Source organism: Zonotrichia leucophrys, chromosome 3 (assembly GCF_028769735.1).
Source record: "Zonotrichia leucophrys gambelii isolate GWCS_2022_RI chromosome 3, RI_Zleu_2.0, whole genome shotgun sequence".
NCBI classification, from domain to species: Eukaryota; Metazoa; Chordata; class Aves; order Passeriformes; family Passerellidae; genus Zonotrichia; species Zonotrichia leucophrys.
In genome coordinates this window covers 93880055-93952143 of record NC_088172.1, presented here as the reverse complement: position 1 = coordinate 93952143, position 72089 = coordinate 93880055, and the positions used below count along the sequence as shown (strand labels likewise).

The window sequence follows — 72089 nt, the reverse complement described above, 5'->3', positions numbered from 1 at the left end:
TCTCAGAGTATTTGCTGAAAAGTGGGGTAGAGAAACGCAGGCTTGGGTTCTGATCTGGAGTACAGGGAAATGCACTCATCCTTGGGAGCACACAGCAGGACAGGTCAGTCCTTTCAGAATTCCTCTGCAGAATGGGATGCACAGTCTCATCTCAGATTTGGCACTTTTTCCAATGGCAAAGTCCTCCTGTGGACTGCTTTGGGCATCCTCTGGGCTTGATTTCAAGCTTTATTGGTGGGTAAGAGAAGGCATTCCATTCTTTTTCCATCACAAATCACATTTATTGTCACCTGGAAACTGCCTTGTGTTTCTCTGGCAGGAATCTGTTCAGCAGCACCTGGCATTGCAGAGTTCACCTGAACTGAGCTGACAGAAAAAGCCCTGGAAGCCCCTGCCAGGCTGCAAAACCACTGCTTTTTCCCTGGAAAATGTAATTTTCCCTTCATACAAATGTATTGAGTTAAGTAGCACAGCACAGCCCCATTTGCAGTTTCAGCTGACACATTTCAGCAGCTCGTGGTCCATTCCCCATTCCTCCCACCCAGCAGCTTTCCTGGAGATAACCCTTCCCACACCCACCCAGCCTGGTTACCTCGCTGCACACATCTAGGACAAGCACAGCAGGACTGGACGTTCCTGTCCCTGCTGTGGCACCCAGGAGCTCTGATCTGCCTTGGGAAGGTGCCAGGAGAGCGGTGCCTCTGGCCACTTTGTTCCCAGAAGGATTTTGGACTTGGCTTGGAAGCAGTGGTGGTGGGACTCCACGTGACAAATGCTTCCCAGCAGGAGCGTGGCAGGAATGCAGAAAATCCTGCTGCAGTCCCAAGGACTGAAAGAGCTCCAGGACTTGTCCCTGTAGGAGGAAATGGTGATTATTGAGTTAGCTGCTGCTTATAAAATCCTGTTCCTGTTAGTGGCATCAAACCTCTAGTGATAAAATGCACCATGAGATAAAATGTCGAGCCAAGAGTGATAAAGTTCTGTGACTTGTCCAACTGACTGACAAACTTTTTTTTCTCCCATCTGCTCTTCACTAAGTGGGAATAATCAGTACAATTCCTAAGAGGGGTTTGGGTCCTCCCAACTTTCTCCATCTCAGGTGGCTGATGATATCTCTGCAATATTGGGATTGCTTTCTTCTGAATGAGGATGTTTGTTTACCTGGTGAGTTTAGAGATCTTCTCTCATCCCTGTTCTTCTAGGCTGAGCAAAGCACATTTTTTATCTTTTCCTGTGTGACTCATTTTCATTCACTTCCCTACATCATCTTGGAAGCTCTCTGAGCCTGCTCCAGTGTCCATCATCAGTTTTGCAAACTGATGAAGAGGATGCCCAAAGCAGTCCACAGGAGGACTTTGCCATAGGAAAAGTGCTAAATCAGAGATGAGACTGTGCATCCCATTCTGCAGAGGAATTCTGAAAGGACTGACCTGTCCTGCTGTGTGCTCCCAAGGATGAGTGCATTTCCCTGCACTCCAGATCAAAACCCAATCCTGCACTGCTGTACTCAACTTTTTAGCAATGACTCTGGGGAGATATGGAATTTTAGCTGCATCTCCTGGGGATGTGGGCACTTCTGTCCCCCTGCAGAAGACTCACAGTCTCAATGGAGAAACCCTCCACAAATATAGAATCATATCAGCTCTTCACAGCTCTTTGGCACATAAATATCTCAGACAGATCTGAACATCAGAGAAGTGACACTTTTGCAAACAGGTCTTGGCTAATCCTTCCACTGTAACTAGCACACCCAGAGTACAGTATCCTCTCAGATTGCCATTATCCATTAAAATTTCACTGCAATGGGCAATAATAAATTGCATCCACTAGTTTTTTGAAAATACTTTTCCATTACACATCCAGAATCTTCCTTGTTTTCCATAGCACAAGAAGAGCTCGATGGAAGTTGGATCTGCTTCCCAACAGTGCTGATTTGCACCTTCTTTGAGCAATTAAAGCATCTACTTTGGTGGAGCCCCCTTTTTATTTCCAGGTTCTTACCAATGCACAGTCCAGCAGTAGCAATATAACTGAAAAATGTCCCTTAGCTCTTGGACATGAAATTTTTCACATGAGAATGACATTTAACATTTTTAGAGGCAAGGAAACAAATAACAAAAAAGAACAGATATTGTTTGGGTATTCTTCCATTATTTTTGTTAGTGACATGTCAGCATTCAGACATCAGCACTCCTGAGCTGCTCTGGTGGATGCATTGGCTTTTTCTGTGTCAGCTGGTAAGGGGAGACAACACCAGCTGACACCTGCACAAAGAAAAACACCACTAAATGCTAAATTTTGTCAGGGCAGCAGGATGATCGATCTTGATTCAAATTTTTACTTGTAAAGGAATCCTGAGCCATCCCAATTCTGGCTTCTGGCACTACTTTCAACACCTGACTGAAAGACCGAGTTACAATTTATTGTCTGAGTGAAGATGAGGTGTTTTTTGTCTTGTGGGTACAAAATGATTGTGCTGCCTGTGAGCTGCCCTGGCTCCCAGAGAAAGTGAGCCAGCAGCAGAGCCTGCTCCTCAGGCAGTGCCCAAGCTGGACACAGTCACTGCATCCAGCAGAGCAGCTGGATGTGGCACAACCACAGCTTTAGATAGACAGAGGGTGACAAATTTTGGTGTTACTGCAGCACTGACCTGAAAGCAGGAACTCAGTGTCCCTCCAAGTGCCCATGCTGTGCCACTGCTGGTTTTACTGGGACAGAGACATTGCTGCTCTCTGAATTGCTGCTGAGGTTCTTGTCAGCACTTTTGCACACATGGCACAGGACATTAAAAATGTTCTTCTCTCCTTATATCAGGTATATAGCTATATATTATATTTATTTATGATCATGCAAGATCTTTGCATTAAGCAACATCTAGAATGCCCTTGTCTCCCATGGCTGTAACTTTCCAACTGGGGACCATCTGTTTCCCCTCTGTAAAAACCTCTTGGGCTCTTTTCTTTAATTGCACATCATTGGTTTAACTGTAAACAAAGTTTAACCCAGCAGGCTGAGGTTTAAGTTTTTCCAAAGAGTAAAGCTGGCTCTCTAATCACCAGTGTCACCTCCAGCCCAGAACAGCTGCAGCTCCCTGATGGGTGTGGGTGACAGCAAAGTGACCACCACCCTGCAGAGCATCACATCTCAGGGTATGGCCACAGGCAAGGGTTGGGGACAGCAGAGGGGGTGGCTCAAAGTGCTCACAGGATTTGTGCCCCCATCACCAGCAAGCTGCAGCCCCTGCTCCTTCCATCTCCCACCCCAGGGTGAGCAAATGCCTCCCCCTGGGACAGCCCCACTGACAGGCTGGGCTTTGCACTCACATGGAAATGGACTTGCTGCCATTTCAGAAGCTGGGAAATTGCAGCAGCAGTTTTTGTTTCCTAGCAGATTCCCAGGGAGGGATGGAATCTGAAACAAACAGGGGAGAGGGCATTCAAGCACCAATTTAAACCCGATTTTTGGTGCTAAAAAGTTATCTTAGTGGCAAACATCAATAGAAGTAAGGCAGAGAAAGAAATAAGAAGAAGGAAATCATGACATGCTGTCTGAAGCCTGAAAAACAATGTAGGTAACTATGCTTCCTCAAAAATACATGCAATTCCTTCATGAGCACTTTGGAAAGCTGTGCCATGATGTGTGCTCACAGGTGTCAACATGCATATTATTTTGACAAGTAATTCACAGAATTGACTGCATCATACTGAGCTGGGAAATAAAATTCTGGTGTTTTTTTACTGCTGGCTCAAATCTGGCTGGAATGATTTGGACCCTGCTGTCAGAAACATTAAACAAGCTCTGCTGGAGAGCAGCCAGGCTTGGTCTGAGTTTCTGTTAGGTACAGAAACTGGCAGCCCAATGTAAGCTAGCTGCAATTGGAAGGAATAATAATAAAAAAGTACTAAAAAGTCATGGTTTTGCTGGAAGGCGTCACACAGTGACAGAACATGATTCCAGAGAACAACCCAAGGCCATGGGAAACGTTTTAGAGCTCTTCCTCCCTTCTCTCAATGGATGCATGCAAAAATATGTAAGTGGTGTTAGTAAGAAGAGCAGGCTAACACAATAAAATTAAAAAAAAAAAAAGAAAGAAAGACAAAAGGGGAAAAAAATAAAAGGAAGAGAACTCATTTATCAGCATTAATATATAGTAACAAAAAAAAATCAACCCACCAAAAAGTCAAAGAACACAATATATAATCTGAAGATCAATCACTTCCCAGCTGCTCTTTACCTCATTACCCAGAACTCAGAGTTCACACAACACCCTGAACTTACCACTTTAAAAGGGTAAAATAAAGAGATATATCACATGGTCTCTTTATAGAACAGCTCTGATCCATGGCTGATGGGACACAGGATGTAATTTCTCAGGGGAGGTTTGCTGTTGGCAGAGTGGTGCCACCAGCTCACGCTCACCCCTTGTGAAACGCGTGCAGTGATGTGAATTCCTGCTGATGCTGAGCCCCTTGCACAGCTGGCACTGTCTGGGTCAGCAGAGCATGTGGAACAGCACAGCTGGGAGAAATGCATCTTTTGCCACCACTCATGCCAGGCAAGAGCCATGGCAGTGTGGCAAAGCTCCAGCAGTTTCCCTCCCTGCTACTCCGGTTCAGGTATCAGGGTAAGACCAGACCCTCACAGCCCATCCGCCTGCTGTGGCACCTGAGTGCTGAAAACTGAACATATGAAAAGTCAAAAGCAAAAAGAAATCCTACATGTGTGCCTTGGGTGTACTCAGGAGTATCAATGCTTTATCTGCTTGTGTCTGCTGAGCTGGGAAATGCTGACAAGCAAAGCCAGATTAAACATTTCCCCACTTCAACAGCCTTCAGCCAGCCGAGGACGCAGGAAATAAAGGGAGCTGAGACAAGCTCTCCTTGTAGCAGCTCAGGCTCACCCTGGATTTCACAGCAGGTTTCCCCTCTCTAGCTGTTGAACAGGCATGCTTGATAAAATCCAGCCATTCCAGGTACACTGCACACACCAGTGCCTGCTCTGTAACCCTGCCACCCCTCTGAACCCTCTGCTGCAGCAGCAAACCCAGGAATTTAAAAATAGCTGTACAAAAAGAAGAGCACGTACCCGATATTAAAGCCTTGAAGCTGTGAGTCCATCCTGTTGCTTTTAGGACAGCACATTTCTCTGAGCTCCCTTTTATGTTCCTGTGGTTCACCACAATGCTGATAAATGTGTCCTTGCTACCTGTCTGTGTTACACACCGCAAAAATTTATGGTCTCTTGCCATCTGTTTCAATTAAGAAACTTATATATAGAGCTGGGTGCCTTGCCCAGTAAAATACTTCTGGAAAGAGAATTTTATAGCCTGATAATGGGCCAGATCTCCAGCTGGCATTCATCCACATGCTTCCAGTAGTGCCACTTGATTTACAGCAGCCAAGCAGTCAGGTAGGTAACAACACAACAATAAATTCAAAATGTTATTCATCTCAGCAAGGCCTTTTAATTGTGACACTACTGACTGGTGCTTGCAGCAGATTACAAAATAATCTTCAACTCCTGTTCATGTTGAAACTAATTATTTTAGGGAGACATTTTTGCAGCTCAAGCAAATATGTTTGGCTCTATTCACTCCACACAGACTGCAGGTGATGGCTCCAATATATCAAATATATCTTTGCATTTTGCATGGATATAAGAGATATGTCAATCACAGCTTTCTGAGAAGGGCTTTTTAAGGTCATTCCAGTGGCAGCAGAGTATTCACGAAGTTAAAACAAATAAAACTAGCGCTATTTAACATGTGACAGCCCTACAGATAATTGCAAACTCCTCTCCCTCAATCAAAAAGCCACCACTTCAGCCAAAAGGGGATAAACACTGCATAATTTAACATCAGCTACGCCACTAGTGCCACCTACAGCATCCAGTTCAGAGAAACCACCCGGGCTGTCAGCTGGCTCAGGTGTGCTTGCATTCCTAGACCACTCTTATTTGGTGTCCAGCCAGTCAAGAAGACATTTTCATAGAGGAAATATCTATTTGTGCAACACAAGCACTAAACTACTTATTTGCAGCATGCAATTCAGACAGGTGGCTCAAAAACCAGATGCTCCTGGCAAATGCCAACGGCACATTAGGAAATCATGTACATGCAGTCCTGACAGATGAGCAGGTACATCCAAACATGTACATCCAGTCCTGACAGATGAGCAGGTACATCCCAGCATGTACATCCACTCCTGACAGATGAACAGCTTTTATTTGTTGCATCTGTTTTGTTTTGCTTGTGCTGGAGGTGCTTGTCACCACTGGACAATTGTTTTTAAATGGAATAGTTTTTCCTTCTCCTGCTTCTTGAGCTATGGAGCAGCTCTCCTATCAGTTATCTGCAGCTGCATGAGCTCAGGACACTGTGTCCCTGCAATTCAGAAGTGCCACAGTAAAATGCTTCTGATGGCTGGGCTTTGGCACACAAGCTCATGGAAAACACCTTTATTCCAGGCTGGTTCATAATGTGCCACTGGGAGCAGTTCCCACAGCTCTGAGAGCACCAGCCTTCAATGAGCCTTGGCATCTCCAAGATTATTTCCTGCTTTGGCTGATGCATTTTCTGCAGGGCTCACAATGCAATCTGCACACACTCCTGTCTTTTCTGCGTCATTTTTACAAGGATCCCGGGGGAAATATCCTGTCCCCTCCTCTCTGGAGTTTGTGCTGCATTGTTTCCTGGTCACTGCACACCTGCTGAAGGCTTTGATGTTTGTTCCCCCAAAAGGCTGACTGCAGCTATAAATCCTGGTGAGGTGAAGAGAAACAGACTCATCTGCAAAGCTCTGTCTTGGCAAACAATGATTATCAAAAATAGAAACTCTTCTCACCTTAAAACACACATTGAATGAGAGCTTGTAGACAAAATCATACTAGGTGATCAAGGAATTAATTAATTTCTTTTAATAAAGAATTTTTCTGTGCCTTACATTTAACTACTTTCTGTTATAAATAACCACTTGTTGTTTACCTTTCCCTGACTGTTTCTCTTATTTTTTAACACATCACAGGAAGAGCCTCAAAATATGTGAAAAAATAACTCACTTCCACCCTTACTCTTTAAATAGACAACACTGCTGAGGCTCGGGCTCAGGAAACCAATATGTTTATCCTTGTGTGATTGGAAGCAGAGAGGCAAAGAGAACCTTTGGTTCTGTGTCCCCAGGAGCTGTGTCCCTGCTCAAGGGGAGCCCTGAAGGGTTCTGGCTGCAGCTGGGGCCATTCCCCAAGCCCAGTTCTCCCTGAGAGAGGATTATGGATGCAGACAAAGCCTGCAGGTCTGCATGTCCTGCACCAAAGCAGCACAGGAGACTGGCATTTCACCTGAAGTACCAGGTGTGACCACAGCCCTCCGGGGACAGTGAATTACCAGCAGAAGCTTCTCTGCCTCTCTCTGCACAGCAAGAGCAGCTCTGTGCCACAGCACCACCCCTGTGAGCCCTCTCTGCCACCATGAACCAGCCCCACCTCTGGCACAAATCCTGCTCTCTCTCTCTTTTTAACCAAGGGACCACCTGCCTTGTGCCCTTCTCTCCCTTTGTGGCCCCTGCACTTCAGGCTGACATGCTTCAAACAAGGAACTGCTTCAGCTGAATGGAGCTTAGACAAAGAATTTTTTTTCTTCTGCTTTCACAGCCAGAGTGATGCACAAGCACGTGGTGTGGTGTTTGTGAGGTCCCCAGGATGAGGTGAGAGGTGAGAATCTGACTCCATGTTCTCAGAAGGCTGATTATTATATTATATTATATTATATTATATTATATTATATTATATTATATTATATTATATTATATTATATTATATTATATTATATTATATTATATTATTATATCATTATGTTATTATATTACATTACATGTATTACATTACATTATATTAGATTGTAATATATTATGTTATATATAATATATATGTTATATATATTATATATTATATATTATATATTATATATTATATATTATATATTATATATTATATATTATATATTATATATTATATGTCATATCCTATATTAATGCTATACTAAAACTATACTAAAGAAAAGAAGGATACAGACAGAAGGCTTAACAAGAATGAGAATGAAAAACTCGTGGACTCCTGAGTTCGACACAGCTGATGGTGATTGGTCATTAAGTAAAAACAATTCACATGTTTGGATAAACATCTCCAGACAACATTCCAGAGCAGCAAACACAGGAGAAGCTGAGGCTTCTCATCTCCCCAGGAGAAGAAATCCTAGTGAAGGGATTTTTCAGAAAACGTGACAGTGACACCGTGGCCCAGCCCATCTCCTGGGAAAACCCATTGCTAGTGGCACCATGACACCTCTGCAGCAAATCCCAAGTGGCACTGCAGCTTGTTCCCAGTCTGAGATCAGACTGGCTTAACCCACAACTCAGTCCTGCACTTTTCTGAAAATGGAATTTTTAAAATGCACAAGTCAGACTTGGCTGCAATTAGAAACTGGTTTGCGATTCAAAACCAAATGAATGGAAAATTGAGAGATGGGTATTGGTGAGTTCTTGACACCTGGGGTTAGGCTTTGGCAGGAGATCTAGCTGTATTGCACCTCTGCTCTCCTCTGGGCTGGCTGAGCAGCTCTGCTGTAGCCTCCTGTCTCAGGCTGGCTGTTCCAGCTTACACGTGCGTGAACACAATAATGTGAGGCACAGGGACAGCTAAAACAGGGCTCCTGGCTCCTACTAAAGCATCAAATTAAAATTGAACACTACCCAGCTGATCTGCGTATAATGATGCCACAGCAGCCAGAAGACACAAAGCTGATGGGTACTGTGTGTAAGGGAGTGGTAAATTTGTGTGTGAAGCCACAGAGGAGCTTAATTATAATCCCTTCATGCAAATATGGATCCTAAATCATCACTGGGCATGTGGGGGTTCAAAAGCATCACTCAGTGTGAGGCAGCACTTGGAGAGGGAATGGTAAATCTGACATGCTCTGACTTTGCACCAGAGATCAATTTTCCCTGTTCTTTTGCCCCCTTAGTAATTAAAACAATTCCTAGTGATAGACTGATGACTGACTCTCTTCCCTGATGCCTTCCTCTGCCTCTCTTGCCTGTTGAGAAGGTTGAAAACACCTCAGGCTGCTCCTTTGTTTATCACAGGCTCAAATGTTGGTTTTCATTAATCTGGGTGGGAGCCAGACTGATTGCTCCTCTTCCAAGCTGCATTTGTTAGGAAAACTCCTGTCCCCTGAGAATGGCTTCACCACTCAGCTGCTCCTAAAAGTTTTGGTGCTCCAAACAATTTTGTAAATTGTACTGATTAGTTCAAATCCCACCATGGCCTGTTAATGGTGACTCTAATGGATGCTGGCAGATTCAGTGAGAAATCCAAACATATTCAGATTAAGAGCAGAGGGTGCTTAGGCTCCATGAGAAATGTTTGTTCTCTTGCAGTTTCAGAAGGTTTGGGTGGTGAAAAAGGGCAAGTTCATGGCAGAGCAGAGCTAATGCAGCCCAAGTGACAGCTCATTAAATTGATTTTAATATCTTAATTGCTATGACTATTAAAAAAGAAAAACCATCCTGCTGCCTTGAGCCTTATTTCAGCCTTCAGAGGCTTCCCACTCTTATTTGGATCTGCTGGCATTTCCCAGGAGTTAGCTACACCCAGGGGTACAGGGCTCAGGAGAATCAGACAGAGTGTGAATCTCCATTTGGTTTGGAATATTAAGGCATTTTGTAGTCCACGTAGCTCAGAGCAGAAATCCACAACAGAGCAGAAAACAAACCATTCAGGAGTGCAGAAAATATTTTGAGAGAAGATCCACAGAGGACTGGGCCTGTCTCTGCAGACTGTGCACAGCCCAAGGGATAAATGGCAACACTTGAGACCAAGGAGCCACATGTGGCAGAATTCTCCCTTCCACTCTCAGCCACAGCTCTGGCTGTTCTTGGTTACACTGCTCTTCATTTCAGTGATCTGAATGTGAAACAGGTTGGAGGAAATAAATAGCACTAATAAAAAGACAAGAGTGACCTTTTAAAATGAGTAACCATATTCAATTTTAAATGTTTGCATCTCAGTTGGCTGGGATTAAGAACATTCATTTCCACTGGAACTGCAGGCAACAGAAACAGGAGAATCGGTGCACTATGTGAGTAAATGTATTGAGAAATTCTGAAGCAGGGAAGAGCAATTCCACATCCCCCTTGGAGACATCAAAAATACAACTTCAATAAACTGCATATGAAACACCTACCCAGCTATGTTACAATTAAAAAACACTGTAAAAAGCTATTGTGATATTTACGTTTAACACTGTAAAATTATACATGATCATGAGGGATTGTATTTTATCAAATACATAGTGAAATAATCCTTTAACACACATGCAGAACAATTACAGCCCTTTTCCCTCTCTCCCCATCACAGATGACTAGTTAAAAGGTGAAGTATCACAGATTATTACCATGTCCCCAAAGGCATAATAAGAATTTTCACATCAATGATTTTTAGGTCTCCTCCTAGAATATTCAGGAGCATAAAGCCAAGGGCTTGAGCTGTTTTCATAGAGCATTTTTTGCCCACCATTCTGTTAATGAAGCATTTTTGCCCACCATTCTGTTAATGAAACTTAACATAGGGCTCTGCTGTCTTTAAATGGACACAAGACTGTACCAGTCTCAGAAACTTCAAAGAGATAAATCTTAGCTGAAACAGCAAAATCAATGCAGCCCAAATCCTATGCCATTCCTATGTATTGAGGCTCTTTTATTATATTGGAACTATTTTCCTGCTGAAGCAGGGAATATTTATGGTTCTTCCTCCAACTGCAAATCAAAATATATAAATAGCTGCTTGTCCCAACATATGTGCAAGGAGGGTTCATAGTTGCTGTTCCAAATAATCTCTAAACCCCCAAGCAGTAAATGTAAATTAGAAATATTAACATTGAGAAATAAAAGGGTTTTCTTGACACAAGCAGAAATCCTTCTTCATCTTCTGTGTTTCAGATTCATTGATTTTTTTCGAAGCCAGGAGGGAGGATGAGGCCAACTGGTTGAAAAATGCTGCTATTTTTCCTGAAAAAAACCATATAAAAATCAGGTGCTGAGTCAGCAGGGCTTGGGCATCATTAGAAAACTTTTTCTGCAGAGGTAAAGAAAGAGCAGCTGCAGGTCATCCTGACTCTGTCTAGTGCTGCTCTGGTTGCCAGCTACATCCAGAACATGGAAAAGAAACACAGCAGTTCAGCACCCCAGGATTTTCAAATCACATATAAATCACATAGCCAGAGGTCTGCCACCTCAGAAAATGCAGCAGGGCCACCAAAATATTTTTTTTTAAACCCAAGGACTGCATTATTCTCAAAGCAACCCAAACACACACCTCAAAACCACGAGGCTACACAGATTCTCCAGCTGGTATTTCCCCTACAGCATAACAAATGGGGATTGCCTTTCCAGCCCACAAGAGAAGCTTCACCAACAGGAATGAAGGGCACCTTCACACCAGCTGAGGAGCCAGCTGAATCCCAATTTCCCAGCTCCCAGGCAGGAGCTCCCAGCACTACTCTAGGGGCAGACACTGATCGTAGCTAACACACACCTGGGTAAGACTGCAGAACTGTCCCCTTCTGGCATGATTTCCACCACTTAAAACACTGGGGGAAACCTAAGTAGTCTGGAAGCAAATGGGCTGTGCAAAACTGAAAAGACTGAATTCACCATCCTGAATTATGGATGGATAATCAGCCACACAAGAGCATTGTCTGCAGCTGCGCTGGAATTATGTCTGAGCACTCCCTCTCTTCCAAAATATAAAACTCAGATCCTGTTCAGATTAGAGGGATCATTATAAGCACTGAATGTATTTCTATTACCCTGCATAAGAAGATAGTTGGGCTTTTTTCCTCTCTGGTAATTGGTAATTATTATAAAATTCATTTTCCTGTCCTAGCATCATACAGCTCCTTTGCACCAACACTGAAGGACAGCACCACCACAAGCCTGAGACCAGGGAAGCCCTCGATCCCCTTTTATGCTGATACACAGTTTCGGGCAGGCTCAAATATATTTCTGTATTTATCTCACTGTGTCCCCACCTTCTTGCAACACCCAGCTCTGCTCTGCACATGTGATGTAGAGTGGTTATTTGCACAGGGACTTGAACTGCTCAATATCCCCTTCCTGATCTGGGCTGAGGAACCCTTGCACTGTAATAGCAGCACTATCAGACCCTGGTTCCCCTGCTGGTAACTGCTGGGATGGTTTAGGGGATGGGAGAAGAGGAGCTTGTGCAGCAATACTTCCATGGAAGCACTGGCTCTGTGGCTCCTGACCACAGCTGGGAGTGACAATCTCTGCTGTTAGCAGGTCCTGGCAGACCTCCCTTCCCTGAACAGGCTAATTTCCCCTGGAAGCCATTCGAATGATAGGCCCCCAGTGGCTGGTGGCAATGAGTTCTGCAGCTGAATTATGAACCACATGAAGTCATGCTTCATTATTTTAATTTTAAACCTGCCACCCAGCAGCTTTGTGGGGTGTCTCATGACACTGATCTATGAGGACAAGCAAATGAACCTTCCCCATCTTACTGACTCTACTGATGCTGAGAAGCCATGGCCTGTTTAATTACTCCTGGCTGGGATGCCATTCATTAGGCAACCCTTCTCCAAACCTTTTCAGTTTTACTTTACTTGCAGTGGAACTTGGAAAACCACAGAGCCCTTGGGAAGCAGCCCTTCCCCTTGAAATGACATTTAAAACCAGGTAACACCATCTGGAGTTAAGCACCTTCTCCTTCTAATAAGCTGTGCTAAATAAAAAAATGCTTGAAAATGAATGGGTTGTGACAATGGAGGCACAGTGTCAGTGTCAGCTGGGTCTGAGGTTTTGTGCTTGGCTTCCCACATTGCCTTCACACTGGCAGAGGCAGAGCTATGAGCTACAGCTCCTGCAGGCTCTCTCTCCACTCAAAATCCTGTTGTGAACACACATGTGCTCACCAAATGTCTCTCCATTTAGTCCAGCAGTGATTGCATACAGATGGGTTTGATTAGAGCCTGGAAAACAAACACAAACACACCACCTGGGACTGCAGCTAGCACTTGGGCAGGCTTCTACCCAAAATGGGATTGCTTTCTTCCCCCTTCCTTCCCTCAGTGACACTGCCCCTGCAGCACAGTCTGAGCTACAACCAAGCTGATTGGAGGTCCCACACCTTACTCTTGCTTTTTTTCTCTTTTTGCAGCAAGGAGGCAGGAGCTGTGATGCAATAAACAGGAGTCAGTTGCAGTACCTATGGAGAAGACTGGCACCAGATAAAACTCTTGGTCTCTCTCTTCTTCTCAAAGTCTTCATCAAAATCCCAAGACTTTAGAGGTTTTTGAGGTGTTGAGTGCAACACCTCAAAAACACTTGAAGAACAACGAGGTTTTTATCCCTGCTATGGCTCCAGGGCAGCGCCACAGCTGAGGCTGCTCCTGCACAACAACAGGGCAAACCATGCTGTGGTGTGACTGCAGAGCAGGTTTTTTCTACCTAAAATGAGAGATCAGTTTTACTTATCAGTGCAAAGAATTGATGCTGTCACTTCAAAATATATCCTTCTTTACATTTCAGATCTCTGGGAATAGGAAAGCTGGAGATGGAAGATAGACATTGGTGGTCAAAGTGAAAATAAAGAGTTGTACCTAATGCATGAGATTATGATAAGGACAGTCTGTGTGCTACCAAGTGTTTTGAAACCTGTGAGGCTTGGTGATTTACCCATCATAAAGAAGAACTGGCCACTGGGTTTTTTTGGGTTAAGCAGTTGCTGTTGTGCTGCCCAGTGAGAATGAGAGATGGAGACAGAAACTAAAACTGAGACTTCCTCTGCTTTTAGTTCCATGTCCCAAATGCCAGCTCATTACCTGGTGCTCAACATCAATTCACACACACTCAGGTGAGGTATTTCTAACAGTTTTCTAGCTTGTGCAAAGTCAGGAGCTGGGTGATAACCCATAAAAGGCTGGCTACCTGACCATCCAAACTTTAATTAAACATTTTAACAAAGGCATCAGCATCCCCTGTTACATATTACATAATTTTATATTAATCAGTACTCAACCCCCTATTTGCTAGTTCCTATCTCTCATTTCTCATGCTAATTAGCCTGCATGCACAGTTCTTCCCTCCATTTGAGCCTGGGGTCCCTTTTGAGCAGGTGGGCAGTGGGTTGGTGGCTATGGTTTCCCACTGCCAGAATTACCTTTCCCCCAGTTCCTGCTCAGTTCTGCTGACTTCACTCCTGGTGGCTCTGGTCCAGACAGCCCATTTCTCTTGGGATTGTCTTCCCTTTCCCTTAAAACAAAAGATTAGCCAAGACTACAAGGTTCACAATGCAATTGCTTAATCATAACTGCCCAGCTATTGCTACTGATTAATAACTTAATAAAATTGTCAAGTTTGGTTCAGATCTTGAGGGGCTCAAATCTTGAGGGGCTCCATATCTGTGACAGACTTGACAGGAGGAAAAGGAAATAGTTATTTAATTATTTTTATTCACCTTTGGTAACTGGAACTGTGTTTAACTTTTCTACAGGCCAATCTCATGAGCACCACCATAGGGACTCTCTTGATGGAAGAGTGAAGACTGCACAGACAGCAGCACTCCTGTGCTTTTCAGCAGTGGTTGGACCTTAGATGGGTCCTCCAGACTCCTCTGTGGATGTGCAGAAATGGACAGAGCCCCAAGGAGCTTTAATTTAAAATAAAAACCCAAAACAACCAAACCCAAGCAGAGCCAGCAGCATGAACTGCCATTGCCCACTGCCAGCACCTCACCAGCACCTTCCCAACCCTTCCACCCAAGGACAGGGAGTGAACATGATGTTTTATCCCTATTTAATGCCTAATTAGATAAGATCAAATGTGTGGCATTCGCATTCTCCGAAAAAATCCCTTTGCCCAGGATTTTTCTGCTGGGAAGCTGAGAAGCCTCAGAGAAAAGGAAAACTATTTTTCGTTTCATTTGTTTTTCCTGTGTTTTGCTTGCATGGAATATGTTTGGACATCGTTTACCCACAGGTGATTGTTCCATTGCATTCTGCTGTGAGTTGTTTTCACTCTTTAGCCAATCAGTGCCAAGCTGTGTCAAGACTCTGGAAAGAGTCACAAGTTTTCATTAGTATCTTTTTAGCATTCAGTAAGTATCCTTTCTGTATTCTTTAGTACAGTATAGTATTCTTTAATATAATATAGTAAAATATGTAATAAATAAGTAATAAATTAGCCTTCTGAAAATATGAAGTCAGCTTCATCATTCCTGCCTTTGTTGGGGCAATCCCTGCAAATGCAATAAAAATGCACCTCCATCCAGAAGTGCTGACTGTTGCTTGATAAAGCAGAGTACATGAACACACACAAAATTGCTCACTAGATTAAAATGGGTCCATTTCTCCACTAGAAAAAGCTTTCCTCTACTTTGCTTAATCTTTGGCCAGATATCACAGGAGAACCAAAGCTTAAAAACCCTGCTAGAAGAGATCCACAGTTGTGTAATACCATGGTTAATTAGTGTTTGTAAAGCACTTTCTGGAGGAAAAAATTGCCAACTACAATCAATATTATCAACTGGGTTTTCTTTCATCAAGTTCTTGCCAATAATCCTCTCAGTTTTGTTTTCAGGTTTAAATTAAGCACTTTTATAGTTCTGTTGAGGACAGCCAAGCAATTATTGCTTTTCAGCTCAGTCCTTCCAGGTTTGATTTGATTTTATCTGGGCTTTGTTTTATAGCTGGCTCCACTCTGTATGAAAAGAGCAGTTGAAGCTGCTGACCTTTCCCAGGCTTATCCATATTTAAGATAGTGGGAAGAAGTGACTGAGAAAGGCATTTAATTAATAGGACTTTCTGGAGAATTGAGAACAAAGCTGGAATGCAAAAGTGCCAACCCAGACACAAAAGAAAGAGGGATGAAGTATAGAATAAAATGACTAAAGATAAATATGATCTCTTTTCCAGAGAAGAGATTGATGAGGTTTTTTTCCCAAACCATGCTGCACAACAGCTCATTTTTTTGTGTTTGATGAAGAGGTTCATGAAGAAATATTAGTTAAGGCAGAGAAGAAGAGGCTTAAAGAGGAGAGAGGGGTCCAATTAAAGAGTAAATGATAAAACATTCAGGTAAAGAGAACTTTTTGGAATGAAGAAAGGATCTGCTGAAGTTTTTTTGTGGCTCAAGCTTAGTGATATTTATTTCCTATTTGGTTTTTATGCAACACTGTCTCTGCAAAAAGAAGAAGAAAAAGAAAAAATAAAAGAGAACTGGTGAGAAAGATCTTGCTTCAGCTGCTGAAAGGACTTGCTGACAAGAATGGGAATATGCTACAGGAAGAAACAGATCATTTAAGAAATACAGCCTAAGAAATTAGTTTAATTGTACAATGCAACCCAAAGAGGAAGAATACACTTAGGAACTGCTAACAAAATTTTCTGATTTAATTAAGGTTATCATCAGTGGGAACTCATGAGAAAGGGAAAGACATGAATGTTACAAAAGCCCCAATGAGCAAATATAAGAAATCTTTGTGAAGTTTCTTTCAAGTACATTTCTAACCTTCAAATTGCTTAGAGGGTGTGAAAATACAACTCTCCAGTGCTTATAAATCAGAATAACTTCTTTTTAATATCTCATTATCTTTCTGGTGCTTCATTGATGTGTCACAGCCCTTACATGTTGACTGTGTAGTTAATACATCCTTCTCTTTGTTAACTGCAGTTCAGAAATTCAGATAAATTTACTGTGAAGTAAATGAAGGCAGAAAATTAAGAAACATGGGAAAAGCTTGAAGGAAAAAGTAAAGATAGCAGCTAGCAGGGCAGGTCTGCATTTTCACTCAGCCTGTGTGAATCACATAAGAGTGATTCAAAGGAGTGAATGACTCAAAAATTGCAGGTGACCACACTGTTATATTGTCCTCTTGTGAGCTGCGGAGGTTAAATTGCTCCTCTGAGTTTCTAATTTTGCTTACAGAAGGGATTTAAGTGTATTTTTTACATTCCTCACCAACTATCTTGTTCTGAGTGCTGTAAAAGAGCGGAACACGCTGCTCTAGTCAACAAAATGCTCTAGAATTTAATTTTAAGTTTTCCCCCACAGCCAATCAAGGGACTATCCAAGTCATAATAAATATGAAGCAATAGAATTGAAGTGCCTGGCTGTCATGGTTTAACCCCAGATGGCAACTAAGTACCAGGCAGTGCCTGCTCACTCCATCCCCAGCCTGGTGTGGTGGAGAGGGGAATCAGAAAAAGGTAAAACCTCTGTGTTGGGATTAAAACAGTTTAATAATTGAAATAAAGTAAATTTTTATAACAACATTAAGAATGATGATGGAAAGGGAGATATCAAAAAGAAAGAGAGGAATAAGCCCCAAGTAAAGCAAGTGATGCACAATAAAACTGCTCACCACCTGCTGAACAGTGCCCAGCTGGTCCCTGAGCAGCAGTCGAGCAACAATTAAAACATCAGTGTGTGATCAACATTATTCTCATCCAAAATCCAAAACAGCAGTGTACCAGCTGCTAGGAACAATTAACTCTGTCCCAGCTGAAGCCAGGCCACTGCAATTCCTTTGTTAGGTCAATTCTCCAGCTTGGCACGGGTCCCTCAGCTGTTTTTACTGGGTTTGGTGTTAGTGTGAAAGGCAGCCTGGATGCTCCTGCCTGCCTGGGCTCAGTGGTGCTGCAGGGGCACAGCCACAGGACGTGGCAGCAGCCCAGCAGCCCCTTCCCCCTGGCTGACAGATGATTATCTGTTGGGATCTCTCGCTGGTCAGAGTGACCCTGAGAAGAGCTCCAAAATCTCTTTTCCCAGCCCAGCGCCTGTAGGAGTCAGGGCTCTTCCTTTCTCAAGGTTGTTCATTGTATCTTATCTATAAAAATTCTTTCTCCTGACCTGCCAAGGTCCATCCAGCAGGACAGTCCAGGCACTCTGCCTGCCCCAGTGCAGTGTTATGTCTTTATACTGAAAACTACATATACAATGTTTACAATTGCTTTCCAATACCACGGTGCTCACAGGGGTTCTTGGATGAGGGAAGAGATGAGGATCTGACTCCATGTTTCAGAAGGCTTGATTCATTATTCTATGATGTATATTACATTAAAACTATATTAAAGAATAGAAGAAAAGGTTTCATCAGAAGGCTAGCCAAGAATAGAATAGCAAAGAATGATAACAAAGGTTTGTGGCTCGGACAGAGAGCCAAACTAGCTGGGCTGTGATTGGCCATTAATTACAAACAAACCAACATGAGACCAATCCCAGATCCACCTGTTGCATTCCACAGCAGCAGACAATCATTGTTTACATTTTGTTCCTGAGGCCTCTCAGCTTCTCAGGAGGAAAAAAAGATGTCTGCAACACCTACCACCTGTGTTAGACAGTGAGCTTCTACTCTAAACCAATCTGTAAGTGCCAACATTACAGCAGAACATGGAGGCCAAGAAGAAGAAGGAGAAAGGCTGGACACACTCAGTTCCCTCCATCTTGACTCCTGACCCTCCATTCTAAAAACCCCAAAATCTACTTTTCCACCCCATGATAACTTGACTGTCATTCTACCTAAACTGTTGTGGCTTGTTGATCTTCATCTAAGGTTGGCAATTTGCTCCACGGGTCATAATCAAAACCACAGGGGCATTCTGGGCTCTGTGCCAGGGTCTCTGAGCCCCCTGGCAGGGTCTTGGCTGCTCAGGACAGCCAGAGGGATCTCCTGGGTGCTGACAATTATCTACCAGGACAATGGGTAGATAATTATCAGATGGTTATCTGACTCAGGACAGTGGGGGTGAGAGGCAGGAGAGGCACTTTTGGAGCAGCATTTCCTGCCTCTGAGTACATCAAACACAGCCCTGCTCCCCTGAGAAGCTGAGGTCAGCCTGCCAGCTCCTGCAAGTCACCAGCAATTCACCCTGCACTAACAGAGGGGGCTGCAGAGGCAAATAAAAGCAGCCAGCAAGCCAATCAATAACAAGAAATTTTATCTGCATTTGTTTTGGGAGTTATTTGGGCTCCCATGAAGCAGAGGTTTCTCTGCAGTTCTGACAGATAGTGATCAAACTGTCTCTGCACAGTCAACACCATCACAGAACTGAACATACACAATTCAGGAGCCCTTTCTATTTGGTTCATAACTTTATTTTTGGAACAAAATTAGAACTTTGTCAGCCTGAAAACAGCACAATAAAACCAAGATCATTACTCTTTCCCTGCTTGGTTGAAAGCTTTATGGCTCACACAGCATGTCTAATCCTTTATGTCCTGTCCCTATGATGCATCTAATGAATAATCTCCCTTTCTCCTCTATAATTCACTTGACAGCCAAACAATGTATTTTTTAAATCACACAATTTCTTAAGCAGTGTTTTGTCTCCCTTATACCCACCATACATTTGCAGTTAAAACCTCTTCTCTGTTACAATACCTTCTCTCCCCACCCAAATACTCCCCTGCCTCCCCAGCACTGCCAATCAGCCACTTGTCTACTTCCAAAAAGCACTTTGGCTGCTTGCTTCATCTTTTTCTCCTGGGGCACAGCATGTCTTCTCCAGAAACTCTATCTGCAGACTGACACCTGCAGACAAAAGGCATTGAGGAAAAAAAAAAGTTAATTCTTGTGTAGCCCTGATGTTCAGCAGAATGGAATACCTGCAGCAGCAGTGAAGAGAAGTGCTAGAAGTTTAAAAGAAGAATATTCAAGTCTTCTCAGAGAATCAACAGCTTTCTTCTACTACAGGTACTGGAGTAACTAAGAAAAGAGGGATTGGTTTGGGATTTTTATGGGCCAATTGCAGAGAGAGCAATTCCTGTGAAGATTGCTTTTAATCAGTCTCTTGGCAAAGTGTCCCAGGGATGAGCAAGATTTATTACCTTCACCTTGAGGCTGATATATAGATGGTCTTAGTTACCTGCAGCACACAGATTTGGAACAGTGGGATTTAAAGGGTCCTGTGTCCCTCTTCCCATCATCTCCACCAGCAACATAAAGTTTGGCAGGACAATTCCAAAAATTAGTAAAGACTGAAAGATACTGGTGAGGCAGGGGTGTCCCAAATTCATTGAAAGAGGGAGATGTCAATTACAGAAAGCTGTACCAAAACCTGCTTAGAGTACAGGGGAGAAGCAACCCTGCCCACAAATCGTCCTCTCAGACCACACACACATCAGCTGGGCAAGTTAATGCAGTGTAAGAGTGTGCATGGTAACTACTCAAATAGTTCTAAACGGTCTTAGATGTCAATTTTTAAAATGCACTATTATCTGGGGTGGCTTTGGGTGAGAAGGGAAAGAAGGTAAAAACCAAAGAGAAATTGAGGAAGGAAATTTTTGACTATTGAGAAGATTTCCTGATACTGAAGAAGCCAGGTCTGAGGCTTTAGTCGGGCTCATATACATTGAAATGAGCAGATATAGAGCAATTTCAAGCCCTAGCATCCCGCACATTTGCAGGTGGAGCAATGCATCCACTGGGAGCAGAGCTACAGAGGGATCCAGATGGAGCCTCACAGCTGACCCCTACTCTCTGTGCATGCACACCTTTAGTTGCACTAAATGTCACATTTTTACTGTCTTAAATTAACTTTGAATGTCAATTTCCTCTCCAGGTGGAGAGACAGTCTCTCACTACAAAAAATTCAAACAATAGCTTTCATCCAGACCCCTGACAGCACCAAATCTTTTCTCAAGCTCCTGAGACAAGCACAAGTTCAGCTCTCCACAGGTCCTTGGCAAGAGCCCAGGGCCATCTTCACCTCCACAGCTGCCAGAGACAGTGCTGCCTTGAGGGAAAACACACCTGAGAGACCAAACAGTCCCTCATCCTCTCTAAACGTGACTCAGCAGCTCCACCTCAAAATATGTTAGAATGGAGATGAGGGGAAAGAGGAGAAAGAAAGGAAAATGTATTGGAAATTTACTGTAACACATCTACATTAATATTACTTGTAATATACACGTATGTAGCACCCACTTTCATGCTCGGGGCCATTTAATAAAGCTCTAGAAATTGTGTTTTAAAGCAGATGCTCAAAGAGAAAAAGAAATTTATACCCTGCTCTCTACAATCCTGGTGTGCCACTGGGAGCCTGGGAAGCTTTTCCCCTCTTGGTACAACTTCTGACAATTCCATGTTTTGTGCTCCAAAACACACACCTGACTCTCCCAGCACATTTTAATCAAAGCTCTGCCTATCTTAGCCTTGTTGAGCAGAAAAAAAGGTTTTTCACCTTTATTTGTGCAGGAGGAAATTATGTAAATAGGTTTCCACCATCAATTAATGGCAGGGAAGCCACTTTTCCCTCCTGTGTCACCTTTCCCTCTTTCTGTCCTTCACTGGGTGATTTGGGAGAGGCTTGCAATCAGTAACTTGGGGTGTCAAGGGCACTTCAGCAAATGCTGGGGTTACACAGTGCCACTACAAAGCCCCATGTCCTGCCATGCCCATCAGGGGCAGGTGTTTGTTGTGTTGGCAGGACAGGAATTCTGGCAGCAGCTTCAGAGCAAGAGTTACCAAAGGCTCCTTAGTCCTGGAGGCCATATTCATTGGACAAAGATATTTGTGCTTCCTTTTTCTTACACTATACCCAGAATCCAAATCACACAGTTTTATCACTAATATGATAAAGAGCTGATTTTCTTCTTATGGCTTTATTTAATTTTCAAGGTATATTTCATTTTTTTGTTAATGTTTCCCAAAAACATCTGTGAAGTCCAGTCCTACAATGCTCAGCAGAAGTAGGCAGAAAAAGGAAACCATTTTATTCCTTTTAATGAATCTGGGTGGGCTGACATACATTTCCTGAATGCCTGAAGATGACAGTGATTAATGAGGAAGGGAGGGCAAATAAATCATAAGTCTTGTATTTTATAAATAAATGACAAAGTTTTGAAGCACTTTTCTATTCTTCATTTCAGCAGCAAGATTAATTCCCAGCTCCTTCTGGAGGACAGTCCCCCTTGAGCGGAGTGGTGATTCTTTTTCTGCAGGGAAGATGGAACAGAAGGAAGGAGAGGAAGAGAGGAAAAAGGAGGGGGGAGAGAGTGAAATAGAATCCAGGTTTAATTTCAAAAAAATTTTTGCTAACCTTGACAAAAAAGGATTGGGAATGTGCTATCAGTGAATATCTGTTCTGTCCCTCATTGAGACATTGCCCTGAATCATTAAAAGCCCTGTGTGTGATGGTGTTCACAGAGGTCTGAGGATGAGGGACAAGAGGATCTGACTCCGAGTTTCAGAAGGCTTGATTTATTATTTCATGATATATATTACATTAAAACTATACTAAAATAATAGAAGAAAGGCTTTCATCAGAAGGCTAGCTAAGCTAAGAATACAAAAAGAATGAATAACAAAGGCTTCTGTCTCAGACAGAGTCCGAGCCAGCTGACTGTGATTGGCCATTAATTACAAACAAACCAGCGTGGGCCAATCACAGATGCACCTGTTGCATTCCACAGCAGCAGATAATCAATGTTTACGTTTTGTTCCTGAGGCCTCTCAGCTTCTCAGGAGAAAAAAATCCTAAAGAAAGGGTTTTTCATAAAAGATGTCTGTGACACCTGTGGGCACAACATGCCTGACAGAGGGGCCAAAGCTGCTCCTCCCCAGAGCAGTTTGGGGTTGTGGCCAAGGGACATACCCCAGTACACCAGGGACATGCCCCAATACACCAGGGACTGCACTCAGAGGTGTCCCCAAAGCCATTACCCAACCTGTGCATCCCTGCACAGAGCAGCCCTGCAAAGGGGCACAGCAGGAGCCCTGAGGGCTTGGAGCCTTCCTGACCCAAAATAGGGCACCCAGGGGGAGCCTGTCCAGCTGGGACAGGGACACCTCAGAGCTGCTCCTGGGCTGCCACCCCAAGCCCACCACCATCACCTTGGGCTGGCACTGCAGGCACAGAGGTGGACATGAGGCTACAGCACCTAAAGAAACCAGCCAGAACAGCCTTGCACCCCTCCATGTCACATCACTCCAGTACTTCTAACAATGAAAGACTGAGAAAACTACTTTGTTTCTGTTTCTAAATTTCAGAGGTTTTCATGTGAACAGTTCTCCTTTCTCCCTCTCCAGTGCTGCACAAGAGAAATAATGGAAGCAGGGCACAGGGTGGCACTGGTGAGAAAAGGCTCTGCTGTGATCTTTGGGGAAACCAGACAGCTTTGGATGGGTTATCAGCATTAAATTACTACAGCCAACACGAATTTCATTTGGACCTCCCTCCAAGGTTCGTGCAACCACCTTGGAGCTGCTATCAGGCTCTCTGCTTAATCACAGCTGACCTTGACAGGGAAAGTCCCCAGGGGCACAGAGTGTCTGCTGGCCTGTGACCATGGTCACAGGGACAGTTGGAAGAAGGTCACTCACAATCTCCTCCAGGAAACTGTTGCCACCTCCCAACAGGTGCTGCATCTTCAACAACAATTTTATTTTCCATGTCTGAATGGATCCAGTCACCCTTGTAAGCTGAGACTAGTTTGCCAGTCTGTGTCCTCAGGTTGTCCCTTGGCTTTCTCCCTCATTTTTTAGTGTCTTTTATTCCTTCTTGCAGTTTAAGTGTCCTATATGTAACAATTTATATACTGGTCAGCAAAGTATCTAACAGATTCCCTTTTTCTCCACTGTTTCCTTATTTATGCAATGGCCTTTTCCATGGTTGCAAAGTGATTTATAGACCTCTTGTTTTTTTTTAACTTCCAGTATTTTTTAAACGAGATGCAAATTACTGGCAAACAGATGCTGCAATACTGAATTTCATAGAATCATAGAATATTCTCATCTGGGAGGGACCCACAGGGACCATGTAAGTTCAACTCCTGGAACTGCACAGAACAACCCAAGGGTCACAGCGTGTGCCTGAGATTGTTGTCCAAATGCTTCTTCAACTCTGCCAGGCTTGGTGCTGTGAGCACTGCCCTGGGGAGCCTGTTGCAGGGCCCAAGCACCCTCTGGGTGATAAACTTTTTCCTGATATCCAACTAAAACCTTCCCTGACACAGGTTCATGCCATTCCCTCAGGTAATTCATCCTTTACTCCCTGTCTTGAAGAGGAAGCAGGGAGAAAAACACAGGAATAATTTTGCACCTGGAAAACAGGGATGCCTAGGGTTTCTAAAGATTTTCCATGCCTCCCTTGTAATTCCTGGTGGCCCCTCTGCTTCTTCCCAAAAACTCTGTTCTAGTTTGTGGTGTGAAGCCATGTCTGTGACCCATGGACATCCTGGCAAGGGTTTGGACATGACATCAGCCAGAACCAAGGATTTTGTGTTTCTGACTCTCTCAGAGAGTCTCTCCCTGTGAGAGCTCTCCCTGTGCATCCCATTTCCTCTCTTTATTTTGCCTTGCTTTCCCTATTTCCTAGACACAGGTCTAGACTGAAATTGGGAACAGCTCCATCTACAAAAGTACAGTCACAATATGGAGGAGTCCAGCATGAGATTTAGATCTAGAAAGCTCCAAATACTCTGTCATGTTCAAAAAAGAAAATGAAAAAATGTCTGCATTATAAACGCTTTCACAAAGAACAAATAGTAAGCTGAATTTAACAATAGTTCAGCTGAACTGACCAAGAACTCAAACAGTAAATATGAAACAAGAACTAATGTCTGGAAACTAGAGCCAGACAAATATGAATGAGAAACTAGATACACATTTTTAAACTTCAAGTGTGATTAATCACTGTGACTTACTGAAGTCTTTCCAAAAGATGGGCTTGAGTTAGACTCAATGTCTTGGGCTCCCCAGAAAAATAATTGGATTAAATTCTACTTTCACCTGATGATCAGAACATCCCCTCTGGTCCTAAGTGACAATGTCTGCATTAGTTGAGTCAGATAGAACAGAGCTTTCATCAAGACAACCTCAACATTTCATAGTAATATTAAACCATTGGGGTGTTTGCTTGTCTTTTCTGCCAGCTGCATGTTGACTTTTTTGAGATCTGGGTTCCTATGGCAGGCAGTTTGTCTTCTTTCACAAAGCTGCCCAAATTGTCTAGCTGTCCTTAGGGCTATGAATACTGCTCTAATTCCGAGGAAAAAGTTTTGATTAAGATTCTGAACTTCCAGCCCTTCGGCATCAAGGAAAACCATGTGAATTTTATATTGCACATTGGTCATTAGGAAAAGTGTTTCCAGTCCATTCTGCAAGCAATCTCCAGCAAAACTGTGGAGCTGCTCAAAACAATTTTGTAAAATCACTGACACAGACATTTCTTTATATTTCATGACATTTTATTGATCCTGTTACACTGGGACTTACTTCTCTCCCCAGTGCCCAGGAGGCAGTTTTCAGTCAGTTATGGCTATTTTCTTGGTCCCTTCTACAACTACATCAAATAAAATTCCAGTTTTATTTCCCATGTTCTGTACAAGCAGGGCAGTTTACAACTCATCTGGAGCAAATCTGGTTGCTTAGTTCCAATTTCAATGTTTAGCAAGAAAATCTTTTCCCTAAAGAAGTCATTATTTTTAGGGACATGTTGATTCTGTTTTTGAGAGGTCAGCACATGTCTTTTGCCCTTAAAGTATTCCCCAGAGAAAGGGGGATTCTTAGATGACCAGGTATCTCCCAGTGGATAAGAAGTTCTGTTATTATTTCTGAAAAAAAAGAAAAAATAGATGTAAGACTCCATGTTGCGTTCTCAGGTACTGAGATACCTTGGGTTTTCCAGTGATCTTAAAAACCTCACAAACCTGACCATGTTTTAAGGCTTGATGCAGGAGGCAGACTCTCAGCAGTCATTAGTCTTCTGCTAATTACCAGCCTGTGAAGGAATTCAGAAGTGCTCAGTAAAGATGGAGGAGAAATCTCTGATCCCTCCTACTGTCTGTCACACCATTTTGCTGATTTTGGTGGAGCTGCTTTTAATTAATTAAGTGAAAGGAGCCCCTTTTATGTTCCCACCATAAAATCTCACTTGATTCCTCATAAATAATGTCTCTAGAGCTCATTCACAGTAATAAAAATATATACTGTGCTGATTAAAATGGTTGTAATTTATATGCATTAAAACCTCAATTTAAAGACATATTAAGGGGCAAAATTCTTTGACCATGACACTCTAGTTTGCATTTCATTATGAACTAAAGATTCATGAGCTGAGATTGCCATGTACTGGCAAAGAACAATAAAATTCAGTGACATGATGTTCGGAAGGAAGGAAGGAAGGAAGGAAGGAAGGAAGGAAGGAAGGAAGGAAGGAAGGAAGGAAGGAAGGAAGGAAGGAAGGAAGGAAGGAAGGAAGGAAGGAAGGAAGGAAGGAAGGAAGGAAGGAAGGAAGGAAGGAAGGAAGGAAGGAAGGAAAAGGAAGGAAGGAAAAGGAAGGAAGGAAAAGGAAGGAAGGAAAAGGAAGGAAGGAAAAGGAAGGAAGGAAAAGGAAGGAAGGAAAAGGAAGGAAGGAAGGAGAAGGAAGGAAGAAGGAGAAGGAAGGAAGGAAGGAAGGAAGGGAAGGAAGAAGGAAGGAGAAGGAAGGAAGGAAGGAAGGAAGGAAGGAAGGAAGGAAGGAAGGAAGGAAGGAAGGAAGGAAGGAAGGAAGGAAGGAAGGAAGGAAGGAAGGAAGGAAGGAAGGAAGGAAGGAAGGAAGGAAGGAAGGAAGGAAGGAAGGAAGGAAGGAAGGAAGGAAGGAAGGAAGGAAGGAAGGAAATAATAATAATAATAGTATTTTCCATAGGTTTGCAAAGAGGTTGTCAAGGCAAGGTTCAGGAGAGCAAATAATCTATCTCAGTGTCCATGATGATGATGATGATGGTCACCCCAGTCATTTTTAAAACAAAGGCTCACTTTTCAGGTTCATGTGAAAAGTCTGAAAGGGAAGGGAATTGCAAGCTCCACAACCAGCCCCATGCCTCGTCCCACATCCCTGTCCTTCCAAGCTCCTCCTGTCCTTCCAATGATAACGAGCACAGGGATGCCCAACACTTTCTAGGAGGGTCCCTGATGTCTTAGAAGAACAACCCTTTTGCAATGTGTCTCTCAAAGCAATCACTTTGCTTAGTCTGAAGGATCATTTCACAGATTTTTGCTGTTCTGACAGTTCATGAGCAGCCCACAGCATGCAGGAACAAAAACCATCAATTAAAAACACTGGAGCCAGAGATGGTATTTCACATATCAAGGGCTGAGGTGGCGAACTGCCTGAATGGCAGAAGCAGCACAAAATTCCATGTAAGGTTCCAAGCCTGCTTCTCCCCTGGCATAATTCAATTTATTACACCACTTTATTTAACTAAAAGACCTTGAGCTGTGCCTTTCATGCTTTCCATGCACTCAGGCTAAGGATATCTTTTCAGTCTGAATGACCCTGGGATGGGACAAGCAATGCTGAGAAAGAACAGAAGTAGGATTTCAGAGCAAGAATTTGGACAAACACAGGACTCCCATGCTGCTGCCTGAAGCAGAGAAAAATCACTTTTTTCCTGTACAAAAGCAGAACCCTCAAAGGCACAAAGCTGCCGAGGACAGAAAACAATTTTTAATGTGTTCAGCAGCTGTAAACAGTATTATCTGCTAAGTTTAATGATTAACTATTTCTTTGCCATTTGTTCAAAGGCAGACAAATGCAGACACTGGAAGTGCAGCCAGACTGTTCCATCAGAGTGCACTCGATGCAGCCAGGGCTGTAAATGCACTCCACATTAGCTGAGAGCTCATCTCAGGGAGGCCACTAAAAGCAGCAGCCAGCTCTCACAAAACAAAACACAGCAAAAGGCCCCACCATATTTTATATTATCACAGAACATTCCTGGTGAGGCACACTCTGAGCTCCTGAGCATTCAGGCTGCTGCTGCACAAGGCCATTTCCACCCCACAGCCCCTTGCTGTCATGCTCCAGCCAGGGGACACCTTGTGCACATCACTTTGTTCACTGGGCTGAAATAAAGGCATCCACCTCCCCAGCACCATCAGTCACTTCTTCATTTCCTGTGCTTTCACCTTGACCTGCCTTCAACCCAGCTGAGTCAGAGCCCCCTTCCTGTTTGCATGGCTTGGATGAGTGTGCTTGGTGTGAGTTTCACTATCCACAAAGTTATTGGCTTCATGTTTTATAGTGAGGTTGAAATTAAACTTTTTCCATGCCAGTAACAGTTCCTGTCAACACAAGGCCATGTTATCCATTTTTCTCCTGTGCACCTGCACTTGTAAACTCTCTGCAGAGCAATTCATGCTGATGATATAACAGGCTTTCTTCCCAACAAGCACAGAACTGAAAGAAATCATTGCATGGTCAATGTAGTGGAGAGGGGAGGTTTGTAAAATCCAATTATAATTACAGACAGAAACGTTTCTATTCAAGATTTTTACTCTTGATGTCAGTCAAAAGTGATGAGATTTGAATAAAGAGGGTTCCATCAGATTAAAATCAGTCAGTGCAGTGAAGGGATGTCTGTGCCAGGTTTTAGGCTGTAGCAGAAGATTGTGACCATGTTCACAGGGGTCTGAGGATGAGGGAAGAGGATTTGACTCCGTGTTTCAGAAGGCTTGATTTATTATTTTATGATATATATTACATTAAAACTATACTAAAAGAATAAAAGAAAAGGTTTCCTCAGCTAAGCTAGCTAAGAATAGAATAGCAAGGAATGATAATAAAGGTTTGTGGCTCAGCTCTCTGTCTGAGCCAGCTGACTGCGATTGGCCATTAATTACAAACATCCAACATGGGCCAATCCCAGATGCACCTGTTGCATTCCACAGCAGCAGATAATCAGTGTCTACATTTTGTTCCTGAGGCCTCACAGCTTCTCAGGAGGAAAAATCCTAAGGAAAGGATTTTCATGAAAAGATGTCTGTGACAGAAGGTCCCCCTTCAGCACCACCCATTTAGGTCTCTGAGGGCTGAGCAATGCTGTGCCTTCCACTCTCTGCAGCATTTCCCCCAATGGGCAGAGGTGCAGGAAAATGAAACCCCTGAAACAGCCCCTGAAGCCAAACAGAAATCTCCAAAGACTGCAGAAACCTGACATTGTGTTTGGCCTGAGCACACTCCCAGACCAAGATGAACTTCCAGTCTTTGGCATGAAGACAAGGCTCTGTCCTTCCCTAATGTTCAGCTGGTCCCCTCTCCCCTGCCTTGCTCAGCTCTGTGGAACACCACTCACCACCTTCTGCTGGTGAACATCTTCCTGCAGTGCTGTGCTCTGAACACACAAAAACCCCTCAGATCCAGGGGATGGGGGTGCTCAACCTGAGCTGTTGAAGTCGACTTATGTCGCAGACATCTTTTCATGAAAATCCTTTCCTTAGGATTTTTCCTCCTGAGAAGCTGTGAGGCCTCAGGAACAAAATGTAGACACTGATTATCTGCTGCTGTGGAATGCAACAGGTGCATCTGGGATTGGCCCATGTTGGATGTTTGTAATTAATGGCCAATCGCAGTCAGCTGGCTCAGACAGAGAGCTGAGCCACAAACCTTTATTATCATTCCTTGCTATTCTATTCTTAGCTAGCCTTCTGAGGAAACCTTTTCTTTTATTCTTTTAGTATAGTTTTAATGTAATATATATCATAAAATAATAAATCAAGCCTTCTGAAACACGGAGTCAGATCCTCATCTCTTCCTTCAACATAAGACCCCTGTGAACACCGTCACAGAGTTATTCTGCAGATGTCACTGGGAGCTATTTGTGTGTTTCAGAGTTAAGCCCGTGATGAAAGGCTTTGCTGGATAAGGGACTGAGCTCCTGGTGTTTTCAGGATGAAGCCTGAAATTTGGCAGATTTTTACTATTGCAAATAAACAATGCCAACAACAAGAAGAGGTTTTCAAACTCTTTTTACTGGGAATTGACTTAAAATAGATTTATTCAGCAGGACTGAGAAAGCACTGCAGCACAAGCCATTTGGGACAATGCTGCTTCACAAACACATATGGGATGATATTGAAATTCCAGTTATTCAACCCTGAAATTTTAGTCCAAAAAGTCAGTACCATTTTGGGCTCAGTTAGAATTTTCTTTATTAGTTTTTAATATCAAAGTTAACTGTCATCATAAAGCAGGAACACAGTTTTGCTGTAGATTTCCCTGGGGATCCGTGCCTTTAGCCAGGCATGCTCAAGAAGAAGAGGGTACAGGACTTTTCCCTGCATGTGTGGGAACAGGCAGGAAGTAGAATTACAAATCACACCTGGGCAATCTTTTTAGCCCCAGGTCTCCCAAAAGATGCATCAAAAAATGCTGAGAAAGCAACCCACGTACCTTTGAGAAATTGCTGAACTGTTGGTGCACTGTAGATGCAAGCAGGCAGAATTTCTTATGACCTATGGCCCCACTTATATTCCTTTTTCTTTCACCAGTGTCTTTATTTATATTTTGCAGTTATTTGCTTTCTTTGAGGGTGAAGTGACAGCAGTCATTACTTGCTGTCTTTTACACTTGAGATGTTTTCATGGATCCAGGATAATTGCCTCCTTTCAGAGTGCTAAGGTAAAAACTGTGTAACAATTAATGTAAAAGGAGAGGTTTGATTGAGTTTCCAGTGTCACAGTATTGTTCTCAATAATATTGACAATGCTGAAGGCCATAATTCATTAATAAAAGGGAATTTAATATCAGAGTCAAGGAGCTAGCTTATAGCTATCACACCTCTGCTGGGAAATGATACTGAAAGGGGCTTTATTGCAAAGGATTTCAGACTTATAGAGGCAGTAGAAGAGGAAAATGCAGCTTCTAGCAAAGCTTTGCTGCTGCATAGGAGACAAGTTTGTGCATATTTACCAGGTAGGAGCCATGGGGATGTGGATGCAGTTTCATGTTACCAGGCAGGAAGCGTGGCAGTAAGCAATAAATCTCTTTTCCATGTCTCAATCTCCTAGCAGCAGCAATTGAAAGGGCAGTTGATAAAGACTCAAGTTTCTTCCGAGTAGAAATTAATCTTCTAATTATTCAGAATTGTCTTCTTATCGAGAAAATACTGATTAAAGAGGTTGGGAAAAGAGCACAAAAGAAGACATCAATCTGCAATGATAAGAAACTAAAGGTCAATATGACAAAGTGTAGATGTGCCTCTCCTAAAAATGACAATATGATTGTTCAGCCAACATCATTCCCCCATTTCTGGGCTCTCCCATGGTGTTTCACTGAGCTAGCACAGCCTCATGGATTTAATTTGACAGCTTCCTTGCTCAAGAATGTTTGCACCTACCTTCCAGACTTGTAAGCACAGAGGTGTCTATTTTTCAAAACAATTTTTTGCCTCTTTTTGTTCATGAAGGGTCCAGAGTGTGGAATTTAACAAAAACCTTCCAACAGCCTTTTTTTCCTCCTCTCTGATATTTTTATGCTTCTTAATCAAGCAAGGAAAAAAAACCAAAACAACATACTTCCAGTGGATCCAAAAGACAAATCATTATTTTAAATTTACAGAGTAAGGTCTGCCTTGAAATGAACATCCAAGGCAATTGCTGTATTTTAAAAGCTCCCCAAGTTGCAGGCTTAATATGAAGCAGTTTCCAGCAGAATGTCTTTTACTGCCTTTTCAAATAAGAACCTAACCATAAGTATAGATCTTCTGGATAGGCTCAGTGTAAAAGATCAATTGCAGAACGGGCAGCTTGATGTTTGCAATCTGTCTTTTAGTAAACATTTCTCTTTCTCCTCCTCACTTGGAAAATTCCTGCTGGGTTCTGAACAGTGGAGACCTTGAGGAGCTTTCATGTTGGTAAATTATAACAGACATAACTTTTTCCTTTTTTTTTGGTTTTTTTTTTGGTTTTTTTCCACTGATAAGGATGTTCTAGCAAAATCATCCCTAGCCTTTCTCCCTAAATGCATTCCTCAGCCAGCTTACAAAAGTTACTTGAGTTCCAAAAGTCAATATTGCTATAAAAAGAGCATGGAAATGTAACACCCCTTTTAGTGGTGATTGGAAAGAAATACCGTGTGTGACTGAGGTCTGTATGTTACCTAGCTTAAAATACCTGCTGATGTTTTGGAGCACTTTAGCCATTCAATTCAGTTCACTGCTATTGCAGACATCACTTTATGTAACACACTTCAGACTCCACCTTACAGGCAGTGCAGCTTTTTGCTCTCAATTCTGCCTATTGGAAGACTGTTTAGAAATTTGATTATTTTAAATAGCTAGGAATATTCTCTCAGTGCATTCATAGGCAATACATACTCATTTGCTTTTGAGACAATGTTATTCGTTAGCTTAAACATTTCTTTCCCTGACCTTCATCCCTCTGATTCATGTATTTCTCAGTCCTATGAAATCCAGCATTATTTAAATATGATGTGACCTAGAAGAAGGATCCTAAGGTCAGGCAGCCCCTGGGATTCATAACTCCTACAGCTGCCAAATAAGGAACTTCTGGACTACATCTCTATCAGCTGTACACCTCCTGTGTGTGTGTGAGAGAGACCTGGGCATACACACTGTGAGTTCATAATTATTCAACACCCAACTGATAAAATCCAGGCACTCATCTCCTCGATCATTTCCAGCTGATTTACGGATTTAGTTTGTTGTTAGGCTGAATCCCATGGCACAGGTTACCACAGGCTGCAGTTAAGGTGATGAATTATATTCTCCTGTATTGCAACAGCCCCTTTAAACTTCAGCACTTGATCAGAGGTGGGAGAATTTGCTCCATGGGATCAATACACAACAGTACCACTAAGTAGTGTAGTGCACAATCCTCTTCAGGACCAGGATTGCACAGCTCTAGAAACACTCCATACTTGCCAAATCACTCAGACCAGAGCAAAAGGAATGTTCTGTAATCCCAAACCAGAGCAAATTGTGACTGGGTCACTGTGAGTCCCACCCTCCTAAAGTGTCATCAGAATAACCAGAATGAATCATGAGTTAGATCAGGAAAGCCAAATGTTAGGAAGACTAAACTCTGGCAAATGTAATGTTTCCTTATTGAGGGTAAGCATGGTACAGGTGTGGTCCCTCAGGTACACCCTGCAAAGCCCAGCCTGCTGCTTCATCCCACAGCACAGACCCTGCTCTGGCAGGAGTTCTTACCAGGTCAAACAAAACATCCCAGTATGTCCAAGACCCAGCAAAAGTCCTCAGGGGATGCTGAGAGGTCTTTCCTTCTGCTGAAAAATACTCCAAAAAATCTAGGATCCCCCCTAGATCCTTCCATTCTCCTGGATGAACAAGTGTCCAAGATGTGACAATTGTCTTTTAGTACAGAGAGATAAATTTAGTGGTTGGGATCAAAGTTGGAAGCATGGTTTGTAAGGACAAAGTAAAAATAAAATTAACATATTTTGCTTGGAAAACATGTCATTTTTTCCTCCCTATTTAAATTTCCAACAGTATTTGGATCATTTTTACTCATGAGGAATGAAGCAGACCCAGGAAATTTCCTCTAGAAAAGTGAACATTCCTTTTCTAATAACATTTCATACTGGAGAAGGATCTCACTCAGTCCATACCAGCTCTCTAAAGCAAAAAAACTCTGCAAGCAGTGCACTGAAATCACATAAAATTGAAATAAATAACAACCCGTGCTTTCTTGCCTGAGATTGTTCTGCTGCTTTCCCCAGCCCAGCCCACAAAAAAGCAGCTATTTGATTTCTGTGTCATACACTGCCTGTTGTTTGTCAGCAGGAAAAATTCAGAGTATTAAAAATGCTTACTGCTTTGAGAGCAATAATAAAATGTGTGCTTGCCTTCAGATTAGCTATCACTGTTTTTTCCTGCAGAGAATGAGAGAAATATAGATGTGAAATTCCATGTTGTTATGTATAAAATAGTCTTTGAAGAAGTGCTTGGGGAGTTATATTGTATGGATATTAATGTGTCTTATGCAGCTAAATCCCTGCTCACTACTTACAAAACATAAAAGATATGAAATCTAGAATCTTGATCATAAAACACAAATTAAATCAACACAGTCAACTTCAGAGAGCCTGAATATATTTCACTTCATTAGAAAATAGTAAGCCACACTGGCATTTGGACAGAAATGAAACCTGCTTGCTAGAACACATTTTTTTCACAGCATTTTCCCCTTATATCATTATCAGCATGACAAGGTCTCCCCAGGACCATGGTTCTCACACCAGCAGGATTCTCTTTTATTTCCTTCAGGGATGGTGGGAAGCTGGCCATGACTTCTTTGCATCTCCAATGGAGCTGTGATAATGCATCAAAATAAAAGCTGTTCTATTCTGGAATATTTCTGAATCTAGGGAGAGAAACAGGACCAAGGTCTGAAGGCTAAGTAAGGCAACTGGAAGAGAAATTAGTGGACCAAGGTGATGCAATGTGTCAGCTCTTAACTGGTGAGAAATCCATGGTTTCCAAGCCTGACTCAGGTGGCCTGGCTGTCAGACCAGGAGTCAGGAGCTGTGGGTGGCACGTGGGCTGGACTGACACAGAGTCACTGTAAAATGGGAATGGCTCCATCCTGAGACACAGCCACGAGTCCCAGGGAAGGCAGCAGCCCCTGCGTGCCCTGGCTGGGACACAACACTCAGCCACGCTGGGGAAGCTCAGTTCCATGTGGGACAAACCCCCTCTCTCCCAAACCTCTGTCAGCCCACTGAACTTCTGGTTAAGAAAATTCAGATACACTTTGGCAAGTGCTGCTTGAAAACTTTCTGCCCTAGACCGTGCTTAACTCCACGTCAGCACACCTGAAGGGCCAGCAAGGGGACTGCACAGCTGGAAGGAAATAATCTGAGAGGACTCCGAGCTTCTAAACTCGGTGCTCCTTTCTGTTCTCCACCCCTGCACTTCTCCCAGAGGCAGAGCTGCAGAGTTGCTCTCCCACCACAGAGTTTCCACTATTTACTCCACTTCTGAAGTGCCCACTCTCAGGCACCTGCCATCCCAGTGCTCTTTTGTGTCCACCTCATTCCTTACCTAAGCAATTTCTGCCCTGAAGCACACTGTGCAGTTTGGTTTCAATATCATATGTTCTTCACTGTGCATTTTTTATTTTTGAAGTTTCCACTGATGCATTTTCACTAGATAAGTGCTGGTTAAATGCTAAATCAATACCCCAGTGCTCTAAAACCAAAGTGAGAGCACTGGCCACACTACACCTACAATGCATTAAAGCCACTGTAACAAGTTTAATCACTTTGCATCACTTTAACTGCTCCTTTGTGAAATGACTGCAAAACCCTGCCAAACAGCTTCATTTCATTTTCCCCCAGTGCCCAGGTGAATATGGGCAGTGGCCATCTCTAAAAATAGGAAATTAGGAGGCTGAAGTTCAGTTTCAGGCTAAGACCAGAGATGAAAATTACTCTGGTCCTGAGTGTTTTCCCTGGCACATTTCTGCATGCTCAGCGGCACAGCAATTGTCTTTCTTTCATAAGATGCACAAAGAATGTCTTGGTATTACATATGAAACACTTTAAATATGTTTATGCGGCCATAAATAACAGGAAATCTTAATCTGAAAAGGCCCTATTTAACCCTTAACACAGCAAACTGGAATTCTACTTTTTTTTTAAAGCTTGATACATTTCCCCATTGCTTACTGCACTTGAAACAAGAATGGACATCTCTAAAAGGAAGCCCTCCTCACCATGAAATTCTCTTCACCTTCTGCTTCCTAGGAGGAGCTTAAAATTTATTCTAAGGATGCTGTGTTGCTTTCCTTGTATGTGCCTGATCCCTGCAGAGGAACCAAAGCAAAGTCTTCAGCCATACACTTCCACTCCACACATCCTCGAGAACAAAACAAGTTGTGTGAAGTTGCTTGGTCACAATTGGAACCTGTTCATGAAAAGCTTACCAGGGTAAATGACCTTAGAGGAACATCAGCCAGCACCTACCTGAAAGGCAGGACAGATCCAGGGCAGGAGGGACATTTTAACCTGTTTGGTGGTAACTGGCAGGTGTGATCAGCACACAATTGCTCTCTGAAACTTCTCACCCTAGAGAGCAAATCTAACAGGTCAGAGACGTTGCCCATATTTTCTTCAGAGCTGTGATCAAATGCTGCCTGTCCTCAACTCCTGTAAAGCCTCAGCCTGATGGAGTGAGTGTCAGCTGAGCTGATTTCATTTTGGTGCTGCTGGCTGGAGAGATTTGCAGGAGCTGCAGCCACAGGCTCGGTCAAATACACCCAGTACATCTTCAAATGGCATGAAAAAGGTGTTTGCCACTTCACAACTTTGATTCATGCTGTCCTTGGCTTTTATCAACAAGATAAAGCAGGCTTTTCTGTCTTGAAACTGTGTTTCTTGAAACTCCAGGGACCCCATTTCCAGACCCACATTCCTGTGCTTTCCTTTGAGCTTGAGGGAGGGTGGTCAGAGTGACCCCTGCCATGCTCACCGGCCCAGCTGGGTTAAACACTCCCCTGTCAATGCAGGCAGGGATGTGGAATGCAAGGAGGCCCCATGCCCATGCCCAGGGATTGTTTCCTCAGTGGCATCACGAGATCCAGGGCTGCCAACTCCCAGACAGACATTCCTCCTCCACTTTTCACCACGCTCTGCTGCAGCAAGGAAAGTGCTTCTGGGAACAGGCTGGAGACTGGATCCCAGCTGAAAGTAGCCCTTCAAAAATAGCAATTTTTAAACTGAATCATTTTCCAAATCACACTCTAAAATTACTTCCCTTCCTGGCAAGCTCCCTGCAGCTCATTGGTACACAGGCGAGCATGGACTTGGAGGATGCAAATTTCTCAGGAGCTGCACCAATCCCATTCTGCAGGTTTCTGCATCCATCCATCCATGCATCTGTCTGTCCATCCCTCCCCTGGGCACTGGGAAGCTCAACCACAGAACACAGGGGCCACATCTCTGACCTTAACAGAGATTTACAAAGAGCTTTTCCTCTTTCCTCCAAATTCTTGTCAAGGGAAATGGCAGGTGACAGAACTGCCTAAGTGACCTTTCAGTCCTTTCAAAAACTGAGCTGTTCACTTGGAGGGCTGGAGGATGCTGACCTCTCCTGAAAGGCCAGGCCCTGGTTACAGGGTGAGATCCAAAGAAAAATCTGGTTTGTTGCCTAATAGCCTACATGAATTCAACAGTGGGTTGTGCATTCAGAAATTATCCTTTGCAGGATCTCAGAAATATTTCAGAGCTGCATCTTCCTGAGTAGTAGAATAGAGGCTTTCCATTATTAAAATGCATTAAAAATCCCTTGCATGCCAAGCCACTGAGTGAGATTTCCCTGTGCAAAGCAATAATAGAAAACAAATTAGCAAAACTAATGCAGGAACAGCATAAGCCAGCAGAGTGGAAGGTTTTCCCATAAAATGTGAGATTTCATACCAAAAATTGTGAGCAAGGTAAGCTGTGTGAACACACAGCTACCTGCACAAAATGCAGGGTGCCTGCAGCCTCCATTGGCAGCACAGGCAAGTGAGAACACATTAATTAATTAATTAATTAATTAGTTAGTTAGTTGACATGCTCAGGATACTCGGAGCACTAGACAGAATCAGGCCTTCTGAAATTGGCTACTCATCAGATTTAAACTGAATGTAATTGGCAGCACTAATTAGATCATTCTCAGTGAAAGTGAGAGAGTAGTAGTTAGATTACTGAGCCTCAGGAAAAATAAAAACAAAAGGCCATTGCATATTCATGAATTATTAGGAAGAATGAAGGAATCTCTGATTTAGACAGCAATTGTTGCCTGTTTCTCTTGAACCTGTGGAAATATTCTCCCAGTAAAACCATGTCTTTGGTTAACAAAAATTTCCCTACAGCTTAGCATCCCGTAACAGTTCGACCCACCAAACCAAACCCTGCACTGGCTGACTCCTACATCTCACCCTGACTTGATTTTGAGTTTGGGAGGACAAGAAATGGTTCCCAAAGGATTCTCAAGGTTATGTTATCAGCTTCTTTGGCTCTGCTCCCATGAAAGCCAAAGTGCTCCTGGCAGAGCAATGGGGGCTTACAGAGCCCAGCTACCTGGAAACTGTTCCATGCCAATACTCCTCATGGACCACCTGCTAATCAACACATAGAATGTCTTAGTTTTCAACCAAATTGTCTGCAACAGGCAACTCATGGCTTCAAGGGCAGTAATAAGCCTGGCTGTTTTCTCTCTCCCCTCCCCAAAAGTTCACCCTGATACAGAGAGAAGACATGAGAACACAATAGGCTACTTGGGTCATGGGACTGGTCTTCTGTTTCAAAACCTAAAAAGTGCCTGGGGAGGATGAGGAGACCCTAGTAACATCTGAGGTTCCATGGAAACACACATCCATCCCCAAATACTTTGCACTTAGAATACTTTTCACTGTCTCAACCTGTCATCACACTAAGTCAGGTACTGGGAAGAGCCCTCTATCCCAAAGTATCCAAATTTCTAACTTAAAAATGAGGCATATTCCTTTCTGTTATGTATTGTGACTGAAACTCTTGCTCACAATGCTACCAAGGCTCTGATTGCATAGACTACCAATTACCTCATCCATTTTTTTTAACTACAAGGTAATACCCAAGAGACTGTTCCCTGATATCCAGCAGGAGGAAAAGGTGAAGAAGAGCAACATCTTATTGCCTGTGCAGCTCATCAAGCACCCAGGCTCACCATAAGGCCACTCACTGAAAAATAATTTCCTTGGTACATGTTACAGACAAAAAGTAATTCATACAGCCCATATTGGGCCGCATGGAGATCAACACAAAGCCATCTGCACATTAACTCCAGCTGCAGGAGCAGTGACAAATCCATTTGCCTTTGGTCACTGTTGAGGTAGAAAATATGTCCAGCTACAGCAAACAAGCTGTACATTTCAGGTCAGGGACTGCATGGCATGTTTACCTTCAGATTGTATGGTACACTTCCAAATAACTACTTCAATATAGTGGTAAAAAGCTCCTGAATGAGGTACTTGATATTTTTTCTTGGCAAATATTTGCTACAGAGTCAGTGGGGACGTGTATGAGTGAAGCTTGTGCTGGAACCGAGAACACAAATGTGGAGGTCTTGGTATCCCTGAAGTCAAAAGAAGTGGTCTTGCTAATTTGCTTGTGAGTTACACAGTCAAACCATGGCTGGAAATTTAGAGGATTTTACCCATTAAAAAAAAAAAAACCAAAATAAAAAGAACTACTCCCTTGAAAGGAATTACAGTAACTGGTCTTTTTCAGGTTTAAAATACCATTTTAAACTTTATTCTTTAAAAAAGGGATGTGATGTTTAGCAGTACAACCTATTTGCAGACAATGCTTTAATTAAACATTTAATGAGCCCATCTCGTTTCTTTGCACGAGCTTAACTTCACACAGCCAAGATAATAATGTAAACACCACATTTTGGTTATTAAAATAACTGCTTTCACAAACACTGACCTCCTGACAAACCAAATGGCTGGTGCCATGCACACAATACTCCCACAGCTGAGGGACCTAATTTTAGCATAAAGCCCAATTTACAGCTGACCATTAGCTTTTAAAAAAATTCTAGGCAAAGAGTTTTAAAGACAGTGGTGTTTTCACCAAATCCCCCAAGATTTCATTCAATGATTAAAGAAAATACAAAGAACATTATTCATTTAACCATATAACAGCCTTTAAGAGTGTTACTCAAGCAGGGGTGCAGCAGCAGCTTCAGGATGTTTCCTCCCACTCTCATATCTGGATCAGAGCAACCAAAACCATGACCTTCCTTTAAGCCACAGCTCTGGAAGATTTTTTTATCTAGTTGATGGCGTTTTTCCAGGAGCCAGTTACTTTGGAAAGGACCAAACATTTTCAGTGGGACTTTAATGAGAAAAAAAACCAAACCAACATTTTCCCCCTAGCTTTATAGCCAAAAAAAACCCTTTAAGTATTTCTGCAAAATGGTGACAAATTTTCAAGACTCCAAGTAAAAAAATCTTAGCGAAATGAGTTGTCAAAACATTTTGAAAAATCTGTCAACAGCTCGAATTCTTAGAAACCATGATTCGGTGATGCTGGAAATACAATCCTGTCCGTGCTGAAGCAGCTAAACCACGTCCCTTGCTGCTTCAGCTGAGCTTTTTTCCTCATGGAAAGTTACTGGTAGGCTTGCATAGCCATGAGGTGATTCCTCAAGCTGATCAGCATCCCACCAGCATCATCCTTTCCCAGGCAGGACATCTCCAGAGAGGCCAACACACACTCCAGAGGCAGCCAGCTTCTGCTGCTTGGAACCTGTCCTGTCACCCAAGGAAATGGCCAATTTCTCACTCCCCACCTAGGGGAAACCATGCCCCAGGAGGGCACAATGCATGGCATGGTGACAGGCACGAGTGACACAAACTTTGCTAACTGGAAACATCAGGGGCCTCGCACAGTAGGTGAAATTGCTTAGGACTCCGGAGAACTGAACCCTCGTTTTACAATGTTCCCAACAGGAAAGTGGAAAAAAGCAACAACATCAACCAACCAACCAAAACAAAATGTAAACCAAAAACCAAAACAAACAAACAAAAAACTAAACAAAAACAAAAACTTCCCCTGCAAACACAAAAGCACCAGGAATCTAGTGATATCCATCTGCAGCAACAAAATTCCTGGGAATTCAGGTAAATGAGCTTAGTTTTACATCATCTGCCACAGTGGATTGCATGTAATCATTCCTGGATCTCCACAGTGGAAATTATTTCCAACTATAGTCATTGGCACTAAATTTCTGACCCTTGACCATCCACAGGAGACTTTCCACTCATGGCAATGGTCTTTTGATCAGGTTTGATATACTTTCCCAATGTTTTTCTGCTTCTTGTGTCCTTGAGATCTGCTATTGCTTTCCCCAGCTTTTGGGTTTGTGATTTATTGGTTTAATTTTTTTATTTTTATTCAGTTTTAGTATTTATAATGGGACACAACTGACACTTTGAAATAGGAGACACTTTTTTTCTTAAGGGTTGCATGTGGTATTGGTTGCCTTGAGCACAAAAGGAGATTGGAAATCTTCTTTGATACTTCTAGACACTTTCACCTCTACCGAACAAAACACTTTAACACAAAAGCAATAAGAGCAAACCCCAAAGTTTAGAGATGTTAGTGGCTATCAAAACATGATACTTTGATTAGACATGTTCCTAGGAAGCATGGGTGTAACCCCAAGCAGTTTTCTTCACCTGACAAGTATGAACAGCCTGTTAGAAAGGAAGGAAATTCTCCTGCTATGGATGTGGTGGCCAAGAGATAACTGCCAATAATGTGAAATCTCATGGCAAAGCAAAATCTCTCAGATCCAAAATAAGAAATAGATGTGTGAAGCTATGGAGATGTTCTAGTGATGGCAAATAGTCCTTTGCTAAAAGACATCATGTAGCTACCAAGAGGCAGCAAATATTTTCCTGTAGATGAAAAAAAAAAAAAAAAAAAGAAAAAAAGAAAAGAAAAAATAGAACCTAGGCTAAAAAAACCCATAAACCAGGGCACAAGCTCCCATCCCAGTGAGACTGACACTGGCAACTGTAAATTGTGGGGAGCATTTCCTCCTCCAAGCCCAGATCTTTCCTACACGTGTTATCAACCCCTACACATATGTTTGCAGGACTGGCATCACTCCCATCCTCTTTGCAATGCTTTATCAGTGAGAATTCTCATTTTATTTTAAAAATACGAATGTAATTATTTACTTCAAGTCTCCCAGGAAAGGACTGCAGTTCTCACTGCAGCATAACAGATAAGAAAGGCTACAGTGCTTGTTCCAAGGCAAACAGCAAAGACAGAATCCAACATCTTAGGAGGAGAAAAATCACTTTTCAGACACCAGCTAAGATTAAATGGGCATTTGGCACCGAACCCAAAATGTATCATTTTCTTGGGTCTACATCTGTGGAGTCAGATCAGAAACAACCATTCCTTCATCCAGAAATGGCTGAAGTTAAGTAATTAGCGCTTTCACCGACCACCACCAACTGCCTCACGAACACCCTCTCGGTACGGGGCGTAGAGAAAAGCTTTTGAAGCCAAACCAGCCCCGCAGCGGCCGCGGTGCATCCCGCACATGGCGAGGGGACCAGCGTGCCCGCCGCGCCCCCGAGCCCGGCCGGTGCCGCGGGGGGAGCGGGGAACTGGGGAAAAGTGGGGTGGGAAGGGAAGGGAAGGGAAGGGAAGGGAAGGGAAGGGAAGGGAAGGGAAGGGAAGGGAAGGGAAGGGAAGGGCGAAGCAGGGCAGGGCAGGGCAGGGCTGGGCTGGGCAAGGCAGGGCGGCCCCGTCCCGCCCCATCCCTCCCCCGGCCGGGCGCGGCGGCCCCCGGGGGCGCGGCAGCGGCGGCTCCAGCGGCCCGGCCCGGCCCGGCGGCAGCGGGGCTGCGGGTGCCTCCCCGCCGGGGATGCGGCTCCCCGGAGGACGCGCCGCACGCTCCCGCCCTCCGCCCGCCGTCGACCGGGCGCCGCGCGGAGCCTCCGCCTCCGCCTCCCCGCGGCGTCTCCCCCGCGGCGGGGCCGCCGCCGCCGCCGCCCCGCATGGCCAGAGCGCGCCGGGCGGTGCTCGCCGCCCAGCCCGCGCCGCTGCTGCCCGCGGCCCCGGGGCCCAGCGCGGGCGGGCCGGGCCAGCGGCCCCGGGGCGCCGCCGTCGCCAGGCGGGCGGGCAGCCCCACCGGGGGATGACTCAGAGCCGCGGCCCCTGCAGCGAAGCCGCCGCCGCGCCGGGCTCCGCGCAGCGCCGCCCCATGCCTGCGCCCCGCGCCGGGGGCCGCCCGCCGCCCGCCGCGCCCGCCGCGCCGCGCACCGGATGATGCCCCCGCGGGGGGCGGTGGGCTCCTGCCGCCGGCGGCGCCTGGCGCCCCTCAACGAGGACAACGGGCGGTTCCTGCTGCTGGCCGCCCTCATCGCGGCGTACCTGAGCGCCGGCGCCACCGTCTTCTCGGCCCTCGAGAGCCCGTCGGAGGCGGCGGCGCAGCTCCGCTGGAACCGGACCCTGCACAACTTCAGCCGCATCTTCAACATCAGCCTGCCGGAGCTGCGCGCCTTCCTGCGGAGCTACGAGGCGGCCATGGCCGCGGGCATCCGCGTCGACGCCCTGCGGCCCCGCTGGGACTTCCCCGGCGCCTTCTACTTCGTGGGCACCGTGGTCTCCACCATAGGTGAGCGCCGCCCCGACGGCCCCGCGGAGCGGACCCGCCCGTCCGGGAGATGCCGCGGCCGCGGCCCCGTCGTTATAGCGACCAAAGTTTGGGGAGAGGCGCCGCCGCGTTGCTGTGGCAACCGGGGCTTCGCAGCCACTCCGGGTCGCTCTGTCCCCGCTGACCTCCCGTCCCGGGGGTCCCCTCGAACCCCCCCATCCCGCTGCACGGGGCCGGGACCGGCGCTGCTCCCGCCCCGCCGCGCTCCGGCTCCCGCGGGCTCGCAGCAGCGCCCGCCGTCGCGGCTGCCGGAGCTCCGTCCCTCCGAGCAAACTTCTGCTGCCGGCGGCTGGGCTGCTTCGCTCCGCCGGCCCGAGGGAGCGGACGGGGCTGGCGGCTGCCCGCCCGAGCAGCGCTGCCGGCGCCGGGATGCGCTCGGTACCGGGAGAGGCGGCGCGGGGGCCCGCAGTAGCGGGCTGATGGAGATGCTGAAGCCGAGAAAGGCTTTCACCTCTCAACTTGGTACCGGCTTTAACTGCTGGCAAAGTTAGGATGTGTGTGTGTGTTTAAAGACGCGAAGTCGCTGTCCTCCAGCTGTAGCACAATACAGTTCTAGAACCGTGTATCGCTGCAGCCGGCTGCAGTTTTTCCTATCCCATAGGTGTTTAGGAAGAGCAGCACTTTGTAAAGCAAATTATGAGTTATGGTGGGAGTATTTTTATTATGTTTTAGACTCTGTGGCTGTCTGCTGCTCTTGGACTATTGCTTGAGAAACCCTGTCCCTTGGTACAAGATCTTAGCAGTCTTAACTCTGCCAGTTTTAAAGTTCTCTAAGAAGCCAGGTGTCTTCTGAGCTTAAATGTTGTGTTTTCCGTCTATTGTAGAGGAAGAAACTCACAGCTCGTTATTGCATTTGCATTCATTAGGTATGGAAAATGTTTTATCAATAATGACTAATCCTTATAATGGAGTCGTGATGGTGAGTAGAGCAGTGTTGTCAGGTATTGTTACTTTTTGCATTGAAAAATCCAGTTACCTTTTGCTTTGCAATTACATTTGGTAGCCCGGTCATTAAAGCACCGTTTTAATTAAGCACTAAGCTTTCTTCATCACAGGAACGTATGTTTAAAAGAGATTGTTTTGACTGATCAGAATGAGTGAACAAGAAAGCCAATGTTTTAACAAACCCATTCCTTCAGTACACCTGCTGTGAGAAACAGAAATCTTCAGGTGATGTGTAAACACACTGCTTTCCTGCCAACTCTGGCTTCTGCTCTCTGAGGTCACTGGAATGTAAAATGTTTCTGTTTCCTCTCCACCTCATTGCCCTGCCTGCAGTTATTTGTACCTGGGCAGGGGGACTGAGGAGCTCAGCAGGGGTTTTGCCAGGTGAGAGTGTAAATGGCAGAGCCAGGAGTTGTGTTTCTCATGTTCCTGTGGCACCAACCAAGAGGCAGTAATGTCACTGCTCACATGCGAGGTGGAGGCTGAAAACTGGAGTTTTTTTGTGATGTGCAACAAAGGCTGGGTTCTGACAAGCGCTCCCCAAGTCATACCTTCCCTTGCAATGCTACCTGGCAGTGCTTTCTCCTGGATTGCTTAGAGTACTTGGTGTGAGTTCAGAGAGCTCTGAGTGAGGAGATGCAGGCTGAGCTGTGCCTGTGGGCACAGCAAAGGCTGTGGCAGAGATGCTGTTCTGGGGGTGCCAAGCTGCACAGCCTGGCAGGAGCAGTGGCTGCCAGACCCCAGCATCCCGAGGCTGCTGTGCTCCATCCCAGCATGGCTTTCACCCTGTACATTTCATGTGCACAGCCCCTGCAGATGAAGAGGAAACTGCTGCCCCCACCTCAGTGCTGCTTCTCTTCGTGTGCCTCTTCAAGCTGCTGCAGCTCACAGAGGCAGAGCCCACAAGGAGCTCAGTTGCAGCGGGGTTTCTTCCACCACACAGTTGCATTTGGTTATTTCTGACAGTTCTGCCCAACAAAAGTGAGAAAACCTCATGAATTAACTAACTAGTTGTTCCACTAAAACATGACACTGTGCTCTTAGTCAAATGTGCACAAAGCTCTCTGGCTCATGGTCCCAAGCATGAGAGAAACCAAACGGCAGGGCACTGAGATGTCCCCTGGGTGAGCAGTTCCAAAGCCATTCTTTCAAGGTCCAATTTTCCCTCCCAGCCAGTTCATTTATGTACCTACCCACCTGGACTACCTTTGATTCCCCTGTCAGCTCACACACCACGTTATCCTGGCTCTGAGCAGTTTGATTTGCTTTCCTGTCGTGCTTAATTGACAAGAATGCTGTTTTTACCCAGCCTTGCCAAGAACTACCAGACATGCAGAGTCAAAACAGCTTTCCTTCCTCCACAGCTTCATCAGTTACGTGTGTCAAAGCAACTTTATTACTCCAGCTAAACACTGCACCATCCCAGCGAGGTGGAGGAAAGCTTCCTTACTCACTGCTTAACAAACAGCAAGTATACTCAGTGTCTCTCAAGGGTAAATCACCCACAGGTTACTCAGCTCCTCCTCTTTAGAGGATTCCAACTCGCAGGAATCTCACTGTGTTTTTTCAAACCCTTGCTCTGTTCTCAATAGTTTTAATAAAACTACTAAATCTTTCTCATGTAGGCATTGAAATACATTGAAATACATTGAAATCCAGGCACAGGGCTGCACGTTCTCCTGGAGTTTGAGCTGAGAAAGACTCATCTTTCCTTCCCAGTTCTTCACCCTTCTGTGAACACAAGGGTTTTGAGTAGCCAGGCTGGGATGGAGCTGTTCCATCCACGCTCCTTGAGCAGCTCCTCTGCAGAGCCAAGCAGCTCCCCTCTCTTAGGTGCCTCCTTGGCTGCAGTTCTGCACTTCCCTAAATCATCAGGGACACAATCAAACAGTCTGGGTGAGAAACGTGTTAATGGGGTCTTTAAGAAATGAGAGTTGAAATTGTCATTTTATAAAGCATTTTCCTGAATAGCCCACAAAGTGTGTGGCTTGCAGTCCATAAAACACCCTCTTGATAGCACTCTGGGCATTCAGTTTTTATTACTGTATTGTTTGTGCTTGAATAATGAAATGTTGAGTCTGTTTTCATTAGACACATCTGGATTTTCAGAGCTATGTAAGAAAATCCTTCAGTCTAACTTCTGATTGCTGACTGTTGGACTACACCATCTATTCAGTCATTATTTTGCACTCCAAAAGTTACTAGGTTTCTATGCAATTATTATTCTGATTTCTTTAAGGAGCAGCTAGGTGGAATTTATTCTTGATTCTTTGGTCTAACTGACTGTAGACTTTAGTTTTCAGTTGAGTTTTTTCCTTCCCTCCCCAAATGCAAACCACCAAAGTACCCAGCATTTTGTTAAAGACTGAAAGCAAAAATATAACTCAGACCAGATTTCTCTCTGGTAAAAATGTTACTGATGCAGGTGTAATCAGTCCTAGCTTTCCCTGTATTCTGGTAGCAGAGATTTATTCTGCCTAGCACACCAGGCAACACTGGAATGCCTGAAGATCTGGATTTCTGACTCAGTCCATGAGTCTAGACTTTGTACCCAAATTTTTTTCCTCTCTTAAGGGTTAGAATAAATCTTAGGTGCCTATATAGTAAAACATTTTGAAACATAGACCCACTTAAATTGGCTTCTAAGCTTCTTATATGTAAGTACATGTTTCAAAAATCAAGTGAGAGAATTGATTTATAGAAATCCATACCAGGCATTTAAAAATGAGGTCAAGTGAAGCACTCTGATATATATAAAGGGATTTTTTTCCCTAAAATATTTTTCATAGCACCTTTACTGTGGGCAGATGATTTGTTTTGGGGATGGAACAAGTCTGGGTTATGTGCTTGAGAAATGTCCCTGGGAAGGAAAGAAGCAGGGATCTCCTCTCTGTACAGCTGTGCAGGGGTTTCAGGTGTTGGGGACGCAGTGTGTAGGAGTGAGCATTCACTTCATATTCGTACTTGCCTTATCCCTGAGGTATCCTATTAAATTGCTCAATATTCCTGTGAACTGACTACTCCACCCAAAGGGATGGGGGCATCCTCTGCCCTTAAGAGACACAGCATTCTGTGTTTTCTGCCATCTCACTGGATCTGGCAGAGGTTTTCTCCTTGCCTGGGGTCTCAGCTGGGTTGGACTTTCTTCTCTCTGGCTCTTCTGCAGGGACCAGCACACCCAGTCCAGCATTTCTGCTTGTGCTCCACAGCCTAAGCACCATAAGCACTCACTCCTAAGATACCCTCTGGCTTTCTATCATAGTCCTGTGAGAATGTCTGCCCGTCCTGATGCTCTGGAGGTGATAATTTAATGGAAGTGATGTGCAAAGCACATTTGGACAGCTCAGTAAGCACAGGTGAGATGTTGTACTGCACTGCCAGGAACCAGGGGTTGAGAGCAATCTGTGAGAGCAGACACTACAGAGGATAATTTGGTGAGAAATCCCACAAGTAACCAAGATGGTCTGAAGGTTTAAGAGGGAAGTATATTTGTCCCATCTTCGTCTTGTATTCCAGGATGTGAATTAGAGCTGTGTCGCAGACGTCTTTAATGGAAAATCCTTTCCTTAGGATTTTTCCTCCTGAGAAGCTGAGAGGCTTCAGGAACAAAATGTAAACATTGATTATCTGCTGCTGTGGAATGCAACAGGTGCATCTGTGACTGGCCCATGTTGGATGTTTGTAATTAATGCCCAATCACAGTCCAGCTGGTTCTGACAGAGAGCTGAGCCACAAACCTTTGTTATCATTCTTTGCTATTCTATTCTATTCTTAGCCAGCCTTCTGATGAAACCTTTTCTTCTATTCTTTTAGTATAGTTTTAATGTAATATATATCATAAAATAATAAATCAAGCCTTCTGAAACATGGAGTCAGATCCTCACCTCTTCCCTCACCCTCAGACCCCTGTGAACACCATCACAGAGCTGCAACCACAGGAGGTTCTGGCTCCCTGCTGTCTGTGGGGCCAGCCCAACCAAAAGGTGACAGACAAACCAGGGTGTGCAATTTCAAACCTATTAGTTAAATCAGAGTCGGCTTTATCTTTTTAATTTCTTTTCCTTTTAGTTTTATTTCATGGAAGGGCAATTATTAAAGCCCATTATGGAGGAATGTGACATCCCCACAGCTTCAGGTGAGGGCTGGCTGCCCTTTCAGGGATCTGGTTCAGATGGTCAGCAGCAGTGTTACCTCCTCAGGGCTCTGCAGTTCCCTGGGGCTTGTACAGGCAGCTTTTGCAGAGGTTTCAGATTAGGGGGGAGTAGCCTCCAGATCTGACCTTCTTAAAGTTAAGAAATAATCAAACAAAGCTGAATGAGAAAGCAGCTGGAAGAGCCAGCAGTGTTATTAAGCTGCAGTGTCAGGTTATTTGTCTTTGCCATCCTATACACAATCTGCAGGCAGAATGGGAGGGTGTTTGAGGCAGATCTGATTCCTTCATGCTTTGATCAATGTGCCCCTGGATTTCTGAGTTATTTTCTCACTCGGGCAATCTCGATAAAGAACAGAGAGCAAGAGGCTCAGAGGGCAGCAGGTCAATGGTCAGCACATTTCTGTGGAGAGTTCTGATCCTGCACTGATTTTCCTCAGATGAAGTACTGTCACCATAGCAATGTTTTCTTCTTGCCATAGCTGCATGGGAGTATTAACTTCTTTGGGTGCCACTGATAGGAATTTCCCAAGTGTGTGGGCATAGGTTGGGTGCTCGGAGCAGAGAAGTAATCTAAATCACAGCTTGCTTTCTTGTAGTTGAGAGCAGCAACATAAATCTTTACTTGGAATACATCCATGTAATTACACAGGTGACTTGAGGAGTCCCCACTGAAGGGTCATGATTAAATCATTTTGATCCTAAATTTGTTGGGATTTTATTCTAGAAGGCAGGAGGGAGAAACCCAAATACTTGAAACAAAACTCTAAAATTAAAAAAAAATTGTGAAAAATATTATTTTAATTTCAGTGCTTCTTAGGGTTTGCCTGCCCCTGTAGGGTTATGCCAGCCACAGAAAATTAGGCTTTCACTGTGCTTTGGCCATCTAAACCGAATGATCTCTACAGAGCATTTCAGTTCAGATTAGTTAATCTAAACATTTCAGATGTTTCTTTAATATTAACCCCTAGCTAAATGTTTCAAAACATTAACATCAGTAACAGATGGAGGAGTCAAGGACAAACAAATTGCATTTCTTTTTGCTGTGGATGTGGAGTGTGAGGTGCTCAGCTGGAGCACTGAAATGTGTGGTCTCAAAATTAAATGTCAGGCACCACAGCTTTGTAGAGCAGTCATCCATAAACCAAATTTTGCCCAGCGTTACATGAGATATAGTCCAGCATCTGAGATATGATCCAGCATCTCAGAAGCCAGGGGACATTTTATACTGACTTACCAGGTGCTGGTTCAGGTTCAAAACAAGGAGCAGCTGGAGTTTGTAATCATGGATTCTCCCTTTTTGCATCCAGCTTGTGTCATTGAAGGAGCAATGCCTGCTTAGTGAGCAGGTACCTCCTGCTCAGCACAACATTCCATTTGGTCTTTGGTGATAGTCCTGCAGACACCTCTGTTTTAGTTCCCTGTGCATTTACCAGAGCTTGTAGGTGTGGTTGCAGAGCAGACCCTGGTGTGCCCAAGCACCCTCTGACAGCTCTCCATCCCCTGTGGCTCCAGCCAGTCCGTCTCCATTACCAAGCAACTTCCCTGTTGTTGTGAGCCTGTGAGGGATCATAATTGCAGGGCTTATCAGCTGCCCTGCTTGCTGCAGGCTCATAAAGCCAGATCCTGCTTGAAGCTCTGTGTCCTGTGTTCCCATGGAGCCCTGCCACCCCTGGAGCCTTCCCCCACTTTGTTCTCCTGGGGATATTCCCCCTTTCCCTCTCATAGTGCTTATCCACTGCTGCTGCTCACCTGCCTTTCCCAGCCTGAGCTTCTCCAGCTTCTCCTGCCCTCCTCCAGTTAGGATGCCCTTCCCTACTGGTGATTTGTTTGCTTGATTAACTTTCAGATATTTGTTTGCTGACTTTACAGTCTTTCACGTTAAGGACTACCAAAGAAGTAAAGCTTTACAGCTTCTCCCTGTTCCTCATCACCCTCATCTCCTTTCCAGGGTGTTAATCCTGCTATTGACCCTCATTTCTTTCTTGGTTTGTTTCCTCCTTCTCTCATTGTCTTCAGTTTGACACAGATCATACGCACATCACAATTTTTTCTCACTTGTACCACAGGGTCATCTTTGCCAGCACAGTGTCTTGTTTTTATACAAGCTTTAATTGCTCTTCATCGTGGAGAGAAGAGGAAAACAATTACAGGGTAGTTCTGTTGACAATTAACTTGGTGTAACATTACCTGCTGCTGGCAGTGTGCTGGAAAATACAATGTCATTTCTTCATTTTAATGAACACAGGACTACCTTATCTTTAAAGCTGTTAAGTCAAAGAGAATTTTGCCTCTTGCCATAGTGGCATCAGGGTTAGAGGAACAGAAAAGCAGCTCAGAACATTTCATATGCAATTTTCAGACTGAAGCAGCTTGGTATTATTGAAAACATAGCCTTTGGCCATGATCTGAATAAGCCTTGCTTACCTGTATCAAAAGAGACAGTTTTTGTAGTGTGTCAGCACCAAGTGCTTATCTCAGGGCATTTTGGGAAAAGATGTTTAAGGTCAAAAATTAGGGTTCATGCTGGTGAACATTTGAAATGTGAAAAGTCCTCCTGAGCACAGTAAATGTTTGAATGACAATAAAAACCTTTTGTGAATAAAACCACTCTAGTAACAAACAGAGCTGTAATCCAAGGGGCAATTGCATAGCAATCCAGACAAATAAAATACCTCCTCAATAGCCTGTTTCTGCTGAAGTCAATAGCAGACCAGTCTGCAGAGCTTTAGGAAATCCTACCTTAGGTGCTTTATTGGCACACTAGGTTTATAAAACAAATGCACTTGTTATTACCATGTCAAATACATCCCCCTGAGCTCAGTGGGTCTGCTGATGGCACTGGCTGGTACACCTAGACATGGGAAGGTTTCAGTACAATCTTTCTTGAATCAAATGAGAAGTAGAATGAAAATTAAATCTAATTGCATTAGACAAGGCAAAGCATTAGCAGCCTTTACAAGTAATTAAAGCTTTGGAGTGGAATAAGATAAGAAATTGAATGGTTTGATGTTAACATACAGGATTACTTATTGTGGGTGAGCACTGCTATTGCTCGTGTTTAAAATTCCATAATAAGTGCATGAAAGAGGCAGTAATACCTTGAAAAGAGTTGTAGCCCCACAGCAAGTCCTCACTGGATTTTAACCTTTCTGAGCTTGTTCCACTGCAGCTTCTTCCCCTTTAGAAATTATTGGCCAAATGTTTCCCAATCATTCTCAAGTCTTACACAGGCAAATTTAATCTGCAGCTAGAAGAAATTTGTCCATGCAAGAGCCGAGTGAGGAACTAATTCAGTAAATTTCAGTTAAAGCCAGATAAAATGCCTTTGGTTATTCATCATTATATATTCTGTCATCTTGTTGCTCAGCCTGAGAATTGTGGGAGCAATATATTTCTCTCCTGAGGTCAAACAAAAAACACATTTATGCTCAATGTGCATGGAGTCAGATCTGCTTTAAGCCTGATGGAAATAGGAGGGAGTGACAGCAGTGTAAAGGTCTTAAACCCAAGTTGTGATTTTCACAAGGGAGGCAGAAACAAGCTGTTTGATATGATGATTTGTTAGTTTACAAAAGCTGCTACTGGCAGAGCTGTGAGGACCAGGAAAATCCCAGATAAAATATGAGCTCAAAATTGTCTTGGTGGTGTGGTGGAGTTGTTCAGTACCATTAAATTTAAAAATAGTCAAGGGAAATGCATACTAAGGAAGGAAGAGTTAAATGAAGAAGTAGAAAATGGGAAATAACTGGTTAGTCAGCAGTTCTGTCACCCTCTATTTCTGTTACAGTAACTTAAAATCAGGTCTTCGTGCCTTCATGAATGGATTGGAAGAGCTGCCTGAACAAAATGATGCTTGAGAATTTTCTCTTTGCTTTTAGCTGAAGCTTTTTAAAATAAGGGACCCATGAAGGTATATTTAAACCATTAAGAGGCCCAGGTAGGTTTATCAGAGTTTTTTTTCATTAAATTGTAACTGTGGAAGTTTGTACAGGGTTTTTAAAAAATAAACAAACAAAAAACAGACCTAACAGTGGAAAGGATGTTTTCATGTTTAGGGCCTTTTTATCCCTGGGTACATCTTTAAAGCCAAACTCTTTGTAAAGCAGAATAGCTGAGACAACTATGAAGAAACAGATGTTCTCTGAACACCTACCTACACAAACACCAGTGGCAGAAGAAAAAATATGCCTCAAGTCTGTTGTTTAATCCAGTCAAAAGATAAGCCAACAGTATAACCATGGAACAGAGCCTTTCCCATCTGCAAGGCTCAGGAAGCCCACGAGTGACATCTTCTTCTGTCAGACTTCTCATGCTGGGAAATATGACACAGACCCAAGATCATTGTGAAATCTAGATAATGCTGTTTCTTAGCCTGAAAGGAGAAGTATTGTGAGATGTACTGGCACTGGAGTGACAGTACATGTGCAAGTATTCTTTAGAAGCCAATAATATCTCAAGAATATAACAAAATCTGGATGCCATTATTCTTTTCCACTTGGAGTTCAGAAAAAAAATAAAAAAGGCTCAACCTTGGGCGTACATAAACATCTGAAATGCAAGTTTCTGCAAGTTTCAATAAACAGCAAAAGCAAAAGTGTGAATGCTAATGTTTGAAATGACAGGGCATAAGCTTTTTTCTTTTAGGGTGTTGCTTAGAGACACAATCATCCACACAAAAAAAATTCTCAAAAACACATAGGGAAATAAGAGTGGAAGCAGCTTTAAAGGATGAGAAATTATGATTGCAACAGAAATCTACTTTTGGAACAATATTCACCGAGAATCATCAGCTGCATGAAGACTGTAGGAAGGTCAGAAGAGGTGGCAGAGTATGGCTTCGCAGATGGGACACATCTGAAGAGCAAGAAGGAATTGGTGATTCTTGGGGTCCCTGAGCTCCACTGTTGTGTATATCCATGGTTACTGAGCCACACTTCATCTATTTCCTGGTTACCATGCTTTTGTTTTCTGTGTGTTTTTAAAGCAGTTACTCTAAATGCAGGGGTGTTTCCTGTGTCTGGTGGTGGTGCAGAAACCCCTGCGTGGTTTTCAGGGTCCCCAGGATGAAGGAGGAATTGATGAATCTGACTCCATGTTCTTAGAAGGCTAATTTATTATGATATGATATGATATGATATGATATGATATGATATATGATATTAAACTAAAACTATACTAAAGAACAGAGAAAGGATACTGACAGAATGTTACAAAGAATGATAATGAAAACTTGTGACTCCTTCCAGAGTCTGACACAGCCTGACTGTGAATGGTCATTAAGTAAAAACAATTCACATGTAACCAATGAATCAATCACCTGTTGGTAAACAATGTCCAACCACATTCCAAAGCAGCAAAACACAGGAGAAGCAGAACAGATAATTATTGTTTTCCTTTTTCTCTGAGGCTTCTCAGCTTCCCAGGAGAAGAAATCCTGGTGAAGGGATTTTTCCAGAAAACACGGCAGTGACACCCCTGTGCTTTAGGTGATTCTGGGCAGTGCAGTGAGCCAAGGCAGATGCTTCTTCCCACAGCCTGGATCATGAGCAGCTCCCTGACAGCTGCTAATGTGACACTGTGAAGACCCTGAGCCTGTAGTGCAAAGGAGAGGGTTTTTTCACAGTAATACAACTTTGTCAAACAACTGTGGAGTGTGTGGGATATATTTTTCTGTTATTAGCACCACCACCATTTCAGAGAAGATTATAGCAAAATGTTTTTCCCCAGCTGTTAGGATGGGAAAAGAAAACAAGCCAGAGACAGGACCCTGCAATCATCAGTGTGGAGGCAGCCACAGAAGCAGCTCTGGGCTGGTTTAGATCAATGTACAAGGAGACGGGCTGCCACCAAAGGAAAGAACATCCTGCTCTCATCCCCTTTTTCTGGAAGTCCTCCTTTGTGAGGTGGTTTAGGACTAATTTAGGCAACACCAGACAATATTCTTTCTGTTTTAACAAGCCATTAGGGTGCTTTGGCTGTGCCAGGGGGGCAGGATAAATGACAAACAGGAGGACATTTAGTGGCATCTTGCTTGAGGCTTGTCCAAGAAAGGCAGCATAAAATGAAGAAAATCATTTCAGTCTTGATTTTTATGATTGTAAACCATAGACTGGCCCCAAGAGTTTAGCAGACAAGAAGACTGTATTATTTATAAGAACAATAAAACCTTAAGTATTGAAAGAAAGTTTATGAACAACATGTTAATAGAGAAGGAAGATTGTCACGCCACAGGACACATCCATCCCTTCAAAGTCAATTCAGCAAGAATAGTGCTGGTTTGTAGGTCTTGACTTTCTTTTTCTCTGTTTAATTTGAATTCCTGCTCCTGATTTTCATCCTTCCCTGAGCTTTATTCTCCAGCATCTCCTTTTAGGAGAGGCTCCCCCTCCCTCATTGCAAACCATCTTCTGTCGCAGTAGGATTAGGCAGAAAACTGAACATAAGCTTGCCAAAGATTTTGAGCCTCAAGCCTGTGACTCTCCCCATGTATTCCCTCTTGAGGGGGGCCTGCTAAGCAAGACCTTGGGCCAGAGCTGCTGCTCAGCTGGCAACACTGGTGGCTTGGCACAAGTCAGTCCCCATTTGCTTGTACAAGGTGTATAAAGAGCAGCTGGCCCCAGCCAGGGAACCATAAAACTGCTTTAGGGACACTTCTGCTTCTTCCTTGGCTTGGTTCTGTGCCAAGGCAGCTTCAGCTCCTTCTGTATCTATTGGGTTTTGTCTTCAGGATAATGGCATCTATAGTGAGCAAGGGTAGACTTGTTTGCTTGGTCCTTGATGTGCACTTCCTTTGCAGGCTGTACACAGAAAGGGCAACCTGCAGTTCAGCTGAGGAAAAAGGCTTTCCTACTTCTGCTGAGTGGAAAGAGCAGGAATACTGCTGCTGGTGCTGAAGCTGAAGCCCCAGTGTTTATCTTTTTAAGGGCCATGTATCACTCAAACATACAAAAGTTAGGCCACTTGAGCTGATTAATGTGCCTGCTGAGTACCCACTAGAGACTGAAGATCTTTCTTGGAAAGCTCAGCTGGAAGGTGTCAGCTTAGAAAAACACCCTTGGGAAACCTGCTGCCAAGAGGAGAAGTTAAACATTCCTGAGCAGCCAGGTCTTGAGGAGGTTATTCCTCTCGCCTTCCCTGAGGTTTCTCTGGGATCACCCCCAGTGTCTTAGACCCCATCAAGGTGGCCACAGTTGAGGTTCCTGAGGTGAAACTTCACCCTTACTCCTCTCACTTTCATCCTAAATACTTTGCTTTGGCTGTTTCACATATGCCATCCTCTTCTTAGGTTTTGGGTTCCTCTCTTCACCCTCCTTACAATTCTGTTCTCTCTTTTTAAAACCAACATACATCAAAGAGGAATGAATGTGTGGCCATGACCTTTTAGCCTGTGGTTTAAAGCATGGCCAGCAGAGGAGTGCCAAGGGTGATCGATTCTGGTGCTCACTGATCACTAAGGCATCACAGCACTTTGGATAACCAGTAACCTGATCACTGTTTTGTGTAGATAGAATAAAATTGGTACTGTAGAAAGCCTCTAACAGTCACCTGCAGCTCTTTGAAACGCCCTAAAGTTCAATTAATCATCTCCTGGCTCTGTTCTGCCAGCGTGGCTCCCTTTGAGCAGCAGTTGTCTCAAACACCCGACTGATGTTGCACAGGTGGAAATGAAACAAGGAGCACCAGCAGAGACATGGGTGGTTTTTAACTCCATTTTGTGCTCATCATAGTGCTCTTTCTTGGATGAATGGATAGAGAGAATGATTATTGAAGTCAGCCCTTATTTGCATGGTCACTCAGTATTTTCTGCATGGAATATCTGCCCCAGTACATGGGTTACCAAGGACTACAAGCTTGTGTGTGATACAGGTTAGGCCAGCCCTAAAAACTGCAGTTGTATCTCATTTATTCAGAAATAGCACAGGTCCAGCTTAAGGGATCTTAATTCACCCAGTGCTGGGCAGACTGCTGCTGTTCAGGATGTGTTTGCAGATAGTAATCTAAATAAGATCAAATGGGATTTTGCAGCAACTTTTATATTAAAGGCTTTGCAATAGAAAAGCTCTAAAATAATTTACTGTTTGAGCCCAGAGTGGGGTATTTTAGTAAAGCAGGTTGAGAAAGATGTTGAAGGGAAAGTAAATCTTTAATTTGTAGTCGGGAAATGCAGAAGTTGGAAGAACTGACTCGTTGTATTCCCACTCCTTGGGTAAAAGCTCTGGATGCAGCAGTTTTGTCAGCTCTGAGCTGTGACCCTGTATCCAAGGCAACTGTTTCTGGATGTTGGGAGGTAAGGAGCTAGAGAATAAATGAGAGGCAGTTGTGGAACATACAGGTGTGATTCTCAGGGGAAATAATGATGAAATGCTAACAGGAGTGAAAGGGTGGAAGGAAGAACCAGAACCCAAACATGGGATTCAGAGTAGGATGTTTGGTTCCTATATACATGTATAGTGTGGTTTATGTGTCAGTCAAGACCAGCCAGGACTATTGGAGCAAGTGTGAAAGAGACAGGAAGCAGGAAAACATGAGAATTGGTATCTCTTTGTTTCTCTGTGTTCTGTAACCCCCATCTCTTAGCCTTTATGTTACAAGAACTTCTTTCCCTCTGGAAGCAGCATTATGGTTATAGTTGTTTCTGTTGTCTCTGAGGAACCACTTATTTAAAAAGTTACTCTCAGCCATTTTAGTTTCTTTTGATTTTCTTAAATATAACTACATGGTGGTTATATAGTGGTATAGAGGTGATGTGCTCTGATGATCTAAGTGCTCTTTCACTCTGGGATTTCAAATGACTGCTCCAGTGTGCTGACCTGCTGTGTGAGTGAAGTCCTGTGGCTTATGAGAGGAACCAGGGTGGCTGAAAGAGGCAGGGACTCATTCTGCCCTTTCTTGTGCTGTTTTCTGTGACTTCCTTGTGTTCAGTTTTTGAAGTGACCAAAACTTTATCGCATCTCTGAGTAAAAGCGTCTTTTACTGCAAAACTGTCATCCCCTTTAATCTCAAAATGTAGTAAGACAAGGTAATTGCCAAAGTAATTTGACTGAGAGAAGAGCTCACAAGTACTAAAGCTGCTATTCCTCTCTGTCTTCTGGCATCAACCACCTCTTACTCATAAGAAAGTGGGTAAAAGAAAAGAAAGCAAGAGCAACAGGAAGCATATGTCACAAGTTTGTCCATCTGTTCTACCTCTTGAATCCATCCCCAGCTTAAGTAATTTAAAGCTCCAGATGAGCAGGATTGTAACCACAAACCTGTTATGCAAGTCAGGATGAGGGTCTCATTAAATGCCAGCACTTAACCATGAGAGGCTGCTGAAGAGAGTTTTTATCAGCTCATCTCTGCTAATTCTCCTTGGGAAGGAGAAATACCAACCAGCTGAAATGAATGCTGCCACAGAGCTTGTGTCTGAGCTGGTGGGGCAGAATTGGCAGGGAGGAGGTTCAATACTGCATCTGAGCCACACAAAGTCCACCCCAAGGCACCTGTGGGATGTGTCTCAGGGCCATGGAAAGCACAAAGCCCTGTGGTGCTTTTTCCCTGCACCGTGTTGGAAGCATAGGCAGTTCTGGATGAGTTTGCTTCACCCAGGCATCAGGAGTTCTTAGCCTTGGGCAGGGGCTGAGCTCAGGGATGAGGTTCAGAACATACCAGGAGCAACTCCTCGTGCTGGGGGTGACACCAAGGGACAAACACAGCAGGCAGAGGAAGGTCCTGCATGGAGAGAGAGCCCATGGCTGCTTCCCTCAGCCAGCTGCTGACCTAAGGGATGTGTTTTAGTGGTGGCTTGGCAGTGCTGGGGTAGCAGTTGGACTCAATGGTCTTAAAGGTCTTTTCCAACCTAAATGGTTCACTGTTTGCCTAGCCTTATTTTTTGCCTGTTTTATGTATCTCTTAGCATTCTCATTGCTGTGATGGGCCCTTTCACCTCCTTGCCTAGCTACATACTGAATTTTGGAAGCATTTTGCTTCAGAAAATCTTGATGAAACAAACAGCATCAAAAATATAAAACTTCATCACCTCTCTTGAACGATCACCAGAAAATAGTAAGAGGCTTCAGCACATTTACAGCTTGATCCAAACTGTTGCTATCTCATTTTTTTTTCCTAATTAATAAATGTGTCTAGCCATATGTGTGACAATAAACCCATTTATTTTGATGGTGATGTTCACATGCTTGCTGTGAAGCACATGTTTAAGAGCTTTGCTGACAAGGCACAGGCAAACAGATGCCTTCTCCAACACGAGTTGGCTGTGTATCCCTAGCTGGCAACCACAACAGGCTCCCCAGCTCCTTTTGAGGACCAGGCACTTTTGGATATGCATCATCAAAATGAGAGGACTCCTGCTAGCAGCCAGCCCAACCCAGAGAACAGCTCCATCCCACAGAGAAGAAGGAACTGAGAACTTTCCAGAGCCTGTGGCAGGCTTTGTGAGGTCTGCTCAAAGGTGGTGTCGCTAACACTGCAAAATGGAGAGAAGAGAGAAGACAGTGGGTCCAGAAAGCAAAATGTAATTACCTCTTTGGTAATATTTTCTGGTAATACTGGGCAAGTTTTTCACTGACTTTTACACAAAATACTCTTTTTACAGTGATACTTTTGATCATAAAGTCAAAGAATGGTTTGGGTTGGAAGGGACCTGAAAGGTTATCTGTTCACATGGCCAGGGACACCTTTCACTAGACCAGGTTACTCAGATTGTGAAGTATGGGCTGACTTGCTGGCACGCAGCTGTTTCTGAGCCTGCCAAATCTGTTGTGAGAGTAGGACCACGTCTTCCCTCATTTATCTTCATGTCACTGGAAAGATACACCTGAGTTTACTTGTCATGAGCATTTACATTCCTCTGTCAACCAGTGGGAAATTCTCTATCAACACAGTAGGAAGGGAACACAGATAAACTAGCCAGAAAAGTTCAGCCATTGCAAAAATAGATCAAGAGATTTCAAGCAGCAATCTCAACTCATTGTATATAGGCAATATTATCTTGTTGCTGTTTATACAGGTATGTTATGGTAATAAACTGGATTTAATTATTTCAGTATGCTCCGTAATGATTTCATTGTGCTCTATGCTTTTCCTTCACAAACTTCTGTTTATATAGTCTGGCGTTGATATTTACCTCCTTGAATATGTTACTTGCTGGGTATTTTGGTTGAACAATACAGCAATGAAATCTGGGAATGTGGATTTTTCACAAAACTTTAATTTAGATTAGATGTGGTTATTTATTCATGGGACACAAGCAGTCACCTCAGTCCTGTCAATGTTTTTTGCCTGAGCCACCAAGTGTTTTTACAGGGAAGAATAGCAGAAAAAAGGCAATACCTGCAGAACTGAGTTTCAGAAGACTCTTCTTGAGATAGGATGTGAAATGTAGGTAATCTTTTTCACAAGATAACTGGTATCAGCAAATGACATGGAGTAAACTTACTGTATTTATTTGCATGCATATTTAAGTTCACTTTCGCTGTTATTTAACCATCTGTTAGCTACAAGGCATTACTGCTTACTTATAAATCTTTGTGTATGAGTAATGTTATAATAAGTAATATTATAATAAGTAATTCATGCGAAGAGGAGTCACATTAATATTGTTGCTGGATCTTCCCAGAGTTTGTATACTCTGATTTTTCTGTTCAACTGTGCAGCAGTGTTTTTCCCTGCTGTAATTATCCATCTGCAAGTTCCCAGTGCCCCCAGGCAGCTCTGTGGCGTGATGGCTTTTCCTTCCCTATGTGATGATACCAGGTGAGCTAGAGTCACAGCTGGGATTTGGAAAAGACTTAAAAGTGCTGTTATTTTTAAAATAGAATTCAATATTTGGGAGGTGGTTTGGTTTTTTTTTTTCCTGTTATACAACCTGAAAACTTCCATCTTCTCAGTGGGAATGGTATAATCAGACCCCTGTAACAAAAATGTTACACTGGGTTGCAGCTTGTGAACAGAGAACTTAAATTTTCCATCAGGTTGTGATGGCTGACACATGTGGGAGCGGGGAAATGGCCTCTTCACTCATCCCACCTTGAAAAGGTTTGGGTTCAGTGAGCCTTCCACCTGCATTTCGAGTGGTGTTGCTCTGTTAATACAGATAATAATCCTTTCATCTTGCAAGGATCTTTTTGCTCGCTTTTGAATTTTAGTCATCTCGTTGAACTTTTGGTGCCTTCTTCCTTCTTTACCAAACTCAATTTCATGTTGGCCTAAGCTGACTTAGAGCTAGCACTCCTTTTGTCCAGTGAGATGGGAGCCTTGTTAAGGTACATATATCATGAGTTTATCATGAAAGCATGTGTTATTAATGTTGCCTGTTTATCTCCACACCATAGGTTTTGGAATGACCACACCAGCAACCGTGGCTGGAAAAGTGTTCCTCATCGTTTATGGCCTTTTTGGCTGTGCCGGGACCATCCTCTTCTTCAACCTCTTCCTGGAGCGCATCATCTCGCTGCTGGCATTCATCATGAAGGCATGCTACGAGAGGCAGCTGCGAAGGAGCGGTCTCCTACCTCCCAACTTCCGAAAGGGGCCAGCCGTGTCCGGGGTGGGCAGCCTCGTGGGCTGGAAGCCGTCCGTTTACCACGTCATGCTGATCCTGGGAATCTTTGCTGTCGCCCTTTCCTGCTGCGCCTCGGCCATGTACACAGCAGTGGAAGGGTGGAACTACGTTGACTCCTTGTATTACTGCTTTGTCACCTTCAGCACCATCGGATTTGGAGATTTGGTAAGCAACCAAAACGCTGTGTACCAGCATCAGGGATTATACAGATTCGGGAACTTCATGTTTATATTAATGGGAGTATGTTGCATATACTCCCTTTTTAATGTCATCTCCATCGTAATCAAACAAATTTTGAACTGGGTGTTGAAAAAATTTGAATGCAGATGTTGCCCAAAGTGCCATAAATCCAGTACCCGCCTCAGCCGCCGCAACGCCATCACGCCAGGGGCCCGCCTGCGCCGGCACAACGTGGCCAGGGACGCTGACGGGCAGTACGACAGTGACACCGAGGGCAGGAGGCTCTCTGGGGAGATGATCTCCATGAGGGAGCTCACGGCCTCCAGCAAGGTCTCCCTGGCCATCCTGCAGAAGCAGCTGTCCGAGACGGCCAACGGGTACCCGAGGAATGTGTGCATCAACACGAGACAGAATGGGTTCTCGGCGGGGGTGGGGGCTCTGGCCATCATGAACAACCGCTTGGCAGAAACCAGTGATTCTAGGTAGAGTTTTTGGAATTCCGTTTGTTTCTTAAACGAAAATGAAATGGTGGTTAGGGTGGAGTTGCCACTGCAAGCTACTGGAAGGATTTACATTTCAGAGACAGCCTTGGTATTCATTGGGCGTTCAGCATTTTACTTTTGGGGGTTTTATAAGTTTTCTCTAATATGCAGTGAGATCTTTACCATTATGTTACAGTTTTCCCCTAAGGGGGTTTTTAATGAGACTTGGATGTCTTTGATGCAGAATCTGGTGCAATTACAGAAGGATGGTGTGCATGGCTAGGATGGTGTCAAAACCAACATGTTCTTCTTCAGAACAGCACCTGAACCCAAACTCTGGGTTAAAAGGCATAAAGCGGGCAAGTTGCACTCCAGATTCAAGCATGGGGTTGGTAAGTTTTGGCTAACCAGTATCTCCTAGTTTGCTGAAGTCTGGATCTGGCCCTGAGCCTTGTACTCAGTGCTCTTCAGCAATTCCTCGTAGCAGGCCTGTGTATGTCATACACGTAGGTGACTATTGTCACACCAGCTTTAGGGTGGCTGTGCTTCACCTCAATAATCTCACTGACTTCAGTGGCAGAGATGGAATGGGCTGAACTCCCCTCCTACAAATGATGGGGTTTAGCCAGGCTTGTCTGAAAGACCACCTGCCACCTAACTCTTAAAAGCCAGGGGATTATCAAGGACCGTGTTAAAGTGTGCAGAACTGTTCCTACCTGCTGAATAACAGAAAACAGGCAGTTGTCATCTTCAGAACTGACTTTGTTTAATGCCAGAAAAGCCAGTATGCACCTCTGGTGTCAAACATTTGCATCACCTCAAAAATGCTTACTTCCTTACTTTCTCATTTGAATAAGTCACCAAAATGAATGTAGGTTCTCTGCTGTCCTAAATTTGCATCTTCTGCAGTGTTGTTGCAGACATTCATGCAAATCATCTCCTTGCAGTTCTCTGAGGGCCCCAACCCTGTACTTGTTTCCCAGAACTCTGGCTGTGCAGGTTGTACAGAAGAAGGGCATTGCTTTGGAGTTCCCCCCGAAGCTGGCTTCCCCCAAAATGTTGATACCAAGTCATAAATTGGCCTTTGGCTGTTGCTGCTGCCATCTTAAGCCATATTAAACCTGCGCTAGCCCAAACCTCTGAAGAGCCAAAAGCAAACCTGATCTAGAGTAGTTTAGCATGACAAGTGAGTGCAGAGGATTTGCTGCGAACCTCTTTCAAAAATGCATGCACAGCTCTGGATCATTTCTCTAAATTCTCTCTACTACACTGTGAAGATAATAAAAAGGCTTCTGCTGATTCAAAGCAAGAAATAAAACTTAAGCTTATATTCTGAGAAGCCTTCCCCTGGAAACTTACTGGAAAATTGTAGGCAAGACCATGAGTAGTAGGCTGGTCACTGAATAAATTGAACAAGCTGATGAACAAAAACTAGGAATATTAGAAATGTTTGAAAATATTTCCATGAAGTTTTATATAGATATTTTACTCTATTTACTTTGTTTTGTTTGGAGTTTGGAGTAGCCATAATTTTTGCTTTCTTTTAAATTTGTAGCAGTGAAAAATATTTTGGAATTTACCCTTGGAAAACCAACTTGAAATCTGGGGTTTATGCACACCTGAGCCTGCCAGCTGAATTATGGCGGTGAATGTATCTTTTCTCCTGATGAAAATAAATCAGAGCTGCAGATAAACCATCACACATGGGTCTGTATCACACTGTAAATGTCTCAGCTTTTATCAAGATGTGTTTGGCCAGAAACAAGCAGTGACAATTGTAATGTGTTACCAGCTGGCACAGACTCACACTAAAGGTTCTGTGGTATGGTAGGGTCTGCACTCAAGAGGCTGGAGCTCTCTTGGTGGCAGAGAGACTCCTCAAGGTCCATCTGTCTGAGTGCCTTCCTGTCTGTGCACTCCTCCTCTTTGAGGAAGCAGGAAGAGGTGCTTGGTGCTCCTTTTGAAGGCCACTGAAGATTAAATTTAGGCAGGATGTACAGGGACAGGTCATGGTCTGGAAACAGCTCTGACTGCTGGAAGACCCAGTTCAGGCTGATGCCTTCCAGAGATGCAAGGGAAAAGCACAGGCAGGGAAACAAAAGAATGAAAATTTGTTATTTCCCCTTGGGATTACCCCCACGGGTAAATCTCTTACTGTGGTGATTTATGTGTTTGTTTTTTAAAAGTGTGAATGGGACCCTGCTCTTTTTTTGCAGCCCAACCTCTCTTAGGGTCGTATCTTGGTGCATTTTTCATCATGGGCACTATTGCTCATTAGAACTATTACATAAATCAGGGCAGACAGGCTCTATCCCAAAGGACTTAGGAATTTGAACTGATAGGGCCTCAAGCCACAACAGAATTACCTGTTTATTATTTTGCTCATAAAAGCATGCTCAAATGTATCAACATTCTGTGAGCTCAAAAACTCCTATTTTTATGGTAACAAATTTGCAAATTAGGGGGATTTTTCAGTGAGTTGTTTCAAAGGATAAATATTATAACCATGATTAAAATCCTTTTTAAAGTGTAAATTTGTGAATTGTTTTCAAACTACTTATTCCAGGCTGACAAATACAGTGAAGTAATATGAAATTGTACCTACCGCCTCTGTACTTTTTCTGAGTCCAGGCAAAGGCAGACACACAGTCTGCTGTAACACGATTTAATGTTTCCAAGTCCTCCTGGTGCCGTCAGTCACAAGGGTGCCTTTGCAGGACCCTTTGCAGTTCCTATTAACTCCAGAGGAAGCTGGACCAGCTCCTAGAGCTGGGCATCTCAAGGAATTTGGGCATCAGGTTGCTGCTCTGTTCACTTAGATCTAATGTTTACTTACACCCAAGGTCCTTGATAATCTCCATTCTGCTTCTCTCTAGCCTTGGAGGAAGTGCATGCCCAGTTATTTACAGTGGCCCTGTTGCTTGCAGGTCTCATATCCCCAGATGCTGACATAAGTCAACCACAGGGACCACCAGGTTGTATCCAGGTCCTGTGAAAATCCCCAAACCCATCTGGCTCAGCAAAGCTCAGTTTATAGGAGGGTCAGCGCACAAGTACTGACCTGGGTCTCACTGGGAAGCATCTGCTGAAGGGTGGCCTTACAGTTCCCTCATATTCAGTAGCAGAAGCATTTTTCAAGGATGCATGGAAACCAAGCTCCAAATCTCTGCTCTTCAGCCTGCCAGCCCTACCTGGGCACCCATCACCCCTGTGCATGAGAACATGAGCCAAGAGGACACAGGAGGTTTGAGATCCGTCTTTGCTAGTCAACTGTGCTCTTCCTTTAGCCTTTTTTTTTAATGACAACTCCTCTTTGAACTTGCCAGGCTTGGGCACCTAACTTCTCTTTCATTGTGGATTCCCCAGGGCAGCCTGCTCCATTGGTGAATTACCCCCTAAACCTGCACCAGTTGCACCAAGTGCAATTCCTCCTGGTATTTCATTTTCACAGACAAAGCAGATACCAGCAATACCTGGATACAGACTGAAGCACAAGAAATCAGAAGGAAACAAGAGAACAGAGTGGGAAAGTGAAAGCACACTGCACTAGATTGCACTTTCTTTTCAGGTAACTTGGGAGCTGTATTTCATTCTTGAAATGTGTTGGGGTTTTTTTTCTTCAAATTTAATTATGGGTAAACTCGAAAGAGTGCAGTTGAATTAGATTTTAAAAGTTCATCTTCCCTGGTACATCCCCCTCTGCACCACGCTGTAGAACTGCAGTAGTAACTCTTCACTGACACAGACCAAGACATCCCAGCTGCCTGCTGAGCCCACAGGCAGCACAGGCCTGAGCTCAGATCCTGTCCCCCAGATTGGTCTTCTGCTGCCTGAGCCCAGGGAAGAGCACTCAGGAGCAGCAGAAGGCTGCAGGAATTAGGACTTCTCTGTGAGCTGGCCCTAGTGAGAGCAGCAATGGTGTGAGCTGCTTGGACAAAGGAGATCCCATGTTCTCCTGGCACCTGCACTAATACCTTGCAGATGAAATTAAAACTTAGGTGCCAATTGATGGGCAACAATGGCCAAATTCAAGTGACCTCTTAACCCCAGAGGTCAGCACAGAGCAGCCACAAGGAATGATTTCTTGTGAAACCTGTAGCATTTGGCAAGTCACTCCATTGACCTCTTGGGGTCTGTCTTCCCTGTGTGTGTCTTGGACAAAGTTTGGAGTCACACCAAGATGTCATCTGGTCTCACTGGTTTCTTCCCATCTGCAAACACTGTTCTCATTTTGAAAAAATTCAAGTGGCCCTTCATTTCCTTGCAGTGCAGAGGATGTCCTCCAGACCATGTAGATGTTCAGAGCAATCCCAGCCACAGAGGGCAGTGTCTGGGGGACAGGGCTGTGCTTTGCCTCCCTGCAGAGGCAGCACAGCAATGCATCCAAAGGCTCCTGAGGCAATTCAGCTCTGATTGCAGCCAGAATTACTGGTGGAGGACAGGAATCCCACTTGAGCTCTCTGGGAGTGCCCTGTGCCATGCTCTGTTACCCAGAAATGCCCCTGTTGGTGTAGTGCTGCTGTCCCAGCACAGCTTCAGCCCTGGCCCTCAGTATTTTCTCCTTCCCAACTTTCTGTGGGTGAAAATTTGAGTATACTGAGCCATTTACCCATATTTCAGTCATGTCTTGCTGCTGAAAGACTTTAGCAGCAGTGGAGGTCATATAGCAAGGCATGTGGGCTCAGTAAAAACTTAATTGAGAGTGTGGGATGAATTTATGACTAGATGGAAATTAGCTGTAGCAATGAGACCATTCTCACATTTTAGTATTTTTCTAGCCTTTAACTTGAAAAATATTCAGTGGCAAATCGTTGCAGTGAATGTTCAGAGCTAATCTCAACAAAATCATACTTTGCTGATTGCTAGCCTAGCAAATCTGTGGGTATGGCTGCTGCTCTAATTGGATTACTAATGTGCCTTTGCAAACCAACACACGTCTGCAGTGTTACATTTAAATAATACAATAAATGCTGTGTTACATAATAAATTCAATTAGGAAAAATTACTACTTGACTCACACAGAATAAATAATGAAGGGTGCATTGCACATTGTACAACCAGTATGCAATTTATGATCTTTTTTGTTGTTGTTGTGAATATGTCCATATTTGAGCTCAAATTATGCTTTCATGAATGCTAGGAAAAGAGGAGCACTACATTGTGGAAAATAAAGAAAGTATGGACAATTCCACTGAGTTTTGACACAAAGGCTATTCATGTTAGCACATACACAGTAAGTGGTTCATTGTGCATTATAAATGCATTGTGTAGCAATGGCACTGAGGAAGAGAAACTACTTTAGTTTACATGGCCACAGTCTGAATGCAGCTATCAATAAACACACATACCTTTTTTCTTTCTCTCTTTGTCTGCTAAATGGGTAACATCCACCCTTTAATTAAATTATCTCTTTAAACCCTCAAAAAGAAAATGCAATTGCCCTACATTTTGCATAGGCAAAAAGAGGTCCAAGATCAAATCCAAACTTTCAACTCTAAGGATCCAGAGTGGTGTAGTTCAGCTTTGAAGTGGGGCTGCAGATATGCAGCCTTCAAATGTATTTTGTTTCATCCTTCCCTGGAAAAAAAAAGGGAGAAAATACAGATAGAGTTTATTGCAGGTTACCCAAAAAGTCTGGTGATTTAGCATGGGGGGGAAAAAATACAGCAGGATGAAAAGCATGGGGAAAGGGAGAAGCTTAGAGGTGCTCTGCAGCAAATGCAGCAGAAAACCAGAGAGTTGCTTTGCATTCCTCATGCGTTTATTCCTCGTCACACAAGGCTGTGACACTGCCACCCCCAAGGGGCTCCTGGGGCACTGTGGGCTCAGCCACCTCATCTGGAATGTGCAGAGAGGCTTTTTGTGAGAAATGCCTTTTCCTGGGGAAAAAGGGACCACACAAGTCAGTTGCCCAGCTTTTATTGGGAAAGCAGCCGTGCTGGTCCCTTGCAGTGATGATCAGTGTTTGATCAGTGTTTTGGATCTATCAGAGGCGCAGATCCCCTTGCCTCCAAATCCTCCTAGTCCCAGGGCTGTGTCACACCCTGGTGTGTCCCAGACAGCTCCCAAGCCCAGAGGATGTAGCTGGGTTTGACAGTGTGTGTAACATCCCAGCATCCTATCCTCAACATCCCAAGTGTTTTCAGGATCAGACCTTCAGCAGGTGATGCTTTTTCAAACCTAAGGAATACAAAGGAGTCTCCATATTCCTTTTTTTGCAGACTGTAAAAGTATTTTTTAAAGCCAGTGAGTCAATGCAAGATTAATGCTTTTATAATAACATGCATAAACAACATGAAAAAATTACTGCTATTTCTGACAATGAGCAAATCAAACACCAGGTATTCTCAATGGGTATAATTTCCTATTCCATGCAAGTAAAATTATGTCCAGGAAGTTTTTGCTTATAGTATCATCCATGGGCTGCACAGGCAGTGCAAGAATTTAGTTCCAGTTTTACTGTAAAACCTCAGTATCTGAAAGCACAACAGCTAAAAAATGGTTTGGGGATTGTCTGTGGGGGGGTTTTGTGTGTGTAAACATTGTTTATTTACAAAAATAAAAATGCTATAATTCTACATATACAATCCCATTTTTAGTTTTCACTAGAATTCTATTTTGCTGGATACTCTCAGCAAAAATATTCGTTCCAAATTTCCAGCCAATTTAAACCACTTGAGTTTCAAGATAACCTGTTGAAAAGTATTCCTATTTATTTTGTTTCTGTTTGAAAGGGCACAGCTTGGTAGATATCTTTAGCTGAGCTGGCTTTGCTATCTCCTACTACAAACCTCAAAATTTTACTTTTGGAGCTGATTCCCCTGGCTTTGGTATTTGCTTATTTCTGCATTGAATTCTAGAAGGAATGACCAGTTCTGTGCTGTTTTCTGGTTGGTATGATTTTCCTTTTTGCATTGATTGCAAATAGCTGAAATATGAACACCAGCAAATATTCCCAGGCCCACCAAAATTAGTCACTTTTCTGAATGTTTTTCTTTTTTAAATTGTTTTGTAAAATCTAGAATCTGATTGTAAATTACGTCATGGTTGGAATTAGCAAACTGAATATCTTTTTTTAACAGAATTGCTTGACATGAATTCTGTGCAGGATGCAAATGATTCAGTTTCATGTAAAAGGACTTGCATATTTCATTTGCCCATTCTATCTAATTTGTTTCAAATTCTTAAAGTCAGAAATATGTAAGTCCCATTTGGAAAAAGCCCTATGCTGAACATTTGCTCCTGTGAATAGAGCCTTCAGAGGGATTGAAATGGAGCCTGCCTGATTGCTGCAAACAGAATTGCATGTCTAAACCTTCAAAACCTGAACATTTGTACCTCTTTGGCCATTGCAAACCAAGGGCATGCTAATGTAATTGCAATTCAAGCAAGGAAACATAAATCACAGGGCTCGACTGGCTGCTAACCACTTTTATCAAAAAGGCCACACAGCTTCAGGGCTAAGGGTGATGGATGGGCTCTTGACACAAAACAATGTTAATTTGGAGGTTGGTTTGGTGGTTGGGAGGTGGCACTGGGGTGGTTAAAGCAGCTTGGCTGGGTGGATCCAGGCAGCTCCCTTTGCTGAGATGTTTGCCAGTGCTAAAAAAGTAAAAAAGATAATGGACGTAGCATTGAGCCTCTCTTGAGAGGCACAGCAAAGAGCTGCAGCCTGTGCTAGGCTGTTCCTTGTTCTGGCCACCTTGGAACCCTTGGTTGCTCCTGAAACTGGAGTGTTTGGGACACTCCAGTTTGCTCTTTTCGGTGCCTCTGCACTGGCAAAGCTGCAATCCTACTGTGATGCTTCTCTCCTCATAAAACAGATAGAGAGATTTGTTTTGACTTTCCATATGATGACAGCATATATAAATATTAAAAGATGAATCAATTACTGAGTCTGGCTATATTTGCTAAGAGATCTTTATCAGTGAAAACAAGAAGAATTGTCTTACCAGTACAGTGAATCAACAAAAGTAAGTGGTGTTCTGAACAGAAAGTAAGGTGCTAAAATATACAATTGGACCCTGAAGCTCAGGCATTTGTCACAAAATTATCATTCTTTTCCAATGCTCAATGCACCTGTGTCTTCTGGGAAAAAGCCTTGTTTTCTGCCTGCTCCACAGCATGCAAGGCTTATCTTTTCTTTATCTGTAAGAAAGCAAAATGTAATTGAGGACATGCCTTGCTCTGCACAGCGCTCAGGGGTGAGCTTGCCTCCATCCCTAAATTTAAGCATGCCTGTGGACCATGAATACTGGTCCAGCCCCCAGCAGAAAACGCACAGAATGTCCCTGCTTGGGGTGCCTGTGGTTTTTGGAGAGCAGCTGAAGGTCATGGCAGAGCACAGCTGCCTCCTCCAGCCCAGCCCCTGCCAGGGTGGGATCCATCCCACTGCCAGCCCCTGGGCTGTAGCCAGGGATTGTACTGCCAGGAGAGTGGTGCAAATCATCAGCAGTGTGCTCTTATCCCTGCCTTCCTAATGGGCTAAAAACAGTGGAAAACAGAGAGATCATTTTCTATTTTAATGATCAAAAGGGTGTTGCCCATTATTCACAGCCTACACACAAGATGTTATGATTTTCAATTTTCCTGCGCTGATCGTTCAGTCCATTTGGCAGCTGACCTTCAATTGGTCATGGTTTTTCAAAAAAAGGAGGAAAAAAACCCCAAACAGAAAACCCAAACACCCATTATCAGCATTTCAGACAAGCAAAATAATCGTGAATGTGCTGGTAAGGATCTCACATGCAAAAGCTTTGAGCAGAGCTGCCTCTGTTTGCAGCAGCTCGATGTTTGCATGGCAGGGGGAGAAGTTTGGGTTCAGGAGAGAACCAGATGGTTGGTTGGGGTGCTGGAAATTGCTCTACAGGCAGCTTCAGCACCAAAATGGCACTTTTGGAACAAATTTCTGCATCTGTTTCTACACTGTTAGGGACATTTCACATCCCTGCTGCTGAAATCAGAGGATGGCAGCAAATGTTACACGGGCAATTTACTGTCACATACTGTGCATATGGGTATTAGCCAGGGACATTTTCAACAACCAAGAGACATTTCAGCTGAGTGTTGGTCAGAAAAAAGGACATTTTGCCATCCAGAAAGAGCTGCAGCAGGTCCCAGTGCCTGACATCACCCAACATACTCCCAAAGAGCCGAACCACACAAAGATTACCTAAATAAACCAAAAGAGATGGGAGAGTCTAAGAAGCAAGTGTTCCTGTGGCTTGAATCTGGAGTAACTTGGTTGAATTGCAGGTAATAAATAACCTAATTAAATAGATGTAATGAGTTAAATGCCTGCTAGAATTCAAAAGGAGATGCATGTATTTTTCCATCACAATTTTGATTGTGTTTACCAAGAGGTGAAATGAAGAAACGTAAGTTCCTGTAAATTGTTGATTGGAAAACATAGATTTTTACTCTCTTTCAGATAATACTTCCTTGCAAAACCGGAATAAATTTCAATATTGAAATCTGTTTAAACAAGTGTCAGTATTAAAAATGCTTTAATCCTGGGTTGACAGGAACTTAGTCTCCAGCTCACACCATAATTATGAGTGCTCTTAATGAATCAGTCCCACTTCTGATGTCAGCTCAGGATTTTTCCACTGTAAGATCTTTGAATGAAGAGGACTAAAAGCCATAAACGAGCCAATCAAAGGCGGATCACGTTTCTGCTGGTTCATTATGTACAGTTTGCAAACAAAAATGGGTATTTTGGGCTTGGCACCCCTTCATTCACAGAAACATGGTTATGGATCCAGGAGGCAGAGACAGCTGAGGTGCAGCTGCTTTGCAGAGCAGTGCAGAGGCATTGGCAGAGGATGTGTAGAGCTGGTGGTTAAGGAGACAGAGGAAGAACCCACTGGTGGTGTCCAGGAAATGTTCCTGTGTGTTTTTAATGCCATGAAACATGATGGAGTGTGAATTCTCTACATCTGGGAGGATGTCAAATTCCAGGTGACATTTGGAATGTTGCAGCTAAGCTCCTGCAAAGACTTTTGAAATAAACAGGACAAAAAAAATGTTGCCTGGGATGTGCATGTGAGTGCTCTTGTGTTTTCTTCTGAGCATGGAGGGTGGGAGGCGAGGCAGAAGCACCTCCTGGGTGAGAGACCCCTTGGAAATGGAAACCTCAGAGCCATATGTGGAGACCCAGGTGCTGGGTAAATGGTTGAGCAGAGGCAGGAGGGATAACAACTGGTGGGATGTGCTGCTGATGTGCCCCATGGTCATCTGTTAAGTTCTGCAGCTGGGTGATCCTTTGCTCTGCAATAAAACAGAGAGCAGATGGAAACTGTTTGCTCTGTAAACAGCTACAAAGAACTCCCAATATATCCCCTCTCCACAACTCCCATTCTAATCAATAGAAGCCATCTGTCCAAGGTATTAAGATAAATCTTGGCAATTTTGATATTGACTGGAAAGGCACTTAAAAGATCAATCATAGTGCAGACAGAGAAATGTCATTGCCCCAAACATGGAGGCTTGCTAATCTTGCCAGGTAACATGGACCCAGAGAGCAAACCTTCCTGTTTATAAACCCAGGCAAAGCCCTCCCTACTGCTCTCCCCATGTCCTCAGCTAAATAACACAGGCCCCAGCAAGAGCTGGTGCTGGGCACAGGCTGGGGATGGCACCTGCTGCTGCTGCTGTGGCCAGCCAGACACAAAACCTGCCAGGGTTTGTGGCAGCCCCTGCCCATCAAAGCACACACAACTTATTTTACCAGCAGAAAGGATAAGGGT

At 43.8% G+C, this 72089-nt stretch overlaps 1 protein-coding gene across 1 annotated transcript; it reads left to right on the top strand.

The window, feature by feature from the left end:
• The first annotated feature begins 42565 nt into the window (after positions 1-42565).
• Positions 42566-71441, top strand: KCNK12 (potassium two pore domain channel subfamily K member 12). Its single transcript, XM_064709351.1, has 2 exons — positions 42566-42983; positions 60450-71441. Exons 1-2 carry the CDS (start codon positions 42632-42634, stop codon positions 61343-61345), a joined length of 1248 nt encoding a protein of 415 aa, XP_064565421.1. The 5' UTR covers positions 42566-42631; the 3' UTR covers positions 61346-71441.
• Positions 71442-72089: the final 648 nt, after the last annotated feature.

What these genes read in the sequence shown, in the direction of transcription:
- KCNK12 (XM_064709351.1), top strand. Translation starts at nt 42,632, where the DNA reads ATGATGCCCCCGCGGGGGGCGGTGGGCTCCTGCCGCCGGCGGCGCCTG. An exon ending in CACCGTGGTCTCCACCATAG is followed by an intron (nt 42,984 to 60,449) that starts GTGAGCGCCGCC and finishes TCCACACCATAG; the next exon opens with GTTTTGGAATGACCACACCA.